The 64,031-nt window shown below is 37.6% G+C and overlaps 2 protein-coding genes across 3 annotated transcripts; both read left to right on the forward strand.

Moving 5' to 3' along the window:
• Positions 1-5: 5 nt before the first annotated feature.
• On the forward strand, positions 6-6,839 carry LOC113089003 (sodium- and chloride-dependent GABA transporter 2-like; the record flags this gene model as incomplete). Its single annotated transcript, XM_026255903.1, has 8 exons — positions 6-22; positions 901-1,025; positions 1,894-2,006; positions 2,832-2,969; positions 3,064-3,166; positions 3,268-3,368; positions 4,378-4,548; positions 5,316-6,839. Coding segments are annotated over 8 exons (921 nt in total), but the record flags the coding sequence as incomplete, so codon positions are not given.
• Positions 6,840-22,955: 16,116 nt separating this feature from the next.
• On the forward strand, positions 22,956-51,317 carry LOC113089004 (transmembrane protein 117-like). Of its 2 annotated transcripts, XM_026255904.1 has the most exons (8): positions 22,956-24,144; positions 25,354-25,662; positions 36,945-37,077; positions 43,568-43,667; positions 44,972-45,069; positions 46,198-46,357; positions 47,994-48,123; positions 48,540-51,317. In XM_026255904.1, the coding sequence occupies exons 1-8, from the start codon at positions 24,111-24,113 to the stop codon at positions 49,178-49,180; spliced, it is 1,605 nt and encodes a 534-aa protein (XP_026111689.1). In that variant the 5' UTR covers positions 22,956-24,110; the 3' UTR covers positions 49,181-51,317. The 2 variants fall into 2 exon arrangements, with proteins under 2 accessions (XP_026111689.1, XP_026111690.1); XM_026255905.1 differs by lacking the exon at positions 25,354-25,662.
• Positions 51,318-64,031: the final 12,714 nt, after the last annotated feature.

Here is a 64,031-nt window from a genome sequence, read left to right on the forward strand (position 1 = left end):
AATACAACAACAACTGCTACAGGTGTGTGTGGTGTGTGTGTGTGTGTGTGTGTGTGTGTTCACTTAGATTAAATAAATGCAGAGCACAAAATTCAGAGTGTGCCACACGTCCCTCACTTTCTGACTTTCACTTTCTCTTGAGGAATTCTTTATGTATATTTGATTTGGGAATCATTCAGGATTCTGGTTCCTTACTGGCTCAATTATGAATCTTTTAGTCCTTTAAGGAATAAATATTTGGAAAAATCTAATGCATTATAACTGGTAAATAGTGAGATTGTTTTATTATCACTTATTGATCTTATTTACTACAATAACAAGTCGATTTAATACTGTTTTTTAAGTCTTTTCGGATGCAATCCAATAGTTGTCCTTAAAGGTATAGTGCACCCCAAAATTTTAATCAACCCTGATTTCAGTCACCCTCAAGCCATCTTTGTGCATATGACTTTCATCTTTCAGACGAATCCAATCAGAGTCATATTAAAACACGTCCTGGCTCTTCCAAGCTTTATAATGGCAGTGAATGGTGTTATTTTTCAACGGTCCAAAAGGACGCAAATAAAGTGCATCCATCCATCAAAAATGTGTGGAGGATTAATAAAGGCCTCCTGAAGTCAGTCTATGCATTTTTGTAAAAAAAAAAAAAAAAAAATTCTAAAATTTATAATATTATAATCAGTCCTACATCACTGTTTCTTGAGTATCATTCTGCCACGTGCCAATGTTTTATATTAGACTAAACAGTGAGATTCTCATTTTCCAGCCAGCGAGTACATAAAGTCCTAAACTTGAGAAACATGGTTTAACCCTTTGTAATCCAGTCACTTTAAATTGCTTAAATCTTTGCAGGCACTTGTTCATAACATAAGCTTTGTCTCCGTGTCCGTCTGTTTTTAGGGATTCTCTGGCCCTGTGTTTCTTGAACAGTGGAACCAGTTTTGTCGCAGGTTTTGCCATCTTCTCGATTCTCGGCTTCATGTCTTACGAACAGAACGTCCCGATCTCAGAAGTGGCTGAGTCTGGTGAGAGCAGCTTTACCAATCACAGAATTAACCGAAATATATAAAATATTAATTGAGTTATTGTACATGTTTTTGTTAATAATGTAAGTATGTTAATCACTAAAAGTAATTTGTAATTTGTATTTAACATTAAAACCAATTCCACTCAAGTTCACTATATATATATATATATACATATTGTCTAACATATAATATAAATTATTAAAGTGTGTGTGTGTGTGTGTGTGTGTGTGTGTGTGTTTATATAACAATTTATGAAATATTTTAATTGTTAAATATTTTAATACAATTAAGTGGATAATTTTATAAAATTTTAAATTATGTTTATAATCATTTAAATGATGAATTAAATTATATTACATTTTATATTTATAGAATATTAAATTTATATTAAATGTGTGTAAAAAATATAATTTTAATGCATGTTAAAGAAAATATTATTTTAGTGTTTCTGCTTCAAAATTTTATGTTTAATATAATTTTAATGTGTTACTTGCTCTTTATTTATAATTGTCTGTGAAATTTACTAGAATTTTTTCGACTCCATTTTTTATGTAAACCACCAACTTTTCCAGTAGGTTATTTTTAGATAATTGACCTTTAGCTCACAAACACACTGTCATCTCTGTCCCAGTGCACACATTTGTCTGAGGTCAAGTTTGTTTGTAAATTACTTTTTCATAAGTTCAAGGTCTGTTTAATCAGTTTTGTTCTCGAAATGTCAGTGGGTTCATTTTTCTTTTTTGTGCTCCATATGATGAATATTTACCTTCAACCAAACAAAAAACTTCATCTTAAAGAGAATCTGTAATAATTCTGGCACACATTTTCTAGTGTCTGTATTGTTTTTCTGCATGGTCTCTTTCAGGTCCTGGTTTGGCGTTCATTGCGTATCCGCGAGCAGTGTCCATGATGCCCGTCTCTCCGCTGTGGGCCTGTTTCTTCTTCATCATGATTGTTCTGCTGGGCTTGGACAGTCAGGTTTGAGTCTTCACATGCATTTCTAGGGCCCTGTGATTTCAGTGATGTAGAAAATACAGATGGAATCGAAGAATGTAGTCATAAAAAATAAAATAAAAATTTATATTAATACTACAGAACTGTTGAGCAAGATCACATTTATTTTAATTTCAAGTAAACCTTTGTTTTGCAGCACTCTAAAATAAATGTATCAAAGATAAATAAATAAATAGATAAATAAATATATATATATATATATATATATATATATAATTTTTTTATATTAATTACATTGTTATTGTTTTATGCCTTCACTTCGTTACACATATAATTTATTAATTAATTTGATAATATATTTTTGTTCAATCACAAATCTAGAAAAATGTAAACAGATAAAAGAGAATTTCTGAAAGAAATATTATTAAATGATTAAAGTATTCAATTGATTAGACGTGCTTGTTTATTACTAAAAATTTGATTAAACCATTAAAAGAGAACGAAGAAGGGTCAGATTTAATAAGGCTCTAAAAATATAATTTATGCTAAACTTTTAATAAATTGTTTTATTAAAATTGATTGAAATTAGGCATTTTCTATTGTTAAAATAAATATATATTAAATATATTATTAAAATGCAAAAAAAAAAAAAAAAAATATTTGGAAGAATCGGAAATTGGGACAAAATGAAACAGAATTTTTTAGGGCCCTATATTTTATTTTGTGCATAATCCTGAATCATGGCTTGCCAATGTTTGCATCCCGTGTAACATAAGCCCAGCTGAGCTAGCAGAAATGAGTAATGCAGTAGAGTCAGAGTCTAGCGGTGGTTTTGCTGATCTGCTGTAGTTCGTGTGTGTGGAGAGTCTGGTCACAGCTACGGTGGACATGTACCCCACTTTCTTTCGTCGGAAGAACCGCAGAGAGCTGCTGATCCTCGTCGTGGCCGTCGTGTCCTTCCTCGTGGGTCTCATCATGCTCACAGAGGTACTGCAGCGTCTCTTCTGACTCGGATCCAGAAATCTGATTCATATAGCTGGCAGACTTATGAATGACCTGTGTGTGTGTGTGTGTGTGTCAGGGTGGAATGTATGTCTTCCAGCTGTTTGATTACTACGCTGCCAGTGGGATGTGTTTGCTGTTCGTTGCTATTTTTGAGACGGTGTGCATCGCTTGGATATACGGTGAGGATATACTATTAAAATTAGATTACATGCATGATAAAATATGCAAATGCAAATATCTTTTTTTTGTAATTTCCTTGCTTTTCTTTGCTGTTTCTCAGGTGCTAATCGGTTCTATGACAACATCGAGGACATGATTGGTTACCGTCCCGGGCCGTATATTAAATACTGCTGGCTCTTTTTCACCCCAGCCACGTGTTTTGTGAGTCATTTAACTTCTTTACTTTATTTACTTTTAGAAATTTATACGTTTTTTTGTAACCTGTAAATAACATTCCCAAACACACACACTCTGTCTCACACACACTCACACACACACACACACACACACACACTCTCTCTCTCTCACACACACACTCGGTCTCACACAAACACACACACACACACTCTGTCTCACACACACACACTCTGTCTCACACACACACACACACACTCTCTCACACACACACACTCTCTCACACACACACACTCTGTCTCACACACACACACTCTGTCTCACACACACACACACACACTCTGTCTCACACACACACACTCTGTCTCACACACACACACACACACACTCTGTCTCACACACACACACACTCTCTCACACACACACACACACTCTGTCTCACACAAACACACACACAAACACTCTGTCTCACATACACACACACACTCACTCACTCTCTCTCTCAAACACACACACACACTCTGTCTCACACACACACACTCTGTCTCACACACACACACACACACTCTGTCTCACACACACACACTCTGTCTCACACACACACACACACACTCTGTCTCACACACACACACACTCTCTCACACACACACACACACTCTGTCTCACACAAACACACACACAAACACTCTGTCTCACATACACACACACACTCACTCACTCTCTCTCTCAAACACACACACACACTCTGTCTCACACACACACACACACACACACTCTGTCTCTCTCACACACACACACACACACACACTCTGTCTCACACACACACACACATAAATGAATATTCAATAAGTATCGAATGCCAAAATTACAATGCAAATTCATTATGAATCACTCAAATAATTGAGGTTGTTTTAAGGCTGATTTAAACACTGATTTTTCTTTAATCTGCATCAGTTCCTGTGCTTCACGCTGACCTCTGCGGTTTAGTTTGGATCAGCTGCTCTAACATGTCTTCCTCCTCTGCTGGTGGTGACAGGGCACGTTTGCGTTCTCGCTGATCAAGTACACTCCTCTGAAGTATAATAACGAGTATGTGTACCCGTGGTGGGGGTACGCTCTGGGCTGGCTGCTGGCGCTCTCCTCCATGCTCTGCATCCCGCTCTGGCTCCTTTCTAAACTGAGCACAGCCAAAGGGTCACTGAGAGAGGTGAGTGACATTCTGCCTGGATCACGTGTGTCTCTTCTGCTCATCAAGCCTGCATCTATGTGTCACAGCAAAAGCAGGAAAACTGTCAAATAATTTAGCCATTTAAAATATCTGTTTTCTGTGTGAATCTCTGTTGAACTGTCATTTATTTCTGTGATGTGCAGCTGTATTTTTACTGCTAGCATCATTCCTGCAGTCTTCAGTGTCACATGATCTTTAAATAGTAAAAATAGAACATTTTACTGCATTTCAGGTCAAATAAATGCAGGCTTGGAGAACAAAAGTGACTTATTTAAAAAAAACATGTTGACTGGTCTTGTGTATTTATATATCTAATAATATTTTATAATATTATTATTATTAGCAGTAGTATTAATTTATTTAATAAGTATTCATTGATTTCAGTTTCAGTTCCACCGAACCATGCAGATTGTTGCATGTAATTCAACATAATATAGTTTAAAGTTAACTGAAACAATCAAACCATCTTATACAGGTTGTGTTTTTTGTTGTTGTTGTTGTTTTCAGAAAACATATCTTAACTTTTAGCCGGCTGATCAAATGATGAATCAAATATTAAAATCTCTTTTAGATATTATACTATATCTAGTATCATTATTCACATCAGAAAAGAGCATTGCATTGCATTTTTGGGATATAGTGAGCAGTGGTTGTATACTACTGTACATATTTTGACATGCATTGAGAAAAATCATGTTATGCACACTTTGAAAGCTATTCCAAAGCTCTCTGCTTTCTCTGCTCAGCGTTTCCAGAAGCTCATCACTCCCTCGCAGGACCTGCCCAAAACCAGACGAGAGCAGGAGAAGCTTCAGGCCATCTTCACAGCCGACGGCGACGCTCTGCGCTCCACCAAAGATGGGTACATCCCTGTCAGCGAGAAGGAGTCGCACTGCTAGACGTGTGCCTCTGAACCTTCCTGTGATACCTCACACAGAACTGACAGCCAAAAACATTACCACAGACAGACAGAAGGGCTACTTCTCATTTACAAAAAACAGTGGTTAGTTCATCACACACTCTCAGAAGAAAAGGTACAAAAGCTCTGTCACTGGAACAGGTGCACTTTTTTACCTTTTTTTCGGAGCGTGCACATCTAGAGATTTCAGTTAAAGCCGTTTCTCAAAAGGAGATGTTTCTCCACTTAAGCAGCCTGTTGTGTTCCTATCGAAGGTTTTTATAAAGGGCTTGTTATCGTTCACCTTGTTTTATACAGCACTTGATTCGTGAAAAAAAAACATCATTTATTCCGTCTGTTGACAGTGTTTTCTGATTCATGGAGAAATCAAAACAGATACATCCAAAATCTCATCGGTAAAAACTAAATGAAAGGAGAACTGTAAACCTGGCTTCATCCAATCTTCTGGAAATGCATGCAGATTTGATCATATAATACCTCATTTGTATGACTAAACATAACACTTCAGAAAAACATGTTTGCAGTCCTTAATAAACTAAGTATGGTGATCTATTACTTTTTTTTGTTAGTTGGTTTGTTGGTGTTTTTACCTTATTCACCTGTCTTGCATTAAATTAAACATTAATAATGCTCAGTATTGTGTGCTATGTTGTGCTTTTAGGATATAATAAACTGCACCCAAAGCATTCTGGGTCTTTTCCCGTCAACCCCTTCTGAAACAGAAACTGGAGGATCTGTTTCAGTTCAAACGATCAATGCATCTGCTTTCTAAGGAAGCAATATTGTGTTTTTTTTAGAGTCCATGTGGATGTTGATGGTAAACACAGCAATGTCTGTGGGGTTTTATACAAGAACCATCTTGCATGAGTTATTATTAATCCTTATGAAGGTTTTAGACGATACAGAACGGATGCATGCATGAATATGGTACTGTTTTGAGGTTTCAGTGTTACACAGGTTCAGTCATCGTTTTTGTGCACTTCTTTGAGAATGTTTTAGGATATAAATCATTTGTGATTTTTGTATTTTTATTGTGAAACTGTTTGAGCAGTGTGCATCTGTCATGTCGAATCTGCTGTGTGATAAAGCTATGGAATTTTAACTTCTGCACAAATCAATCAGAATGCATTTTAAGGACAAATCGGATGCATTTCTTCTTCCTTGTTTTCACTGGTGCATGCTGTCTTGATGTATATGAAGTCTTGTGGAAGCAGTCTTTGTGTTTATAAGCTGTACACATCAGTTGCATTGGGTTTCACAACCTTGTAGATGTGTAACATTTGAGCCAGATATACCTTATTACTCATGTACATTACATCAATAAAAAGAAACCGCTATGAGGACTATTCAATACAGCATGTGTAATTACAGACAATTGAATTGCAACTTTAATTTAAATGGTCTTATTAATTTTATGCTAGTGTAAAATTTTGTGGTTTCTTTAATGCACAGAAAGGATAAAAGTATCTGCTAAATGAATTAATCTTAATGCAAATATACACACACACACACACACACACACATATATATATATATATATATATATATATATATATATGATGAGCACATCCATATTAATAAAAACACTCAAATTGAAACTCATTTACAGTATGCATTTGCATGAACACACACAAAAGCTCTCTAAAGGAGCAAAAACATACTGTATATATGGGTTAAAAGGACAAAACATTGACAATAAATAAGGTGATTACTTTATTTTAATAATGCATTAAATTAATTGCTAAATACTTTGCATTAATTTCATATTAGTGTAAGATTTCTTGCATTAAAACCTTGGGAATACTTGACAATATCTATATTTGTAGCCGTCTCATGCAAGTCATTTTGAATTAAAAGTAAAGAAATAAATCTAACTGTAAAGGCATTTATCTGGTGAGAATATTGCAAATTAGATGCATGCTTGCAAGCACTCCTGTGCATATTACTTTTTTAACCTTTTTTTAATCTGAAAATAGACTTCTCTTAAGGAGCAAAAAGGTTAAATATGATAAAATCTAAATAAAATAATAATGTGAAAAATGGCATTTTCTACATTTTATAAGTTTTAATGATAGCTTTACGTTAAATTTTTCTGAAAGTTTCGATCGTCGTCTTGAGGTAAACTTAATTTAAAATGTACTTTTTTATTGTACGGACTTCAAAAATACAATATAATATCACGTGTTATTTATTTATTTATTTATTTAGAGCCTGTCTCCGTTCATTGGTCACTTTTCCCGCCTGCAGCGCAGCTGAGCGCCTCACGGGGGCGCCAGACATAGACATATAAACACCTGGACGCCTCATTGGCCGCTTTCTTTTGCTGTCTATGGTCTATTGCTCGACCGAACGTCAACGTCGCCGCCATATTGGAGCGGGCAACGCTCATAACTATCACATCAGGACAGAAGAAAACATAAGACAACAGTTAAGTCAAAAGTTAGGAAGGATGGGAGTTGATACAATTTCAATAAAAGGATTACTAGGAAATCGGACAAGACAATCAAGAATTCATGAATTATTATTTAAATATCTAAATAAAACAGGAAAGTAAATAGAATTTAATTTTTTTTCTTCCAAAGCCAAGTACACTCCACACTCCAGATCAGTAGGTGGCGGAAATGCGCCATTTATGTTGGTCTGCCAATCCGCCCTTAAACACTAGAAGAAGAAGAAGAAGAAGAAGAAAACACACCTGACTCATCGACAGATTGGACACCTACAAACCGTCACACGATAATAAAAACAGATCTCGGGGTCTTATCTTTCACAGGTAAGACTCATCTGTTCTTTCTCGATGTTTTTTGGTCATTTTTAACATTATGTTGACAGCTTAATTAACCACCAGTGTCAGACTATTAATAAATAACTAGCGATATCACTAGCGTAGTTATCAGTGAAAGCTGAGACTTCATAAGAATTAAAAGTTTAAATGAATTCTTATTACGTTTTAACTTATTGCCGTTTATATAATGAACTAAATGGTGTTCTGAGCACAATATACAGAGTGAGCCCTTTGACTGTCTAGACTCTAGATTAATGATGGAGCTAAAGCTTCTCTCTTTAATTTCACTACCGTTACTTATTCACACAGATGAAGTGTTAACTCTTTAGAATACTAGTCCTTTAGTTAATTCATTAACGAACATGAACAAACAATCAACAATACATTTATTACTGTATTTATTCATCTTTGTTCATGTTAGTTAATGAAAATACAGTTTTTCATTGTTAGCACAACTTCTGATTTAAATAATGCATTAGTAAATGTTGAAATGAACATCAACTAAGATTAATAAATGCTGTAGAAGGATTGTTCTTGCTTCGATCATTTTAACTTAAGTAGTTTACTAATATTAACTAATGGACCGTTATTCAAAAGTGTTACCGATTAACATTATCATCACTTGAACTTATTCTATGCATTCTTTTTTCTTCCCTTTTATCCATTTGCAAACAGGACAAGGACAGTCTTAAGGAAAGCTGAGGAAAGCTGTTCTCAGAGACGAGACTATACCTCCACAGACTAGTGTTGTGTTTGTACTAAACCCAGAGCAGCCCTGAATGAATCGACAGAATGACCAGCTCATATTCTAAAGCCATTAATCGTTTGAAAGCATTCATTTATACCAGAAAACAAGACAGAAATACTAAGGAAGAAAATATCTGCATTAATCACTTAATCGTTTGATTCTGATTCATTCAGACATTTCTAATAATGTTGATACCAATGCTAATACTGCACTCATGTTTATAATAAAAGAAGACATAATCATTCATAAACTTTTAAACCCAGCAAAGAAATAATGGATGTTGCATTAAGTAATTTATTTTCTCATTACACACAGTCAAGTATATTACAGATCTCTTCATACTCCATATAAAATTAGATTGATTGGCGTATATATTCAGATTTGAGAGGTTAAAGGGCAGAGAGCTTGATACAGCGGATTCCTCACTGCTTCCTCACATCAGCAATAATCTGGAGAAGAAAAAATGATTACACTCTGTATTCCAGTGCTAATATATGAACATCATCAAACCAAGACATTTGCAGGAGATGCATAATGACCTCAGATATTAATTTTTATTATCTACTCGATATATTTATTTTTAGATTTTTATTGGTTAATTCTTAAAACGGGGGGAAAAATCTGCCAAAGGTGAAAACTATTGTTTTTCTTAGCCGCTGACAGATATTTGTTCTTGTTTTAAACATGAACTCATTTATATTTCAGTAAATGCTTCTCGATTTAAGGATGTTCAGATATTTGAGCTGGAAAACAAGAGGAAGAGCATCATTCTCTGCGGTGAAGAAGAACACCATGACCTTCATCAAATTAAAATATCTTGTGTTTGTGTCCGAGTCGAACGGTGGCAGGTAAAAGAAAAGAGTAAAAAATAAACCCTGGACAATCTTCCTAAAACATACGTCTGCAGGAGCCTTGATGATTATAAATATGCTTTATCTTTATCAAAGTATTAGTTCATCAAGCCTTGTGTTCAACTCCATATTTATACTGAAATTAAAAGTAGCTGTGATCTTATTCTAGTTAGCGGCTCTGAAATCGAGTGACAGCTGATTGGTTGATTGACAAATGTCTTCACACACAAAGTGCTTCATATTCAAACACAGTTTAGATTAACACTCATATAACTGTATTGTTTGTGTGAGAGGAATCAAACAATCAAATCATGCGATCGTTTACTCTTCCTCAGCCTGAACAAGTGTTTTTTTTTTCTGTTGAACACTAAAGAAGATGTTTTTTTGAGAGCGAACCGTTGACGGCACCCATTGACTTCTGTGCTACAGGAAGAAATACTATGGAAGTGAATGGGTACCATCAACTGTTTGGTGTTTAAAGCATCATCTTTTTAGCATTCAGCAGAAGACAGAAACTCGTACAAAACATATATAATTTTTACATTTTATTTAAAAAAATAAATATGTAAAATAAGCACACACAGTTAAACTTTTATTCCTAACTAATAATTAATTCCCAAAGCAACCAACTATGTGTCATTGTTGTTAACTAAGACTGAAACTACTAAAAACAGTTTTCTGTAATTGAAATAAAGCTAAAGTAAAATGAGTTGCTTTGCAATGATTTGTAAAGTAAAAAGCACTATAAATTAAATGAAAACAGTACTGAAATTAAAGTAGTAACTTTTTACAAAAAAGTTGAAATGCTAAAATTATTAAAACTGACATCAACATAAAGGCTAAAAAAAATTAATAAAACTCATTCCTAAACCTCAAACTGTGACCATGAAGCTAAAAGCTATGCTATGTGTCAATCTGAGTAAGTGCTGTAACAGTTTATAAAGACCTTGATGTTGTTTGGACACCGTGTGTGTGTGTGTGTGTGTGTGTGTGTGTCCACCTAGATGTTCCCGTGTTTGGCTCCTGGGATGATCTGAATCCTCTCAAAGTCCCTCCCCAGGATGATGATGTCACAGACAGAGTAGTACGCCTGTCCCACGAGCCCCGGACAAAACAACACACACAGTCTGACACTGATAATCACAGAGACTTCTACATATCATCTGAATCTAATGTTTTGCTACATTTCTATTTATTTTTTTAAATCGAGGAATCAGAGTTTTAAATGTTTTCATTTACGGTTAATAATCTCTGCTGCTGCTGTTACACTCACAGTCACGAACAGCTTGAATCATCTGGACTTTTTGAGTCAAATATTTTGGCAAATTTTTTTTGCATTTTTATTTTATATTATTTCTTAACATATCCGACAATATCAGCCTTCATTTTGAATGTATCTTGTATCTTGAATGTATGTTTGTTTATCTTTGTAAACTTTTTGTTGCTCTTGTGTTGTGTTGTTTTTTATCCTCATTTGTAAGTCACTTTGGATAAAAGCGTCTGCTAAATGAATAAATGTAAATGTAAACTTATCGAATTATGGCTTCGTTTCCTTACATGATTATCGAAATATTCAACTCAAATAAACACCTGTATGATGCAGTATTAGTATTAGAATTTAATTTGGGGTCCTGAAATACCCTGAACACTGCACAGAGGAAGATGACCATTTCTACAAAAATAAAATAAACTCATCCTATTTTGTTTTAATTCTCCCTTACTAAATTATACAGTTACTGATGCTATGAACTGTGGGATTACTAACAGGCTATTAACAAAAATCTGTCTCTAAACCTCTTTTCTCTTTATTAAAAGTTGATCTAGACAAGTACATGATAGAATCAAATGTTTTGCAAATCCGCTCGAAAGACCAGATCTCAAATGATTCGGGAATCGCGCTTCGTAGTCCCGATCTGAATCAAAGCGAACTCCGAAGCCCCGATCAAATGATTCGCGAAACGCGCTTCGGAGTCCCGATCTGAATCAAATGTTTGGCGAACTCCGAAGCCCCGATTAAATGATTGGCGAAACGCGCTTCGGAGTCCCGATCTGAATCAAAGCGAACTCCGAAGCCCCGATCAAATGATTCGCGAATCGCGCTTCGGAGTACCGATCTGAATCAAAGCGAACTCCGAAGCCCCGATCAAATGATTCGCGAATCGCGCTTCGGAGTCCCGATCTGAATCAAATGTTTGGCGAACTCCGAAGCCCCGATTAAATGATTGGCGAAACGCGCTTCGGAGTCCCGATCTGAATCAAATGATTCGCGAATCGCGCTTCGGAGTCCCGATCTGAATCAAATGTTTGGCGAACTCCGAAGCCCCGATCAAATGATTCGCGAATCGCGCTTCGGAGTCCCGATCTGAATCAAATGTTTGGCGAACTTGCTCCGAATCCCAGATCTCAAGTTTTTTTTGTTTTTTCTTTTACAAATTTTATTAACATTTTGACAAAGTACAATTTTATGACAAAATTGAATCAATATACAGCTTAATAAATCTCATCTTAACAAAGGTGAACAAAATAAGAGACAGGAAAAGATCCAAAAAAAATAACAAATAAAATTAAATAAATAAAAAAACAGATACATAATTGAAAAAACACTTAGGGGTCTGTATTAAAATAATGAAATAATTTGATTGTTTTGTTTAATTTGTTGTTGTTCTTTTTTAATTTTCAATGCAGTTCCAATATTTTTTAAGGTCTGTTATTCTGAAATTGTAAAAGGAGGGTTTGCTTCTTTGCCAAATCATTTTGTGCAGATAATATTTAGCTAAAATAATAATTAAGTTAATTACATATTTTTCATTGGCTGATAAATTTGGCTCAGTGACTATAAGAAGTATTTCAAATTTACTTAGAGAAATATTCTTTTTTTTATCTTTTGGGATCAACAAAAACATGCTCAATGGTTTCTCCTTCACATCCACAGAATGTACAAAAGTTACACACAGTTGGAAAAAAGTACAGATGTTTGCTTTTGAAGGATAATATCTGTGAACAATTTTGAATAAAACTTCTTTGATTTTATTTACAATAATATACTGGTGAGGTAGCAGGAAGATCATGTTCCATAATTTCTTGTCCAGTAAAGTCCATCAGTGTTTACATATAGGAGTACTGGCAGGATCAAGTATGTTTCTAATAAAAGTATTTTTACATCTCTTATCTGTGAGTGGAATGGCAGAAATAGTAGGAGAACTGACTGTTACAGATGGAGAAGTATCTGTCTCTATGCTCTGCGCTAAAGAAACCAGACTAACAGGAATAGATTTAATCACCATTTTGAATTCTTCTTGAGATGTATCAATACCATATTTTTCCATGAAGTGCTCACAAGAATAAAATTCTTTTTTTGTATTTAGCAAATTGTTTACGTTATACAGATTACATATAAATCAATTATTCAGAGAGAGTGTTTTGTTTTTGTGGTGTAGTATATATGCATTGTTCCAAAGAAAACAGTTGTGAGGGGAGAAATTGTGTTTAAAGATTAGATTCCAACATAAAAAGGTTTGTTTATGAAAATTGCTTAATTTCACAGGGAGTTTTCCTACTGAAAAAGGACATATCAATAGAAAGTTAAAACCACCAATAGTTTCAAATAAGCTTTTTGGAATAATATTCCACTGTTTGAACACTTGAGGAATCTTTTAATCCAGTTGATTTTTATAATTTGGTTAAAAGAAGTAAATGTCAGTACATTCAGACCACCTTCAAAAAATGGCGGAGACCAAAAGTATTCAGATGTGAATAGTGTGCCTTTGTGTTCTAATTCAAATAAATAAATAAAATAAAAATTATAGTTTTCCCACCGACGAAAATAAAATAAAAAAAGCATTGAAATTGAGCTATTCGGCGAGAGGAGGAGGCGACAATTACTGTGAGGAAAGGTACTTTAGTGTGTGCTAAGCAATAACTTATATTAAAAGCTCATCGGCAACTATAGACATTAATCAAATAAAGTATGTTTTTTTTGTATTGTTAGATGTAACGTTATACATTTAATGTAGCACATGGTAGCAGTTATGCTAACAGTCGAGCAGGCTAGTCAAGCGGTGTGTTTATACTTTTGCCATCACCCTTTTATACTGCTCTCTTTCTGGCTTAAGTCACACAGAATTAACAAAGACATTTAAAGTTATCAATAAAATCCACAACAATGTAGAAAATACGAGCAGTTGAACAAACATCTGTTGTACAAGCAGAATTCAAATTATTTTTTAATGGTTTGTAGGTTATTTAACTTTGAATTGATGTTCTGAGTAACTGGTATATTATTGCATAAATGTGATAGTAACTTTCCAAATAATAAGTTGTTTTTATTAAAGTGTTATGTTTAACACAAAAGAATACATGTATTGTTGTTTGCTTTATGTTAATTAAGTGCTCTTGCTGAGGCATGGGAAAAATAAAGGAGCTGGAAAAACACCTGCTAGTGACATCAGCATCATCTACACACCTGCTAGTGACGTCAGCATCATCTACACACCTGCTAGTGACATCAGCATCATCTACACACCTGCTAGTGACATCAGCGTCATCTACACACCTGCTAGTGACGTCAGCATCATCTACACACTGCTAGTGACGTCAGCATCATCTACACACCTGCCAGTGACATCAGCGTCATCCACACACCTGCTAGTGACATCAGCATCATCTACACACCTGCTAGTGACATCAGCATCATCTACTCACCTGCTAGTGACGTCAGCATCATCTACACACCTGCTAGTGACATCAGCATCTTCTACACACCTGCTAGTGACATCAGCATCTTCTACTCACCTGCCAGTGACATCATGCTCCTCCTCACCTGCTAGTGACATCAGCATCATCTACACACCTGCTAGTGACGTCAGCATCATCTACACACCTGCTAGTGACATCAGCATCATCTACTCACCTGCTAGTGACATCAGCATCATCTACACACCTGCTAGTGACGTCAGCATCATCTACACACCTGCCAGTGACATCAGCATCATCTACACACCTGCTAGTGACATCAGCATCATCCACACACTGCTAGTGACATCAGCAGCATCTACACACCTGCTAGTGACATCAGCGTCATCCACACACTGCTAGTGACATCAGCAGCATCTACACACTGCCAGTGACATCAGCATCATCTACACACCTGCCAGTGACATCATGCTCCTCCTCACCTGCTAGTGACATCAGCATCATCTACACACCTGCTAGTGACATCAGCGTCATCCACACACTGCTAGTGACATCAGCAGCATCTACACACTGCCAGTGACATCAGCATCATCTACACACCTGCCAGTGACATCATGCTCCTCCTCACCTGCTAGTGACATCAGCATCATCTACACACCTGCTAGTGACATCAGCATCATCTACACACCTGCTAGTGACATCAGCATCATCTACACACCTGCTAGTGACATCAGCATCATCTACTCACCTGCTAGTGACATCAGCATCATCTACACACCTGCTAGTGACATCAGCATCATCTACTCACCTGCTAGTGACATCAGCATCATCTACACACCTGCTAGTGACATCAGCATCATCTACTCACCTGCTAGTGACGTCAGCATCATCTACACACCTGCTAGTGACATCATGCTCCTCCTCACCTGCTAGTGGCGTCAGCATCATCTACACACCTGCTAGTGACATCAGCATCATCTACTCACCTGCTAGTGACATCAGCATCATCTACACACCTGCTAGTGACATCATGCTCCTCCTCACCTGCCAGTGACATCAGCATCATCTACTCGCCTGCTAGTGACATCAGCGTCATCTACACACCTGCTAGTGACATCAGCATCATCTACACACATGCTAGTGACGTCAGCATCATCTACACACCTGCTAGTGACATCAGCGTCATCTACACACCTGCTAGTGACATCAGCGTCATCTACTCACCTGCTAGTGACATCAGCGTCATCTACTCACCTGCTAGTGACATCAGCATCATCTACACACCTGCTAGTGACATCAGCGTCATCTACTCACCTGCTAGTGACATCAGCGTCATCTACACACCTGCTAGTGACATCAGCGTCATCTACTCACCTGCTAGTGACATCAGCATCATCTACACACCTGCTAGTGGCGTCAGCATCATCTACACACATGCTAGTGACGTCAGCATCATCTACACACCTGCTAGTGACATCAGCGTCATCTACACACCTGCTAGTGACATCAGCGTCATCTACTCACCTGCTAGTGACATCAGCATCATCTACACACCTGCTAGTGACATCAGCGTCATCTACACACCTGCTAGTGACATCAACATCATCTACACACCTGCTAGTGGCGTCAGCATCATCTACACACATGCTAGTGACGTCAGCATCATCTACACACCTGCTAGTATCATCAGCATCATCTACACACCTGCTAGTGACATCAGCATCATCTACTCACCTGCTAGTGACATCAGCATCATCTACACACCTGCTAGTGACATCAGCATCATCTACACACCTGCTAGTGACATCAGCTTCATCTACACACCTGCTAGTTACATCAGCATCATCTACACACCTGCTAGTGACATCAGCATCATCTACTCACCTGCTAGTGACATCAGCATCATCTACACACCTGCTAGTGACATCAGCATCATCTACACACCTGCTAGTGACATCAGCTTCATCTACACACCTGCTAGTTACATCAGCATCATCTACACACCTGCTAGTGACATCAGCATCATCTACACACCTGCTAGTGACATCAGCTTCATCTACACACCTGCTAGTTACATCAGCATCATCTACACACCTGCTAGTGACATCAGCATCATCTACACACCTGCTAGTGACATCATGTTTTGTTACCTTCTCAGCCAGGATTTTAACGAACATTATACATATAATCTTTCACATACTTCTAAGTGTGCTTTTTTTTTTTTTTTTTTTTTTTTTTGCTGATTTTAATGCTTAGATTTTAGGGGGAAATTTAACTCTTTACTTATGATCTGCAATATCGCTTCAGATTCTCAACACATCAGAAATCACCAACCCTTCCTGACATATCTTTCCAGTTTGGGGTAGGTATGTTCCAACAATATAACATAAATAACAATAAAATATAATTAATTGAAGCATGACTTATTGGGGTAACAGTTTTTTCTTGTAATAGAACACTATAGAACTACATTCACTATAGAACAGGAACATCATTTGTTGGTAAATTTTTCTTGCCTATTTTCTTCCTAGCAAAAAATTTATGTATTTGACAAAGTAGAATTCATCAACTTTAGCCGTGATCTCTGTGATCAGCTCATCATCTCTCCATACCCTCTCCACATGGAAGTCACCTCTTGTACTTGTCACAAGATCACACCACTTAACTAAGCCAGTAACCATCAGCTGACCGTGGAATGCCAATTGTGTGTTTCTTTCTCAGTTTTGCATGGTCCCCAATAAACTCAACGTGGGATGCCTCTCCGATCCCTTTCACATCAGGGCACTTAACCTCTACCAGGCCACAGGGAGGTTCTTCATTTGGGTCCACCACTTTGCCATCTGCACCAAGGTGTGGAGCATCAGGGTGGATGATGAGACCAGATGGAAGAAGGTTAACGTCAAAGGTCTCCTCATAGCGGTGAAGAACCTCTGGCTCAAGTTTGAATCCTCTACACATCGCTCTCTAGAGACCCCGACAGATGTTTACACACACTGTTTAATGCAAGATATAAATGCATTTAACCTGCAATTACAAATGCATAATGTTTGGATGGTTTAATCCCAAAATGTGGAATACTGATATTTGCAACGATAAAAGAAAGAAAGTGCTTTAAGAGGTGAAATTAGAAACACCAATATCTAGACAATCATGAATTGTAACATGTTTTTGCTATTCAGTTGATATGGAATTTGTTGAAATGTTAAATTTTCAAAAAAAAGTATTACATGTTTATATGAAATGCTTATACAAAATAAATATGTAGTTAACTTTAAAGTATATCTACATTTCTTGCTTTCATACATGGTCATATGAAAAATGTGCCATACTTAAGTGGTAGATTTCTGCCATTTACTGGAAAACATTTAAAATTACAATTTTAAATAAAAGCACTATATGAACATTGTGAGTGATTTTATTACACTAATATACTATCAGACATCCCAATTTCTGTTTTGGTAAGTGTCATGTCATTTAGATGAATTAGAATTTAATTTGGGGTCCTGAAATACCCTGAACACTGCACAGAGGTTAAGATGACCATTGCTACATAAATAAAATAAAAATTGAAACTCATCCTATTTTGTTTTAATTTTCCCTTACTAAATTATACAGTTACTGATGCTATGGATTGTGGGATTACTAACAGGCTATTAACAAAAATCTGTCTCTAAACCTCTTTTCTCTTTATTAAAACTTGATCTAGAATAAAATGCTTTGCAAATCCGCTCGAAAGACCTGATCTCAAATGATTCGCGAATCGCGATTCGGAGTCCCGATCTGAATCAAATGTTTAGCGAACTCGCTCCGAAGCCCCGATCAAATGATTCGCGAATCGCGATCTGAATCAAATGTTTTGCACATCCGCTCCGAAATGTGCATCAGCAGGAGACTCCTAGGCGGATCCGCCTTCAATTCGCCAAACCCGCGTGAGGATCAGCTCCGCCTCCCAGCGGCACCGTCAAACAGCGGATCCTGAACGGAGCGTGTCGAATGCTCGGACGCGGACGCGTCTTTACTGCAGCGGTTGAGTACAGCACACCAAGAGAGTAGATATAAAAATGGAGAAATAATAGAAGAGTTCATGGAAGATGACTCTTTAGTATGTTTAAATGATGGTAATCCAACAAGAACAGATATAGCAAGAGGTGGAATGTCATGTTTGGAAGTCACAATAGTTTCAGCATCATTAGCTGGTAAATGTATGTGGTCAGTATCTAAGGATAATATAGGAAGTGATCATTTTCCAGTGACGTGTATATCAAAATAAGATTCAACTACAAAAATGTAATTATGGTGTAAGATGGATATATAAGAAAGCAGATTGGGGAAAACTTCAAATGTTATGTGAAGAACAATTCAAAAATCTGTCAGTAGAGGATAGTGTTGATGACAGATATAATAAAGTAGTGAATGGCATTTATTTTGCAGCCTCTCAGTCTATCTCACTATCAAGTGGTATAAGTACAAGAAAGAATGTACCATGGGGGTCAGAGGAGTGCTCGGCAGCAATCAGAGAAAGGAATAAAGCATTTCAGTTCTTAAAAAGAACACTCACCCCAGAAGCAGTCATAGATTAGCAAAGAAAAAGGGCTTATGTTAAAAAGATTATTAAAAGTACAAAAAGGACAGCATGGCAAAATGTTTGTGATACAATAGGGAGGGAAACCGAAGTAAATGCAGTCTGGCGTATGATTAAAAAGATGAATGGAATTGACAGCTTTAAGAAAATACCTGTAATGGAGGAAAATGGGAAGGTAGCTATCACAGATAAAGAGAAGGTTATTATGTCAGCTAAAACATTTGCTGAAGCTCATTGAACATTTAGATGATACATTTTTAACAAGACGACAACAAATTAACAATATCTCTGGAGATTCTTGCAAGAAAAAGCAAGATTTTAATAATATTTTGGATGATGAGTTTAGTTATTTTGAATTAAAAACAGCAATCAATAACTCAAAGAGTACCACACCAGGAAGAGATATGATAAGTTATAGAATCTTAAAGAAATGATCAACAAAAGCGTTAGAAGCATTATTGGATTTATATAATTATATATGGAATGAGGGTATCCTTCCTAAACAATGGAAAACAGCAATTGTGCTCCCTCTAGCTAAGCCTGGTAAAGATATAACCAAATCTAGTAGTTCTAGACCCATCGCTCTTACCTCTACACTATGTAAAGTAATGGAAAAAATGATTGTAAGGCGAATGAATTACATTTTGGAGAAAAGGGAATTGTTAATTTGAAAAGTGGTTTTAGGAAAAGTAGGTCTACAGCAGATGCTTTAGTATTGTTTGAAAATGAAGCTAAAAAGCTTTTGTAATGAAAGATTCAGAGGTGTCAAGTAACGAAGTAAAAATACTTCGTTACTGTACTTAAGTAGAAATTTGGGGTATCTATACTTTACTTGAGTGATTATTTTTCAGCCGACTTTTTACTTCTACTCCTTACATTTTCAGGCAAGTATCTGTACTTTCTACTCCTTACATTTTAAAAATAGCTTCGTTACTGCTATTTAATTTTCGGCTTGTTTTCATTCCGGCTTGTCATCATTAAAAAAAAAAAAAAACCTATCCAGATAAATCGCGCCATCCGGATGGAGTGAATTTGATTGTGGTTGGATGAGAAGTATAAACATATACCATTCCGACACCCTATTGGTCTGTACGCGATCCATCACACCTGCACGTGACACAAATCACATCACAGTCCAGCCAGGACATAGACAGTTTTTGGGTTCGTTTATCAAAAAATATATTTCTTAAAAGTAGGGTTGGGTATGGAACCGGTATCCGATCGCCTCAGAGTCAGTCCGCTTAAATTTCACATGAAACCAGCGTCAGACCGGTCTCCTCCTGTCTTTGAGCGCGCTCTTCAATCCACAGAGGCGCAGACCGCGAACGGAGCAGCGCATGCGCACTTAAACAAACAGAGGACACAAGGTATGTGTTTATCGATAGATTGTTAGAATATCCATATCTGTGCAGTTCTTTGTCATAAATACAGTTTACAAAAAGTCACGAGGGAGCAGTCGGTTTCTCATCTGTAAAGTTTTCGCTCATCACAGCCGTTTCCTCCAGCGAAAATCTAGCCCTTAACACATATGAACGAACACATCCTTTAATTACACTTACTTAAATATACTTAATTTAATCATACGTACTTTATACATACACTACTGTGCAAAAGTCTTAGACACGTTAGTATTTTCACCCCAAAGAATGGTGTTTGGACAGTTATTTATATATTTTGTTGTAGTTTGTCAGTATAAAATATCAGTTTACATTTCCAAACATTCATTTTGCCGTTGTCAGACTGCTTGTGCATTCAAAATCGCACTAGATTATTATTAAAATTAATGGCAAATTGATATTTCCTACTGACACACTACAGCAATTGTGAAATACATTTATTAGCCTTAGATTAAGGGAAGCACAACTTGCACAACAAGCTATGGATTTATTTTAAATATTTGTAATGTTCTTTAAAGTTATCCATAGTTTTTTTGTGGTTCTTTTTTTTTAAGTATCGGTTCAGGCACCGTTTAGGAGCCGGGACCGTTTTAAAAGTATTGAAAAGGCACTGGACCCTACTTAAAACTTATTATTTCTCACTGGCTCATTTACCAAATGAGTGCTTTTTCTTCGTCCTCCACAAATTAAGCTACTGTAGGTAGTTCGGTAGCGAGACGTTTTAATAAATTAGCGTTTTCAATTGACGATGTGATTGACAATGTTGTGATAAGAAGGCTATACCAACTTTGTAACTCGTTCCCCCCCGAACACTGGACATAGCAGACGTATGTACCAAATACAAGAAGCTATCAATCAAGAAGGTATTAGGATTATGATTTCTTTTTCAGTTTTAGTTTTTGATTAATCACAAGTTATTGATGACAAGCCTCTGAAGTTTGACTTTTTGCACTATGACAATACTTATTGGCAACTAGTCATCATATCTCTAGTCCTTTAATGTATTTGCATTGTACTAAAGTGCGTTCATTTTAAATGGGCATATATGCGGCTGAGGAAGACCTGAAGGTCGAAACGTTGCTTGATTAAATTCCTCTGAAGCAGTAGTTTTCAGTGTTCAGACTTCACTTCTTTATTTGTCTATATCATTCAGTTGTCTTGCACCTGCGTCCTAATTGGATGTTTGGGATGTGCACACCATTTTTGTATTTTCATATATGCGGCTGAAACAGGAAGCCTAGTGCATCCCAAATTTTTCAGCATGAACATTTTAATATAACATTATAGTCATTATGGCCTATTGCCTTTAGAAAAATGTTTTTTGAGGCGGTGGGGTAGTGTACAATAGGCCCCTGTGGTGCGGCCTAAGTTTTGTTCTTAATGGCATTTTTTTCCCCTTACATTACTTTTACTTTTATACTTTAAGTAGTTTTTTAAACCAGTACTTTTACACTTTTACTTGAGTAAAAAGCTTGAGTTGATACTTCAACTTCTACAAAAGTCTTTTTAAACCCTAGTATCTATACTTCTACTTGAGTAATGAATGCCAGTACTTTTGACACCACTGGAAAGATTACATGTGGTGTATTTCTGTAGGGTACCAGCACACATTGGGGTATCTGGTAATGAAGTTGCTGATAAACTAGCAAAAAAACACCAGACAAGAGGGAGGTGGATGTTAAAGTACCTATGGGGAAAAAGGAGATAAAGTCGATTTTAAAGAGAAAGTTAATGAATAAGTGTCAAATTAGATGGGACAGTAGTAGCACAGGGAGATGGTGTTATAGTATCACACAGACAGTAGGGAGGATACATTGTCAGGGAAGAAATAGAGAAGAAGAAGTATTGCTGTCTAGGTTAAGATTGGGTTATACAGGGTTAAACTCAACACTGGCAATAATGGGGCTACATGAAAATGGAGCAGCGCCAGATGAAGCTCAATGAAACCTCTATTGCAGGTATGATAAATAATGATGATGTATGTGGGATGATAGAGTAGGGTTCAACAAGGAAACATAGTTAATGGTCCATTTGTGAAAGAAGGAAGAGGAAATAGTTTTAAACTTCAGACTTATCAGCCAAGGTTAATTTGCCATCCAACACAGTAGGTGGCGATAATGCTCCTTTGGAGTTAATCGCCATTAAACAAGAAGAAGAAGAAGACGACAATCTCCTGAACTCCAAACTGAATGTCAGAATGGGAAAGAAAGGTATTTTGAGCGTGGCATTGTTGTTGGTGCCAGACTGGAATCTTGAAATTAGTTTTTATTATCATTTCAGTTTTGTTGTGTCATTTAAGTATTTTTTTTTATGTCAATATAGCTTTAATTAATTTTTATTTCAGTTTTAGTCATTTTAGTACTTAACATTAGGAGAAATGTTGCTGGAAAAAAATATATATATATGTATATGTTTTTGTATTTCAGTTCAAATTTATTTTATTTTAAGTAACGATTTGTATATATAGTTTTAGTTTGAGTTCCTGGATGGAAATAGTTTAATAATGCATTCAAAGACACTGACTCTTGGCAGGTTTATCAAAACCCTGCAGATTTAATAGCGTTCATCTGATGTGCTTTCAGTTCTGTTATTATCAGAGATATTACAAGCACGCTCGGGTTCTGTACTGTAATAAATACATCAGTGAGGAGGGGTTGTTTATTAATGGAGCAAATAAAGCATCCTCAGTGCTGCAGGTGTATTCTGTCATATTCAGGCAGATATTATGGGATGCGTTGAAGGCGTCGCTCGCGCGCGTGCCCGTGACGCAGAGCCGCTGATGCGAAGGTGATTTTCATCATGAGGCTCAGATGCTGGTGTGTGAATCACAAGAACACACGGCTCTTACACTGAGTCCCGTCTGATGACACATGACTGCTTCTTCCCGGAAGAAGGAAGGAAGGAAGCTGTGACGTCACGTGCCGAAAGAGCTGCTCTGAAACTGAAACCTTTATTCTCACTTTTAAGAATCTTATACCTCTCTCTCTATATATATGCTTATCATCTCTTTAAAAAAGTATATTTTACAGTATTTGCGAATTTGTTTAATTAGCATAATTCCCCAAATTGAACATTAATATAGGCCTAAAGTAAAATAACGGGTTAATGTCGCCAAATTAATCAATCATGAAACACTCAGTTTCAGCTCAGTTTCTGTTAGTGTCTGATAGTGTTAGTGCAGCCAGATCTATAATATTGTATGAATATTAAATGTGTTATATATTTATATATAAAACTTAAATTAAAATGTAAATAGAAAAAAAAAAACAATTCATCAACCCAACAAAATTATAATTCAAAATATTGACAGAATCTACTGTACATTAAGTGCTACTAAAATATCTCTGAATCAGATTGAATCTACTTCATGACTCATATCATATTTCAAAATTTTTTTTTAATGGTGCTAAAAATAGACTTTGTGTGTGTGTGTGTGTGTGTGTGTGTGTGTGTGTGAGAGAGAGAGAGAGAGTCTCGCCCTGTGCGCGGACGCGTCAGATTAGACGCGTGGATGAGCGGCGCGCTGCGGATCGTCACTGACGGAGGAAAGCAAACGCTGATGCGGCGATGGGCTCTGAATCTGAACCACACGACTGTCTGCGTAAGACCCTTCTCATTACTGTGTGTGTGTGTGTGTGTGTGTGTGTGGAACATGCTGGAATAGCGCGCGCTGCTGATCAATCGCGCTTTTATTGATTCACTCATCGCATGTGTTCACGCGCGCTTATTTCTTTCTGAGATTGATTGATTTGACAAAAGGAAGAGTTTCTGGAAGCCATGAATGTAAACAACCAACCCACACTCAGAGAGAGAGAGAGAGAGGGATGGAGGGATGGATGTTTGTTCTTATATCATGCTGGTTATCTATCTATCTATCTATCTATCTATCTATCTGTTTGTCTGTGTATATATCCGTCCATCCATGTATCTAATGTATATATATATATATATTAGACATTATATAAACATCTGTTGTATCTGGGTGATTTCAGGTCTCTCTCACTCACACACACACAGACTCTCTCTCTCTCTCTCTCTCTCTCTCTCTCTCTCTCTCTCACACACACACACACACACACACACACACACAGGTTAAATGGGTCCAGCAGCACATGGTTTCTGAGCAGTAAAGTTCATATTTCATCACACATAAACAGAAAGAAATGAAATGTGACCTGATTTTTTATATTTTATATATATATATATAAGAAATATCAGGGTTTCATTTTATAATTTCTGTTTTCATTTCAATTTCAGTTAAGTAATTTTATAGTGTTTTTTCTGGTTGTTAGTTTTATATGTCTACATAATGCATCTTTTTATTTATTGTTATTTTGAAATACATCAAAATGAGAAATATTGTTTTGACTCGAATAAATTACTCTTTTTAAAAACCTGTTTCTGCCACTGAATTAATAATAATAAAAAAGCTTATTGCAACTTTTAGTTCTTCTCTCAGACGTGTGCGGTATAAACCTGCAGTCGTGAGATAAAAAAGTCTGAATTTGTGAAATAAACAGTCGCAATTATCCTTTTTTATTTTTGGCGGAAATTGGCTTTTTAAAAGAATGGTTTCAGTTGTATTTAGCTATAATTATGCTGCTGTCTAAATCATCTAGAAATGCCAGTTGTGTCAGCTGAACCTTCTTCAGTGGAACACAAGATAAGATGCTTCTACAAATGTTCACGCTGCTCTTTAACACACACTGATGACAAACAGTGAGCAGGATTCACAGTAAAAGTATCTGTAGTAGTAGTGAAAGTCCTGGGGTTAGTGGGAACATGATCAGACATCGGTGTCTGTGTTCAGGAGGATGGTGTCGAGGTGTCCTCCGACGGATGGAGATCAGCGCAGGCTTCCGATATTATTTCCAGCATCCCTGGTCTCGTCTGCTGGTGGCGTACCTGGTCACCTTCTTCAACTTCCTGGTGTTCGCCGAGGACCCGGTGTCCCACAGCCAGACGGAGGCACACATGATGGTGCTGGGAAACTGCTTCTCGTTCGTGGTCAGTAAATATCCCGGAGGAGGATGGAGCGTCCTCAAAGTCCTGATGTGGATCCTCGCCATCATCACGGGCCTCATCGCCGGGAAGCTCCTGTTCCATCGACACCTGTTCGGTACGTCTGGGGTTATTTCTGTGTCGGGCTCGTCTAACGCCTCAGAGGAAGTGAGGGTCTTTAACATACATGCTTGTATATTAAATATGAACAGAGGAGAAAAGAGCAGAGGTTCTCGTCAGGTGTTGACGCAGTGTGTAGCTTTATTTCCTCACGTGTGTTTCATCATCACGTGTCCTCGTTCAGATGACATCAATCTTTCATGAGATGAGGCATGCTGCTTTATTAATGACGCTGTAGTCTCAGAAGGCTCAGAGATGCAGGATCGGATCAGACTGGTTGATTACATTTATTCTTCGCAAAATTAAAACCTGTTCAGACCAAGTTTAACTAAATCAGAAACATTAAAAGTTCCCATATTCATCATCATCTTCTTCATCTTCATCCATGGCACCAGTCAAGAGCTTTTCTGTTTCTCCGGCTGCTTTTAATGCTCAATTTGTTGAATTAAACATGCTGAAGTGTGTTGAATGGAGCTGAGAGTACCACAGTCTGAAGACACAATTACATTAAACAAGCTCAGAACAGTTTTATTGAGACGCTGCGATACTGAAGAAATAAAACAGTAAAACAGGAGTGAACAATGACTCCGAATCAAGAGGGATACATGTTGTTCCACGAGGTTTTAACCAGATAGACATTAAATCAGACCTGTTTCTATCCTAACAAACACGAGCTGAAGATGCTCAGGTGTTTCAGTAGAAAGCAGCATCCAGTCTTCATCAGAGGACACAGGAAGCATTCAGGCACTTTATAAGACTCTCTGTTAGAAAGCAATACACTGACTGGGATTTCAGTCGTATTTACATAGACTACCGATTAAAGCTTTGGAATGATTACAATTTTATCACAAATCACAATTTAAAACAGCTGTTTTCTATGTCTGTTAGAATGTAGTTTATTAATGTATTTATTTCTGTGATCCTTCAGAAGTCAGAATAATATGATGATTTGATGCTCAAGAAACATTTCTGATTATTATCAGTGTTGAACACAGTTGGAAATGATGATTCACTATCCTTTAAATGTTTGGGGTACGTACTTTTAATAGACAGTAAAGATTTTATAATGTTACAAAAGATTCCTATTTCAGATAAACTGTTGTTTTGACATCTTTTAAACATCATTTTGTTCATTAAAGAATCCTGAAAAATAAAATGTATCATGGTTTCCACAAATATAATAATCTTCATGTTTCTTGAGCAGTAAATCATCATATTATTCTGATTTCTGAAGATCATGTGACACTGAAGACTGGAGGCATGATGCTGAAAATACAGCGGAGCATCACAGAAATACATTACACTTTAACACAGATTCACACAGAAAACTGTTATATTAATTTGCAATGATATTTCACAATTGTACTGTATTTATGATCAAATAAATGCAGCCCTGCTGAGCAGAAGAGACTTCATTCAGAAACATGGAAACCCCTGATTATCCCAAGTGTTTCCAAGCACGTCAGAGAGTCAGGAACACGTGCGCAGTCGAGTCTCGCTCCACTCACACGATCAAAGGCTCATCAGACCTGATCAATCGATGTGATCGCTGTTCCCTCCAGAGACCCGGCTGGGCTGAACCCGAGCCCAAATCACCTGTGATGAATGAGTTTGGTCCCGGTTTGATTCTGATGAGACCCGGTGGAGATAGTTAGGACCACGGGCCCCCGAGGGCCTCCCGAAACCATTTCTAGCACAAGATCTTTGGGTCATTTTTACTTAAAATCTTTTATATTTTTAGTCATTTTAGTACTTAAACTTATTTCAGGTAGTTGCCAAAGCAATGTGTTGATGGATAAAAACATTTCATTAAAAAGTAATTTCATGAAAAAGTCTACAATTTACCAAACTAAGATTAAAATGCATTTAGCTGAACTCATCAGATTAATAAACATTACTGCTGAACTTTGCATATAATTTATATACCAGCCCTAAGTTTGATTAAATATGAGCCAGTAGGTTACATTAAGAAGGTTATCTAGTATTTTCAGATTTATAGAGTGATAAGAATAGTTTCTCCTCTGTAAAAACCTTTAACTAAGCTTTAACTAATATGTCAATAAAATTAGAGACAATTTTGAACCTGACTTTATTAAATGTTCAGATTACTAGTTTGACGATAAATCATGATATCTCCATGTATCATTATTAGTAGCTTGTAGTGTCACAAAGTAGCATTTCAGAGGAGCTGGTGTGTATCTGAGCTAGTTTAAATGTTTCTCTGGAGTTTCTGAGCAGCTGTGGTGAGTTAGTTATGTGTGGATCTTCACCGTTCAGGGTGACTGACGAACAGAGGAACTGTATTGACAGACCGAGACATCTGCGTATCATCAGTCAGAGAGAGTGTGTGTGTGTGTGAGTGTGTGTGTGTCAGCTTCTCTCAGATCAGTTCTCTGAAGCTGTGCTGCTCCAGCAGAGGGCGACGTCTCTCAGGACCAGACTCCTTCAGCTCTGCTGGGAAGCTCCTACACACCAGTGAAAATATATAAAATATATAGTCAAACCCATTAAAGGTGAAATATTGACATCTGAAGAGATTAATATACAAAACACTTGTTTCAAGTGATGAAATTGTTTTAATGTTTTATTTTTATAAGTAAAATTTCTCATTTTAATTTAATTGAACCTGATGTACTAAGATAACTTAAACTGAAATTCTTCATTCCTATCTTTTATCAATTACATTTGCCTTTTTTCATGATTCTGTATTTGGCATTTCCCACTGATCTGTCAGTCTGAACAAATAATACATCAAACATTGCTTACTACTCTTTACAGCAACTCTTTTTTGCTTATGTAGTTGTTCCATACTTACAGAAAATATAGTGTACAGAATACATGTCGACTGTGTATGGTAGTGTGCTGTTGAGAAGTGTATGTTAGTATGTGTGTCTTAATGACCTGAGAAACCCTCCCTCAGTAGTGTGCGAGATGGTCAGTAATCATCTTTTATTGTCTCTGCCACGAGAAGCTGAAGCTGAATAGCATTAAACACGTATCAATAGAGAGTTATCCCACCCCTGATTCAACAGACCACTGCATACTACACACTAAAGACTGCACACACCACACACTCACTACTGCACATCCACAATGCACACTACACTATATTCTACACACTATTTATGAACTCTGGTATATTATATAGCACTAATATATTCTGTAATCTACATGCTGTGCACTACATTACACTTACCTAATTAATGCAGCCTAAAAATCCTTTAACGGATTTGGATATTAAAAGTATATTAGTATGTTATGTGTAAGCCAGGTTAAAGAGATGGGTCTTTAATCTAGATTTAAACTGCAGGAGTGTGTCTGCCTCCCGAACAATGTTAGGTAGGTTATTCCAGAGTTTAGGAACAAATAGGAAAAGGATCTGCCGCCCGCAGTTGATTTTGATATTCTAGGTATTATCAAATTGCCTGAGTTTTGAGAACGCAGTGGATATGAAGGACTGTAATACGATAAGAACTTGCTCAAGTACTGAGGTGCTAAACCATTCAGGGCTTTATAAATAATTAGTAGGGCTGGACCAGAATATTAGATTATTTGAATATTTGTTTGGTGGGTTGACATTTGATGTAAACAGTTTCGAGTTATCGAGATTCGAATATTCTTTATAAATATGAATCGTCCATGAGTGAACGTCATCATGATTCAATTCATCTGGAAGAGAGGCCAAAAAGCATAACAGCCCAGCCTAATAATAATTTGTCTAAATTAAAAGTATTGCTCTTAACAGACGTGTTTGTTTTGTATCACTAATGTAGTGTGACACTAGGAACATATAAGCGTTGCATGCGTGAGGCGCGCCGCTTCCGGTTCGCAGTGTTCTGTAGTTTATTAAAAGATTATTAACTCTGAACGTGTCTCATGTCCATATTGCACCAAAATGCAACACGGCACACCCATAGCTCCACAGCAGCACATCCGCCACACGTGAAGTCCTCATTTCTGAATTTAGCAGTAGGAAATGAATAGTCATCTAGTTTTTTTATATCAGCTATGAATTCTGTTAGTTTTGCAAATTTGTATGTTTAGGCAGGCTGTGAAGAAATATTGAGCTGAGTATCATCAGCTCAACAGTGAAAGCTAACACCATGTTTCCTGATGATATCTCCCAAGGGTAACATATAAAGCGTGAAGAGTAGCGGCCCTAGTACTGAGCCTTGAGGTACTCCATACTGCACTTGTGATCGATATGATACATCTTCATTCACTGCTACGAACTGATGGCGGTCATATAAGTACGATTTAAACCATGCTAATGCACTTCCATTAATGCCAACAAAGTGTTCAAGTCTATGCAAAAGAATGCTGTGGTCAATTGTGTCAAACGCAGCACTAAGATCCAATAAAACTAATAGAGAGATACACCCACGATCAGATGATAAGAGCAGATCATTTGTAACTCTAAGGAGAGCAGTTTCAGTACTATGATACGGTCTAAATCCTGACTGGAAATCCTCACATATACCATTTTTCTCTAAGAAGGAATATAATTGTGAGGATACCACCTTTTCTAGTATCTTGGACAGAAAAGGGAGATTCGAGATTGGTCTATAATTAACAAGTTCTCTGGGGTCAAGTTGTAGCTTTTTTATGAGAGGCTTAATAACAGCCAGTTTGAAGGTTTTGGGGACATATCCTAATGACAATGAGGAATTAATAGTAGTCAGAAGAGGACCTATGACTTCTGGAAGCACCTCTTTTAGGAACTTAGATGGTATAGGGTCTAACATACATGTTGTTGGTTTAGATGATTTAACAAGTTTATACAATTCTTCCTCTCCTATAGTAGAGAATGAGTGGAACTGTTCCTCAGGGGGTCTATAGTGCACTGTCTGATGTGATACTGTAGCTGACGGCTGAATGGTTGCAATTTTGTCTTTCATAACATCAATCTTAAAAGTAAAGAAATTCATAAACTCCACACACAATACATTGTAAACACAGCACTTCAAATTAGCTTTCAGAATATGAGCTCATAAATAATTATCATAAAACACTCCTCTAAAGTACACATTTTCCTTATGTCAGGGAATAAAATGAGAAGTGCATCATAAATCATCTGGCCCATTCGTCCCAGGTTACGAGACCTTGTCAGCACTTTACAAAGGTTTATCACTCATCCTCATGGTTTCCATGGAGACAGACGGTTAGATAACGGGCTCAGGAGGTTAAGCAGAAGGGTTGAGTTGGGAACGTGGGCCAAATGAGGTGTGAGTTTGATGCTGATGGTTTCATGTCACTAATATGTTATTTCAGAGGTTGATCACGACACTGATGCTGGAGAATCTTTCTGCAGTTTTATCTGAACTCTAGTAATGTCAGTGATGTGACCCGTCATGCTGCGTTTCTGATTGGCACCAATATGTAGACATTACCTTCAGAAAATCAGGAATGGCCGTTTCATCCGGTGGACATCATCATTATTTCAGGTTGAGCGTCTCTTTGCAAATGAAAGCATTCAGAAGCATTTGTGAGGCATTGTGCTGAACGGATCTATAAAGCTGAATCGTGTTTCTGACTGTTCGCTATGATGGGTTTGCGTGTTTTAAACATCTCTTTGGGTTTCACTCATATCACAGCTCATATCTTCAGAGAAATCTCAAGTCCATCTTCATTTCCTCAGTGTCAGCTGATGCTGCTGTGATATATGTGCTTATACAGTTTGTTCTTTATCAATGCACTTTAAATCTCTGCAATATTTTAAATGGAAAAAGAGGATTTTTCTTCTTGTCTTTGGGAGAAATGTGCATTTTTTGTCAATAAATTAATATAACTTTAACTATAATGTCATATATATATATATTACTATAATGTCCACTACACACTACGCGCTACATACTATATACTACTGACCATTAATGAACACTTATTCTGCAGTCTACATGCTGTACACACTACATACTACATTATACACACCATTTATGAAAGCTAACATAGTTTATAATTTTCATGCATTTCCACCAGAATACTGCAGTGAATTCAGCCTGAAAATCATAATGTTTGTTATAAATATGTACTTGCGTTTGTTACTTGCAGCATTAAGAACATGAGAGAAGTTGCACTGAATTGTAATGTGTATTATTTTTTCATTGCAAGTGCAAGTGCCTTCTTAATGATTTTTTAATTTGTTTTTTTTCTTCTTCTTTTTCTTTCCCTAGGCAATCTAGCTCATGAACAGTTAAATGTTCTCCTCTACTGTTCAAGGAAAAATTGTACAATACTACTTTTATTTACTCAAAGGGGTCATATGATGCTTTTTTAAAGATCATTATTTTGTGTATTTGGTGTAACAGAATATGTTGACATGCTTTAATGTTCAAAAAACACATAATTTTTCAAATACTGTACATTATTGTAGGTCCTCTATTGTTGTTTTCTACAAAAAGTCCCTCCTTCTGACAAGCACAGTCTGCTCTGATTGGCTAACTGACCCCAGTGCATTGTGATTGGCCGATCATCATGAGCTCTAGTCAGCTTCATCTTTCAAAATAAATTTAAAGACAGTTAATAATATCCTTAGTTTTCCCATCAGTTCAAGATGAAAGAGGAACAGAGTGATGTGACAGACACAGTGATGAAGCTCGTATGTGTTTGCAGAACACAAGCCACGGACGATTAAGACAGACAAAACTCTGCATTTGAACAGACAATAACAAATACGTAAACTAATGAGAAAACCTCATTCAAGTAGCTGATTCAGAAGCGCCAGATTGTCGTAGCAAAGCCAGAATGACCTCCTCTCCTAAGTTCACGAACCGGTCGTCCATAAAATGCGTTACTGTTCTGTTGTAAGTAATTTTAAAGATTCCTAAATGCATCTACTTTTGAAAGAACAAATAAAGTGCTTTTTCTTTCTCCTAGATACAAACACATCTCTCTTACATGAGTGCTTCAAAACTAACTGTGTTACTGAAACCACACCTTCTTTCTCTGTGTGAACATCTGGGTGGTGTTATGCAAATCTTCCCTCACAGTGATGTAGACATGTGGGGGCGTGTTTAAACGAGGTGTTTTAGGGGTGTGGCAGAGTCTTAACTTTGGTAAAGAATATCTCTTTGGACTTGGGACTTTAGTCTTTTGAAACTTTACAGATCTTCATCATGCACCAAGAGCTTGTAACACTCTAAAGAGAAAGGACAAATTGAAATTGCATCATAATACTAGCCTTTAATACTACATTTAGTATTAAAGGAATTTAATACATTCCTTGTAAATTCTATTCCGTTCTGTCTATATACCACAACAGTACAAATGTATGTCTATTTCTGTTTATGTATGTTTATTTAATTCACATATCATTATTTTTTTCTTATCTGTTGTTGTCGTCCCTGTTGTTGTTGTCTCTGTGTGTTGTTGTCTCTGTTGTTGTTGTCTCTGTTGTTGTTGTCCCTGTTGTTGTTGTCTCTGTGTGTTGTTGTCTCTGTGTGTTGTTGTTGTCTCTGTTGTTGTTGTCTCTGTGTGTTGTTGTCTCTGTGTGTTGTTGTTGTCTCTGTTGTTGTTGTCTCTGTGTGTTGTCGTCTCTGTTGTTGTTGTCTCTGTGTGTTGTCGTCTCTGTTGTTGTTGTCTCTGTATGTTGTTGTCTCTGTTGTTGTTGTCTCTGTGTGTTGTTGTCTCTGTTGTTGTTGTCTCTGTGTGTTGTTGTCTCTGTTGTTGTTGTCTCTGTGTGTTGTTGTCTCTGTTGTTGTTGTCTCTGTGTGTTGTTGTTGTCTCTGTTGTTGTTGTCTCTGTTGTTGTTGTCTCTGTTGTTGTTGTCTCTGTGTGTTGTTGTCTCTGTTGTTGTTGTCTCTGTGTGTTGTTGTTGTCTCTGTTGTTGTTGTCTCTGTGTGTTGTTGTTGTCTCTGTTGTTGTTGTCTCTGTGTGTTGTTGTCTCTGTGTGTTGTTGTCCCTGTTGTTGTTGTCTCTGTGTGTTGTTGTCTCTGTTGTTGTTGTCTCTGTGTGTTGTTGTTGTCTCTGTTGTTGTTGTCTCTGTGTGTTTTCGTCTCTGTTGTTGTTGTCTCTGTTGTTGTTGTCTCTGTGTGTTGTTGTTGTCTCTGTTGTTGTTGTCTCTGTGTGTTGTTGTCTCTGTGTGTTGTTGTCTCTGTTGTTGTTGTCTCTGTTGTTGTTGTCCCTGTTGTTGTTGTCTCTGTGTGTTGTTGTCTCTGTGTGTTGTTGTTGTCTCTGTGTGTTGTTGTCTCTGTTGTTGTTGTCTCTGTGTGTTGTTGTCTCTGTTGTTGTTGTCTCTGTTTTTGTGTCTCTGTTGTTGTTGTCTCTGTGTGTTGTTGTCTCTGTTGTTGTTGTCTCTGTTTTTTGTGTCTCTGTTGTTGTTGTCTCTGTGTGTTGTTGTCCCTGTTGTTGTTGTCTCTGTTGTGTTGTCTCTGTGTGTTGTTGTCTTTGTTGTTGTTGTCTCTGTTTTTTGTGTCTCTGTTGTTGTTGTCTCTGTTGTTGTTGTCTCTGTTGTTGTTGTCTCTGTGTGTTGTTGTCCCTGTGTGTTGTTGTCTCTGTGTGTTGTTGTCTCTGTGTGTTGTTGTTGTCTCTGTTGTTGTTGTCTCTGTGTGTTGTTGTTGTCTCTGTGTGTTGTTGTTGTCTCTGTTGTTGTCGTCTCTGTGTGTTGTTGTTGTCTCTGTTGTTGTCGTCTCTGTGTGTTGTTGTTGTCTCTGTTGTTGTTGTCTCTGTGTGTTGTTGTCTCTGTTGTTGTTGTCTCTGTTGTTGTTGTCTCTGTTTTTTGTGTCTCTGTTGTTGTTGTCTCTGTGTGTTGTTGTCCCTGTTGTTGTTGTCTCTGTTGTTGTTGTCTCTGTGTGTTGTTGTCCCTGTTGTTGTTGTCTCTGTTGTTGTTGTCTCTGTGTGTTGTTGTCTTTGTTGTTGTTGTCTCTGTTTTTTGTGTCTCTGTTGTTGTCGTCTCTGTGTGTTGTTGTCTTTGTGTGTTGTTGTCTCTGTGTGTTGTTGTCTCTGTTGTTGTTGTCTCTGTGTGTTGTCGTCTCTGTTGTTGTTGTCTCTGTGTTGTTGTTGTCTCTGTGTGTTGTTGTTGTCTCTGTGTGTTGTTGTTGTCTCTGTTGTTGTCGTCTCTGTGTGTTGTTGTCTTTGTGTGTTGTTGTCTCTGTGTGTTGTTGTCTCTGTTGTTGTTGTCTCTGTGTGTTGTCGTCTCTGTTGTTGTTGTCTCTGTGTTGTTGTTGTCTCTGTGTGTTGTTGTTGTCTCTGTGTGTTGTTGTTGTCTCTGTTGTTGTCGTCTCTGTGTGTTGTTGTTGTCTCTGTTGTTGTCGTCTCTGTTGTTGTTGTCTCTGTTGTTGTTGTCTCTGTGTGTTGTTGTTGTCTCTGTGTGTTGTTGTTGTCTCTGTTGTTGTTGTCTCTGTGTGTTGTTGTCCCTGTTGTTGTTGTCTCTGTGTGTTGTTGTTGTCTCTGTGTGTTGTTGTTGTCTCTGTGTGTTGTTGTTGTGTACTGGAAGCTTGTGTCAACAGAACAAATTTCTTGTATGTGCAAACGTGCTTGGCAATAAAGCTCTTTCTGAATCTGATTCTATTTGTTTTCCAGTAAAAAAACTAAATCATAAAACTAGATAAATTTACTTGAGAAGCTGCAATAACATTAAAATGTGTATTTTGTCTTAATGCACTGGCAATGATTTTTCACATATTTCTAAATGTGTTTATAATAAAACCTAGTTGAGATCTTATGCAGTGTTGCTTCTTTGAAATGTTTAGATATTTTAAGCAGAAAACAACACAATACTCATTACAAATATTATTTTGTAGTTGTTTTTATTAGCTTTTCAATTGCGACTGACAGTATTATTTTTTTATTTTATTTATTTTTCTTTTTTTTTTTGCAGTGTAGTGCAGGGTTTTCTTTTTTTTAGCTTCTTTAGTAAATGTATGTTAATTTAAGAATGTTTAGCTATTTGTACTGGAAAACAAGACAAAAACACATAATGCACTGAATGTGTGCATGCTTATGTGAATGCCAGGGGTGTCTCATCCAGGAATTAATATGGGAACATTCATTGGTAATTAAAGGAAGCTGCTAAAGGAATAATTAAGGTGACTTGTTCTCGAAGCCACTGTTAGTTAAAGTGAGTTTGACAGGGTTAGCGGGACAGAGGGAATTGTTCAGCTCTAATGAGCAGGACGCTTGCTCTCAATGCCACAATATGTGTGATATATTACTGCTGATTCAGACTGGTATGGATCTAATGGAGAGATGAATCGCTGACAGGACAGTGTCAGTATCCAGGGAAGAAGCTTACATGCTGTAAAACTGACCGTCAGCTGCTGAACAAACACACCAGTGCTGGAAACACTAACTGTGAGGTGTGTGTGTGAGACTTGGGTATTTTAATTCAGCACAACTATTTTTAACTGACACCAAATATTTACTGTCTGGCCAAGACGTGATGCAACTTTCAGAAAGCTTTGTGAATAAAGTATTCACTTTGAGAGAGTTTTCTTGATGATTCGCTGATAACTGAACAAACTGAATCTTTCCTGAAATGATTGAAGCATAAAACAGAAATGCAAACTTTATTTCTGACCTGAGTGAAAAACGCAGATGTGAAGATTATGGCTCGTGAATGATAAAGGAATCAAAGTGTCCTTGTGTTATTTCAGTATCATTGAGATACTGTTATAATTTTAAGTAATATTTTGAATGTTATTATTTTGATATTTTCCATTTTCATTGTACATTTTTTTTGTATTTATACATTTTTTTTATTCAGTTTTAGTTTATTTTAGTGCATCACATCAATTTAAATTAAAATGATAAATGTTGCCTTGTCAACTAGGTGAAATAAGTTATTTTCATATTTAATTTACTAATATTTCAAGCAATGCAAATATTTATTCATCTTTAAAATTTTTGTTTCACTTTTTGATGTTGTCATAATTTGTCCTTATGTGAAAGTGCAATAAATCTGTTGAAATATATAAAAAAATTCAATTGTGATTAATAATCATGATTAGAATGTTTTAGCAAAATAAACATGATTATGAATTTAACTGCTATCATGCAGCTCTAAAATATTTAATTATTACTTGATGCGTTTATTTTCCCTGCCTTTACAAGGTTTGATTGTTGCTGTGTTCTAGTGCATTAAAAATATCACAAATATTATTTAAAGAAAACAATGTTGCCATTTGTTTTTTTGCCACAATTTCTAAAAATAAAAAGTATTTATAATTTATAGAAATAACAGTTAGTTCAAAATATGAATAAAAAAATAATTAATTTATGTAAGTATATAATAAGTTCTAGGTTCTCAGGTTTGTTTTAATGTCGCTTCACTTTGTGTCTCAGGTCGTGTCCTGCGTCTGAAGATGTTTCGTGAGGACCACGGCTCTTGGATGACCATGTTCTTCAGCACCATTCTCTCGCTCTTCATCTTCTCTCACATCTATAACCTCATTCTGCTCATGAGTGGACGGATGCGGTAAGACACATCAAAGAAAAGTTCTTCTTTTATTCCCTCTTCACAGCTATTCTCAGTCGGGATGATGGCAGTCATACGTTTAACGATTTCTGCATCTTGAATTCCATGAATGATTCTTCTATTCTTTTAAAAAAAGTCCCAGTAATTGGTCGTGACTATTAGATGATAGTAAACGAGTCCAGAACCACTGATTGATTCAAACAGATGACTGAGAGATTCAACTCTTTGAGTGTGTTTGGAGCTGAATCATGATTCTTTCTGAGCGATTCAGTTGAACGAATGAGACGTAGTTGTTCATAAATCAGACCACATATTAACCGTAGAGTTCAAGACTCAAGACGCGGCTCAGCTTCACTTACGGTTCGATTCGCCATCTAATGCTGAGCTCTGCACACAGCCGATGCTTTCACGTTACACTCCACTGTTTGGAGAACGCCTGCACCATTTTTCAGTGAGATTGAATACTGGGCGATCATGTGGCCACACGTCGTCTCCAGGTTAAATGCGGTCAGCGGTGAGCATGGGAATCTCGCCAGCTGTTCCTGGCCGGAAAAGCATCATCAGAATGAATGTGTGTGAGCGCAGATGGACTGATCAAAGACTACACTGATACATCTGTGAGTGTGAGAAACCTTTGTTGTTTTATTAAATCATCTAACACTCTGATGAACAAAGAAATGAAGAGCGTAGTAGGGCATTATTCACAGACTTTCCATCGCTGCTGTAATAATGACTGAGGTTGAAGTGACTTGAAAAGAAACTTTTAGTAATATCTTCTAACCAGATCATTAAAGATTTCATCCAAAGCTGCATAATCTGGGTTTCCATGAGCAGAATGCTTCACACGAGAAGTTTTGACTGGATGAAAGTCTCCCTCAGAGACAGAAGACAGGAGGAGACGGAGTGAGAGCAGTGTGGTCCTTCAGAGCCTCAGGTGTGTGTTTCTGTGGGGTTAATGAGATCTGAAGACAGGTGGCGCTGTTGTTCAGCTCTCGAGCTCTCTCTGGGTCTCTGACAGCATGTGTGTGTGTTTATGTGCTCTGTGGTGAGAGAGGAGAGACTGAACACCTCTCATCCAGAGCCGCACACACGGTTAGAGCATCGTGTGTCACTCTCTGATTCACTCTCAGAACTAACATCAGATCTAAGAAACAGATCTCGAGTGTTTATGGACCGCACCTGTTCTTCAGTGGTTTACCCTGGTGACTGTTACTACAGTATTCAGAGAGATTCTGTGTGTGTTTGACACATGAGCAGTTTGTGCTGTCGTATTGCTGTGAAGCTCAAAGACATGTCAATTTGCATTTACAAATCAGAGTAAAAACATGAAAATGGAGCCTATTTTAGGACCAATATTTAATTATTTTTGTATTGTGATTTTTCGTGACATTTCCACCCGTTGTTTTTTTATATCTTCATCTTTGAAATACTGTAATAAAAATCATTCTGTCAGTCATTCTTGTTCCTCTCAAATCAGTTTTAGTGTTCCCACTGTTCTGGTTTAGTTTTCTGTGACTCCTTTTCTCCGGTCTTGTTTGTTTCTGTGGTTTTTGACTCATGTGCTCATTAGTGATCATTAGTTAACTCCCTCCACCTGTTTTCCTCATTTAAAACTCTTCTTTCTGTTCAGGATGATGTTGGTTATTAGTTGTCATTTCCTTTCCTGAGTTTAATATGGATTATTAAAGACTTTTATTCGTTGTGGGTTATCCTCACCTTCCTCTGTGAGACTGTAACACCCACATGCACATGTCCTTCTGCTTTATTATTTTAATAACTTATAAATTACTTTTTCATTTTTCACATTACAGTAATGAGATCTGGAGGTGAGACGGAGTCGTAAAGGTCCTGAAATATGCTTTTCTCTTTCATTAAGGGTGAAATACGACACACATTGTACATATTCTTTACTATTTTCTAAGAAGACCTCGAAAGATATATCTTACCAAAGTTGTTTATGTTCCTAAGTGTGTTCCCGAAGTGTCCCTCAGTAAGCTCTTAACACGCTTCCTCTTACGTCTGACGTCACAAGAGCGCTGTCCCGAGTCAAGGTGCTGAATTAGTTGGCATTGATTGCAATTGGTTCATGTTTTTAATAAAAAGCAACCTATGGGATGTCCCCACTTTTCACAAAAACAAACATGTGTGTGTGTGTGTGTGTGTGTGTGTGTGTGTGTGTGTGTGAGCAGCCAGACTCACCGCCCAACAGGATCATCATGTTAAGTGCTGTTTTACAAGCTGCTGGTACATAAATCAAGTGGTAGCTGTCTAATGAAAAACTCGCTGTTGCTTATAAAACTGTGGCAAATCTTGCCTTTAGTCCAGGATGCATTTCCCTCAGGAGATCCACAGAATCTGCATAATTTACACTGGCATTTGTGTTTGAAGAACATTTACTTGCTAAGTCCTCTGAATAATCAGCTGCTTTATTCTGTGTTTCTGTCTGTCTCTGTTGCTGCAGTTCTGCTCTTAAACTGCAAGCAGAAACCAGCCTAAATGAGAGTAAAACACAGTGCTGGTGCATTTATTAGCCTTTGTGTTTTAATCATGAAATGTTTATGATGCATTTCAGAGTAAAACAGGATATTTAATGATAATAAATGTAAGGCGGGGCTAATATTCTTATTTATGGGGAATTTATATGGTAGTTGAAAAATAGAAAATATTAATCTGTTGAGATGTGGTAAATAGAGTGAGAAAAATGGAAATGTAGTCCATTTTCATTTCTTTTTAAGCTTTCTAGAAGATTTATTTCAGAAAATGTGGTGTTCGAGGGAATAGTTCTGCCAGAAAGGGGGTGTGGTTTGTGGGAAAGGGGCGGAGTTTACATGTACTTAATGAAGAAGTCCAGTTATTTTATATGATCAGGGTTGTTACTGTTTATTAACTAAAACCATAAAACATTTTCGTTACTTATAATTTGAAATAATTATCTGCAAAAAAAAAAAGGTTTTTAATTAATTTCTAATTTTCATTTGATTAAAATGATATAATTATTTTTTTTAGTTTGTTTATTTAATTTAGTTTTAATGTAGTATTTTTTATTTTAATTAAGTAACAAAAAAAATAGATTAATTAAATTAATCAGCACATCCTGCCATTAGTTGATCTAATCTAATCCTAAAGATACTAAAATAAATAAAACAAAATATTAATACAAATAATAAATACTATACAGGCATAGTATAGTTTCATTTTCATTTAATATATATTGATATACTAAAATAACTAGAACCAAATAAATAAAAATGAATAAATACTATACAGATGTAATAAAAAAACTAATTACAAAAACACAACAAAATTAAAGTGAAAACATAAATTCCAGATATCAACAAAAAACTAGAATAGTAAATCAGTTATACTAAAGTAACACTGAATCTGATTTAAAATGACAGAAATGAAGCATTAGCATGAATGAATCATTCATACTGAGCTCAGTAACGCATGAGGTCAGTTCAGATTCCATGCTGATTTTAAGTGTTCTAGCTGGGTTCCTCCCACCGCTCGTGCTGATCACAATTCGGTTCTGTGAAGTTGCCAGTGAGGCTCCAGCAAGCGTTTAGGGGGGATTTCAGATTTGTGGTTTCTGAGACGTGTCTAATTAAGATTCAGCCGTGCCTCGGGAGCCGGTGAGAAAGTCACAAACATCTCTGAGAGACGATCTGAAAACACACCGAAGGCAAGCTGAAATCATTGTGACTGGAGTTTGAAGTCTGGTATACTGGTGTCAGATACTTTGATAGTTAGGGTAACCCTAACTTCAATGAATGCACTGAATGAATATCATTTCCATATGCCATGAAAAATGTTCAAAAACATGGTATCTGTACAGGAACAAAAACATGGTATTGACATTGGAAATGGTGTTATCGTGAAAAAAAAACTGTGCATGTCCAAAATCATGGTGTTAGAACAGGAAATGTTCAGAAGCATGGTATTACCATGGGAAATCTTCAAAAATAGGCTATTAACATGAAAAAAAGAAACCTTACCTGGGATATGTTCATGTGTATGTTGAAAAATGTTGTTAGTACAAAAAAAAAAATGTTAGTAAATGTTTTAAAAAATACATCTATATGGTACATGCCCAAAAGACAAGGTAAACTGTGATGCATTTACAAAAACAAAACACAACAATGTGGTAAGTCCATGGTAAATGTGTGTGTGTGTGTGTGTGTGTGTGTGTGTGTGTGTGTGTGTGTGTGTGTGTGCGTGCGTGCATGTGCCTTTGTTTCCCTTCATTAGGTCACCCAGCAGTAGTGCATTAAAATTACAGCCAGAATGAATAAATGAAGAGCTGAGACTAATCGGAGAGAGAGAGAGAGAGAGAGAGCAGCTCTGTCTGTGTGTGTGTGTGTGTGTGTGTGTGTGTGCGCGTGTATGTGCGCGTGTGCGTGCCTGTGTGAGTGAGTGTTTGTGTGTATGTGTGAGTGAATGTGTGTGTGTGTGTGTGTGTGTTTGGCTCTGCCTTTGATACTGTAAGACCGCACTAACCTACACCAGTGTCTGTGCTCCACACTAACACAGCTGTGAGCATCAAGCACTTGCTTGCGTTACAGATTGGACGTGCTAATGAGGATGGAAGCTCATTTACAGGATAATGGTGTTTTTATCCATAACACAATACCAAATAACCTGGGTGGTGACAATCCGGTTGTTCTGACATTTATGCGCAATAAAACTGGCCCTGTTATGCGTTTCCCCACAAAGCAACGTGCATAAGCAGATTAAGAGTGTATCTGTACCTGTTCAAGGCCTGTAAACACTTCTGACGGCATAAAAGCTGCGAAAGAAGATTACGTTCCCTTGCTGTCACAACAGATGAATGCTTGGCTGTGTTTAATTTGTGTTGGATCATTTTCTGGAAGCCACTCATTTTCTGAATGTTTTATAAAGGCCTCTGAAGGGTTGCTGGTATAGTTAGCCTGTCCTGTAGCATGACAGAAACAGAGGTCAGGTCAAATAAAAGCTTCTGGAGAAGATCGAGCTGAAGAAAAGATCAGCTGTGACAGAACACACCAGACTGACCCGATCTGTCTCTCAACATGAGAAAGACCTTCTCTTCTCTTCTTTGTTCCCCACACAGCTGATGATTGTGCACAAACAAAACAACAACCTTCAGCAGCCAACTCTCCACACCTCAGACTGACAGTCAATCACATAATATCACACATTCTCTCTCCTCCTTTCTTCTATCGGAGGCAGACGTTTCCAAACCTGTCCTTTCCTAGCATCTTACTACTTGTCCACTTGATCCTATCCACACTCAACTCCTTCAGGCCATTTCTTCTTCAGTTATACCTGCACTCAATCACATCATCAGCACCTCTCTTCACACTGGTACCTTTCCCACGGCATTTAAACAGGCTCAAATAACCCCACTGCTTTAAAATATAAACTCTCTAAACCAGCACTTTTAGAAAACTACATCCCTTCTTCCGTTCACTGCAAATACACTTGAGCAAGTTGTGTTAAACCAGCTCTTTGTGTTTCTTGCACAGAACACTCTCCTGGACAGCAACCAATCTGGCTTCAAAAGTGGCCACTCAACTGAGACTGCTCTTCTCTCGGTTACTGAAGCCCTGTGAAGTACTCATCTTACTGGACCTGTCTGCTGCTTCTGACACCGTTAATCACCAGATTCTCCTGTCCACCCTCAGAAAGATGGGCATCTCTGGAGCTGCACTCTAGTAGTTAAAATCATACCTCTCTGGTTGGTACTTTAGGATCTTGGAGAGGGGAGGTTTCTAACTTTTTTCCTACTGGGGTTCCTCAGGGCTCAGTGCATGGACCACTTCTGTTCTTCGTCTATATGTCATCATTAAAATCTGTCATGAAAAAGCATGGCTTTTCCTATCACTGCTACGCTGATGACACTCAGCTCTACTTCTCATTCCTGCCAGATGATCCAACATTGCAGTCTGTCTGACAGACATCTCTGGCTAGATGAAGGATCATCACCTTCAACTCAACCTTGCTAAGACAGAACGGCTCGTGGTCTCAGCCAGCCCAGCACTTCATCACAACTTCTCTATACAGCTGGGCTCATCAACCATTACTCCTTCCAGGACAGACAGAAACCTAGGAGTTGTGATGGATCATCAGTTAAGCTTCACTGACCACATTGCTACAACGACCCGGTCCTGCAGGTTTGCCTTATACAACATTAGGAAGATTAGACCCTTCCTGTCAGAGCAAGCAACCCAACTTCTTGTCCAAGCTCTTGTTCTCTCCAGACTGGACTATTGTAATGCTCTCCTGGCTCTTCCTACATGTACTGTCAAGCCTCTGCAGCTGATCTAGAAAACCATAATACATGTCCAGAATGGTAAAAGTAAAAAAAAAAAAAAAAAAAAAGTCTTATTAGGAAACGTGAAAAATATGGTAATTTAATGGTCCATGTCCAAAAACCCAGTTTTAACGTGGGCAATGTTGGTAAATGTTAATAAAAGCTTGTTATTTGAGCGCTGTACATCTGTCTCTACAGGCCTCACATGGTGACGGAGTACATGGGCATCAGGAACGAGATCTTTATGAAGATGGTTGCTGTGGGAACATGGATGGGAGATTTTGTGACGGCGTGGATGGTGAGACTCGAACCAGAACCTGTTTAAAACTGGTTTTCTGTGGCTGAACTGATTACATGCTTCAGAATTGGATTGTAGAGCGTTCTGTGGCCGTTCTGTATGAGAACGTTTGAAAACCTTGACGCAGAAAGATTTACATTTTGTTTTAATTCATTAGTTCATAAAAAGTAAACATTTTAATATTTAAAAAAATATGTAAATAATGCTATAATTATAATTATTTTATACATTTAAGGTAAAATGTTATCTACAGTATCACAGATGTGCCATTTTATTAACCATGAACTGAAATCAGAGAACCGAGAACATATGAATTTGTTAAAATATTGAAATATTAACTTAAAATCTCACTTCAGGAATTATTGTAGACAAATAATAATGGAATCTCTAATCTAGAACCATCTTCACTGATGAATGTTTCCCAGAGAACACCAAGAGCATATTCAAATAAATGTGTCCACTTTGGCAACTTTAAAGCAGCATGAAATTGTTTTATGAGAAATCATGACCTTGAGACTAAAAATAATAATATCCTCATTACAGCTGCAACTCTTTTACACCCAGTGAAATAATAAGACATGAAAACATGATTACAATGATGTTCGGTTACACTGGAAGCAATTACTGTCACATTACGTCAGGCCTGTTCATTTTACATATAACAGTTGTGTATACATATGCATAATGAAATGATAAATTATTCTGAATGGTGCCCTTGTATATATGATATTCTTTTTTATTTTCAAAGACTGACATTTTGGTCAGGTTTTCCTGAGTTTGTGAAAGAATAATAATTCATTAAATCATAAATTTTTTAATTTGAAATAAAAAACTGTTTAAAAATAAAAAGTCATAATAAAACATCTGCTTAAAAGATTTTGTGTATATATATATATATATATATATATATATACTGTGAATAATTGCAAAATGACATAGAAAAATGTATATTTAAGAAGAGTGATCAAGCTGACAGGTGTCACTCAAACTGATGATCAATCTCTAGTGATCATCTCTATTTTCCCAAGTCCACTGAAGAACACGCAGCAAACAAACACTCGACAGAGCGTCTTTCTCCCTGACACACACGTCAGCCCCCACACACACACACACACGTTCCTCACAGCTTTCAGTCTTTCTCTTGTGAAGGATCATATCTTCATCAGGGTGACCTTAGTGCACACTCCATAGGGCAGAACTGTAGTGCACTTGACAAACACAGACGATGCATGAAATGTTTTGAATATGGCATGAGGTAAATAAATATACAGTGAAGTTATATGTGTGTGTGTGTGTGTGTGCAGGTAACAGACATGATGCTGCAGGACACTCATTACCCGGACTGGGGCCGGACCCCCAGGCAGATCTGGAGACAGGGACACAACCGCATCGTTCTGTTCTGGTGAGAGACTCCTGTGTGATGTGTGTGCAGAACTTCATTTAGTGGTCAGTGGCTATTGACAGTTTTAATATGAAATTACTATTGTTTTTTAAGTATATATATTATAGATTATTATGCAATTTATAATAATTTGATTTCGTTTACAAGATGCAAGTTTAGTTGTAAACAAAACCATGTTTTCTTTAGAAAAACATTGCACGGATGAATCATTCACAATAATGACAAGAGAAAAGAAAGAAAGAAAGAAAGAAAGTATAAAAATGAAAGATCTCAGTGCAGTTCGACAGAGACGACTAATTAAACACCCATATTATATTAATATCAGTTATTCATGTATTCTGTTTAATTAGTCAAAATCTAAATTAGTGGTACATGACTATTGCAAATGTTAATATGAAATCATTTTTAGAAATGCATATTAAATATATATATTTTAATAATTTGATTGTTGATTGCTATTTTAAATGTAAACAAAATATAAATGTATTTTGAATATAATACCCTTGAATCATTCACAATAAAAATATTATTAAAAAAAATATATTAGTATTTATTTAAAAAGACACATAAATTTAAAAAAAACTAATTAAAAGCTCATTAATGTTTTTCGTTTGTTTATTTGTTTGTTTGTTTTTTTATTTGCATTGCCAGTAGTTCATGTAGTTAATGTACTTAAAGTTTATGGTATTGTTAATACAGTTTTTAACATATATTACTATAATATATAAATATAATACATAACTGTTATTATATTAAAATGTTATATTTGAATAATATATAAATAATTAATATAAATCCAAATCAAAACTAAATTTAGTGTGTAGTAAATGTATTTTCTTTAAAAAACATCCACTGATGAATCATTATTGACTTTCATACAGGAAAAACATGTACTGAACTTAGTTGTTTTTTTTTGTGAGTGTGTTTTGTTTTAGATTATAGTTCAGAAAAAATAAATATGCATCAGTAATAAAATGAAAAGTTAATACAATGCATCTGTTTCCACAGAAATATTGTGCAGCACAACTGTGTTCAACATTGATAATAATCTTCATGTTTCTTGAGCAGTAAATCATCATATTTTTCTGATTTCTGAAGATCATGTGTGTGTGTGTGTGTGTGTGTCAGGGCGGTGCTGTTCTCTCTGACCTCTGTGGTGGTTCTGGTCATCAGCACAGACTGGATCAGCTGGGACAAACTGAACCGCGGCTTCCTGCCGAGCCACGAGGTCTCCAGAGCGTTCCTGGCCTCCTTCATCCTGGTCTTTGACCTCCTCATCATCATGCAGGTACAAACACAAACTCGTCTCTCACTCCATGTGTGTGTGTGTGCGTGTGAGTGTGTGTGTGTGAGAGAGAGAGAGAGAATGAAAGAGTGTGTTTGTGTGAGAGAGAAAGAATGAGAGAGTGTGTGTGTGTGTGTGTGTGTGAGAGAGAGTGTTTGCGTGTGTGTGTGTGTGTGTGTGTGAGAGAGAGTGTGTGTGTGTGTGTGTGTGTGTGTGTGAGAGAGAGAGTGTTTGTGTGTGTGTGTCTGTGTGTGAGAGAGAGAGTGTGTGTGTGTGTGTGTGTGTGTGTGTGTGTGCGTGTCTGTGTCTGTGTGTATGAGTATGCGTGTGGGTGTGTGTGTGTGTGAAAAAAAAAAGGGAGAAAATCACAATGGAGTGTGTCACTGTCTCATGAATATGCTAATACAAGCTCAACAGTTCCTCTCGCTGTTCGTCCTGTAATACCCTCACACACTCTCACACACACACACGCACACACACACACACAAACACACACACACACACACATACACTCTCTCATTCTCTCTCGCACACACGCACACACACACACACACACACACACTCTCTCATTCTCTCTCTCTCACACACACACGCACACACTCTCTCATTCTCTCTCGCACACACACACACACGCACACACACACACACACACACACACACACACAGGTTCTGTCCAGAGCTTGTGAAAGTGGCTTGTTCTCATCTGAAGAGATCTTCATTTCTCTTTAAATCCAACTTTAATGTGTTTAGGAGGTGAACAGTAACGGTAATTGTTTTCCTTTTGTTATGTTCATGTTTTCTTCCCTTCAGAAGGTTGTTTTCATTGAGGTTTTTACCTTTACTTTTTTAACCTCCATTTCTCATGTCACGTTTGTTTGTTTACTTATATTTTATTCTATATCATTGACGTATGAACTGTCACATTTCACGTGGTGTCATTCCTTCAGCTTCACTCGACCAATCAGAAGCTTTGCTGAAGTCACAGACTGTCTGTGTCTGATCGTCACCTGTGTTTGCTCAAAAGTGTTGACATGCTCAGACTGTAATTGTTCCCTCAGTCTCAGTCGTGACGTGTCTCTCATTCTTCCTCTCACTCTTCATCTCTTAGATATTTCGCCTCACTTTTCTCCGTGTTCGCTCCATGTGACGGTTAATCTCTGTGACCTGCCTGATATTTTATTTTTAATTAACTCAGAGACCCGGAACGGCCGTGAGCCGATGGGATTCACAAGCTCTTCCATTGGTTTCATGCCACGTAATATAAGCTTCATTTAGTGTAACACAGTTATTATGGACGTCAATGAGGCGAAACGATGAGCTGCACTGTAATTACGCGGCTCCTCGTTAGCTTTCCACCACGTCACATAGAAAGCAAAGACTCTCCGTTTGTAAACACAAGGCGTAATAACCAAGAAACAACATTATTCTGCTTCTTTGCCACATAATTTGGTTTGTTTTTGTATTTGTCCTGGAACTGCGCCCGCGGCGTTATCAATGTTTGATTGATTTTGCTCTGACTGTGTTTGAGAAACTTTTGACGCAATTCATTTCTGATCTCAACAAGAACAACAGAGACCATCAGAAATAGCCAGATTGCTTGCGTTTGAGGTGCATGTGTTTGTTGGCTCTGCCTCCTCAGGACTGGGAGTTTCCTCACTTCATGGGCGATCTGGACGTGAACCTCCCAGGCCTTTCCACCACACAGCTGAAGATCAAACTGCCCATGAGCAAGCGCATCTTTAAAGAAGAGTACCACATTCACATCACAGGTAAATCTGCACACTACACAACAGCAAACACACCGTGAACACTCATGCCAATGAATCAAGCTGTAGTGCTCTAAACTGAGGTTTGGGAGTCAGTAAATCTGACAGTGTTTGAGCAAAACGCTTTCGTTTCGCTCACTGTAGCATGGGTCCAGATTGGCATCCTGGGAATAGACGATCCCTCCCTCGAGGCTTGGGAAATGGCCCTCCTGCTCAACCATTCATAAAAGTCTTTAACCTTATTGTTTGGTGCGGTGATTTAGCATTTGAGAAGAACCCCTCATGAGTGCGCTACCAATGAAAGCCATTAGAAAGTGCCTCCCAACTCAATTATTTCCCTTCCTCAAGCAGCCGTTTGACTCAAATACACTGGGATAAATTCCCAACCCATTCATCTTCCCTTATGTTTCCTCTCTTAGGGAAATGGTTTAATTACGGAATCATCTTCATGGTCCTCATCCTGGACCTCAACATGTGGAAGAACCAGATCTTCTACAAGCCCTATGAATACGGTCAATACGTAGGTCCAGGAGAGAAGATCTACACCGTAGAAGATCCGGAGACGCTGCACAACTTCAACCGCAGCACGCTGACCTGGGAGTGGCGCTCCACCAACACTGACCCCCTCACCAACCGGACCTACATCCAGAGAGACATGTTCCTTCACAGCCGCTACGTGGGTGCTAGCCTGGATGTCAAATGCCTGGCGTTCATCCCGAGTCTGGCGGCCTTCGTGCTCTTCGGGTTCTTCATCTGGCTGTTCGGACGCTTCCAAGACAGTGAGACATTCCCTGAGAACCAAGACAAGACCTACGAGCGCATCAAGCGCAAGTCTCCGTCTGATCTGGGAGTCACGCCGGAGGAAGTGCACATCACCATGAGCGAGGCCTTGAAGAGGTGCGGCACGTCCATGCTGCTCCTGGTGGACACTCATCATTTCGGGTCATCGAGCTGCTCCATATCACCGTGTACGAATGAGACCCAGGAGACCCAACCCAGTGTAGCGGTTGACAACATCGCCCATGAGGACACATCTGATGTCAAAAAGCTGACCCCATGACATAACCAAAGGTCAAAATGACTTCCAAAGTTGATTGGCGTTTGAAGTCCTCGGAAAACCATCACAGACTCTACCTTGAACTTTCTATTTTTGTATGAAGTGATCTTGCACTGCGCACCAACTTTCTGAGCTCAGCCTTTTCCACATTCCTCAAGGACATTGGTCTATGGTGCTGGATGTTTGATTATTCAATGTCTTTTTTTTATGTAGACTCTTGTTTTGATGTACTCTTGTGCCTACATGGATGAAATACTGTCCTCACAGTGAACACATGGTGTGATGGTCATGAAAATACTTGTAATGAACACCTAAAGCTGTGCCTTTATTAACAAAATACCTTGAAGGCGGTGCTGGGTCCATTTACTAACAGATTATAGTCTGTAACTGATTCCAAATTACATGACAAAAATTGTCCTTAGTAGCTCTTTATGATATTATGATCATGGGCATCGGGACGCAAGATTCCATCGTTTCAGCTCGTGTAGTCTATCTTAGTGGATGATAATCAATTCCAAATCTTTGATGCTTTACAATATCATGACAGAAAGACTAGCACGTTAAAAAAATTCCATCTTCCATGATGAGTTCCATCAAATTGGTGACGTTTATCAATGGCAGCACAGAAGCTTTTTCACACACATTTTTTAAACAGAATGAAACAAAAGAGAGATGATGGTGCTGCTTTCGTGCGGCTATTTTTCTCATCATTTGTAACCCGCCGAACGCAATAAGGACATTGGTAATAGAGAGTTGTTGGCAGTCAAGTAAGTCTTGGAGGAGTGTCGTCATTGGTTGGAGGGTTTGGGGGTACCTTTTATTGTTAGGACCGACCACAAGAATCTTGAATATATCAGATTGGACAAACGGCTCGGTGGGCACTTTTTTTTCGGTCGATTTGATTTTTCCATTTCTTACCGTCCTGGTTCTAAAACCATCAAACCAGACGCATTATCCCATATTTTTGACCAATCTGAACGCCCGGTATCTCCCGAGTCCATCGTTCCACAGAGGTGTGTGGTTTTTCAATGCTAACTTGGGAGATCAAATCGAAGGTCCACACGGCCTTACATGGGGTAGTGCCTCCGCCCGGATGTCCACCGGGTAGATTATTCATGCCAGAGAGATTACGGTCCAACGTTATTTGGTGGGGTCATTTTTCCCAGTTTGGAACCTGAATTCACAGTCCCCTCTGCTCACGAATTCGTCAGGTGCAGGGACATCTGAAGAACAGCCAGGGTGACTCTTATCCAGGTGGGGTTACGCACCAAGGCCCAGGCCGATTGCCACCGGTCGAAGCCTCCCGTCTACGTCGTTGGTCAAAAAGTGTGGCTTTCACCTACTGATATTCCTCTCCACTCCGTTTGTAGAAAATTAGCTCCCAAATTTATTGGCCCATTAACCGTCACCAAGATCCTTATTCCGGTGAGGGAACGCTGATTCCAGTACTTGGTGGACTGGGAAGGTTACGGTCCGGAGGAGAGGAGCTGGGTTCCTGCCCGGGACATATTGGATCACTCCCTTATCGATGACTACAATCGACAGCTAGGACCCTCTGAGAGCGTCAGGTGATGCTTCTGGGGGGTGGGGTAATGTCACGGTTCGCAGATCCGTTTGCTCATCCTGTGTCACTGCTCTGATTGGCTATTGCTGACGAGCAATCAGATCAGCGACAGGTGTGTCTTGTTTCTGTGGGCCTACATATAGTCCTGTGTTTGTCTTGTCTAGTGTCAGATCGTTTGGTACTGTTCTCTGTCATTCTCGCTCCTTGCAGTGCCATCTAGTCCAGTTTGTTGGAGTTGTTTGTTGTCCAGTTTGTCGTTTTGCTAGTGCTTGGATTTACGGGTTCGAGTTAGCGTGTCGCCTTCGCAGTTCCCTGTTTCGGTTCCTGTCTTCGAGGTTATGCCCACTGCAGTCCCTGCGCTGCCAAGGAGTGACTGCCGACCGAGAGACTTGTTCCTACCATCGGGCCTCTTTACTCTCTTGAACAGTCAAATAAAGACTTTATTTATTCGCAACTGGATCCAGTGTTAGTTTGCCCTGACACCGACACTATCGTGACCAACAAAAATATAGTCTAGTCTGAACACCACATTAGATTACTTTTGATCTAACTTGTTTATTACATTTAAATAGCATAATCTCGTACCATATTGACATAAAAAAAAAAAATATATATATATATATATATATATATATATATATATATATATATATATATATATATATATATTTATTTATTTATTTATTAGTGGGTTTGTTTGTTTAATGTAAAGTTATATATAATTAATTAAATCATAACAATGTAAAACTAAATCATTTAAAAATAACAATTAAAATTAAATTTTATTTGTTCACCTGGATGTCCATGTGACAATGGACCAACTTCAGAGAACTATGAACATGCAAATGTTCGTAAATCCAGTGGTCAAGCTGTCTTTGTCCACAAAACTTGAAGATTATTGGAATGTATATAAGCAGAAGGCCATTTTAGAAAGAACAGTTTAAAAGTCAATTAGAAATCAATTAGGAAGAATCAAATTCTGAACAATGTATTGCTGTTTTGTTAATAATAGGTAATCATGTAATTAATAAATGACAAGTAATGACAAGTACTTAATTTTTGGATTCTGATTGCATAATCCGGAGTCCGTGTAATCAGTTAATACCCAGCACTGATTCTAGTTTACAGAAGATCGTTTCAAAACATTATCTCTTGAGCTGTTTATCAGATATTTAGACACCAACTGCTGAGCAACCAATTCTGTTCACACACATGTATTGGAAAATCTGAATTATCTTGAAGTAGAATTAGAATAGATGCATTTGTTAATTATATATGCTTCATTTCAGTACTTTCAGGTTCAGTCAAAGCAAAAACGGATTCCTTTGTCTTTTATACGTGAGTTGTGTTGGATCCTTCACCGCAGTGTTTTGTTTTCCCTTTATCTGACGATCTGTGTGTTTTTCTGATGTAGAGATGAGCCCCTCTTGAAATATCAGATATACTTGTGTCAAACCCTTTTATCAATAAAGACTTTCTTTTGACAGGTGCCGTGTTATTTCAGCAGTTGCATGTTATCTTCTCTTATCAAGATGCTTCCAGAGTGATGTGAGCGGCTGGAAGTTGTGGTCCAGTGTGACCTTGTTGCCAAGCAACCCCCGAATGGCCATCCTGCATCCAGATGTCGATCCAGTTCTTCAGAAAGTGGCAATCAAACCCATTACAGGAACATTTGGTAAACATCCCATTAGCACGTTACCGCTTCACATGTGGCCACTTTCAGTGTTTGTTCCTGCAGAGAAAAGTGTAGAAGTTGTCGACTGCCTTTCTAAAGCACCGTGCTTTGACATGATTATTCTCAATCGTTTCTTTACAATAGCTGTAAACCTGAAGTTTCTCACTGTATTCACACAGCTTTCAGTCTCCGCACAGTTCACACGCTTGACTGTTGTGTTGTTGTGCATGTGGCGTTTGATGCTGGTAAATCTGTTCGATTGTGCGTCCGTCGCTAACTTTCGAACAATTGATTACCTTGCAGTGCACAGACAAAGCAAGTTAGAGGGGAAACATGGTCAATATTGGTGTCACACTGAGATGCACTGTATATTCAGCTGCTCATGTGAGAATACTCTAGAACCGGTCCTCTTCATCTAAACTCTTGAGATCCCACGGGCAGCTTCATCTCTGTGAATTGAGCAGTGCTCGGTGAGGCTGTTCTCCGGGTTTGCAGCAGATCATCTGTCATGTCGGGCTTTCGCTCGTGTCTATGAGATCACAGAGTACAGGAAGACTCAATCTCCTGACACTGAACCGTTGCTCTGAAGCTGTCAGGTCTGTGAATGTACCGCGTCATCGGCTCTCTTTTCAGGATGGAGGGAAGCTTATACATTGGCATTCCATCTCTGTCTGGGTCTCGACACATTCCCATTTGCAGAAAACTCAGGAGCCTTAATAGTCTTTCCCTCCATTTGACTGGTTTTCCAGAGATAGAAAAATGTCCGTTTTATCCAGCATGCTGATGGGAAAGTCAGGATTATGTCACAGACCTTGAGACGCACATTAATAAACGGTTACGAGGCTAAAACCGCTAACAGCGTGCCGCAAAATAAATACATTTAGAAGGACCATACTGTTTTTGCTAAACAGCAGCTGCTGAAAAGATATCACACACTTACTGTTCATTCCTGAAGAAGTGAAGAAGGTTTCTTTTCAACGTTTGTCAATGTTTTGAGACAAACCGGGTCTCTTTAACATCCCCATGTACAATCGATTGATCGTTTTTATTGTTGAAACTGATCTTTAATCTTTAATTTCACTCAAATTCATTCATTTTAACCCTTTAAATGCCAGTTTGTGTTTTTATGGGGGGAAAAAACACAATGCACATCTCATACACAATTGCAATTTAAAATGCTTTACATAAAAGTAAAAAAAAATAAACAATAATAAAAGCAAAGAGTTAAATTCTAAAATGATTTTAATTTAATTGTATTGATTTTAAATTTAAATAAAAGGTGAGGATACATAAAATATAGTGCAATCAGTTCGGACATTGCACAGTGCTCATTTAATAAATGCACAACTAAAAAGATGCGTTTTGAGTCTAGATTTAAATGTGACTAGTGTTTTAGCACATCTGATCTCTTCTGGAAGCTGATTCCAGCTGCGGGCGGCATAGTAACTAAAGGAAGACTCCCCTTGCAATATATTTCGGTCCTAAGTCATTTAGTGACTTATATACGAGTAAAAGTACTTTAAAATCAATCCTAAATGTAACTGGAAGCCAGTGTAAGGACCTGAGGACTGGTGTGATATGCTCAGATCTTCTGGTTCTGGATGAGCTGCAGCTGTCTAATGCTCTTTTTGGGAAGGCCAGTGAGGAGCCCATTACAATAGTCCACCCTGCTGGTGATAAAGGCATGTACTAGTTTCTCCAAGTCTTGACTGGAAACAACACATCTAATTCTTGCGATGTTTTTTAAATGATAGTATGCTGATTTAGTTACTGCTTTGACATGACTACTGAAACTAAGGTCTGTCTCCAGAATCACACCAAGATTCCTGACTTGATTTTTAGTTGTTTGACCCCTAGAGTCAAGGTATGCATTCACCTTGAGAACTTCATCTTTGTTTACAAATGCAATGACTTCAGTTTTTTCCTTGTTTAACTGAAGAAAGTTCTGGCACATCCAATTATTAATTTCATCAATGCATTGACAGAGGGAGTCAATGGGGCTGTAGTCATTTGGAGATAAGGCTAGGTAAATCTGGGTATCATCAGCATAGCTGTGATAGGCAATTTGGTTCTTTCTCATTATTTGACTCAGTGGAAGCATATACAGGCTAAACAAGAACGGTGCTAGAACTGAGCCTTGTGGGACTCCGCATGTCATGGACGTCCACTTAGACTTATGCTCTCCTAGACTCACATAATAGCCTCTCCCTTCTAAGTATGATCTGAACCATTTGAGTACCATCCCAGAAAGCCCGACCCAGTTTTCCAGTCTCTCTAGTAGTATGTTATGATCGACAGTGTCAAACGCAGCACTGAGATCTAGCAATACCAGCACCCATATTTTAAGCTCTCTCTGTGCTGCGATGCGGTCGGAAACCAGATTGAAAAAGATTTCTTTTTCTGATTGAAGACCAGATTTTAATTTATTATTATTATTATTATTATTATTATTATTATTATTATTATTATTTTGCTTTCTCTGACCTTTTTACCAACATCAGTCCTGATCATAATTCTCAAAAATTCATTAGTTTTATTTCAGGTTTAATTCAAATTCATTCAGTTTAACCCTTTAAATGCCAGTTGTTGTTTTTTTATGAAAAAACACACAAAAACTAAATTATTTTTCCATATACTAAATGATTAACTTAATTTATTTGTTTGTTCATTAATACATTTTTGTTAGTTTATTTATTTATTGCTTTTCTGACATAGATCTTTTTACCAACTCTCTTCATTTTCATTTGAATTCATTGATTTTAACCCTTTAAATATCAGTTTGTGATTTTATGGGGGGGAAACACAAAAACTAAATTAGATTAGATTAGATTAGATTCAACTTTATTGTCATTATGCAGAGTACAAGTACAGAGCTAATGAAATGCAGTTAGCATCTAACCAGAAGTGCAAGAATATAGTGTTTATATACATAAAAGTGCAGAGTAAGTAAAGCTATGATATACAGAATGTACAGTGGAGTTGCTATATACAGTATTGAGCAGAGTATATACAGATTATAAATATGAATGCAATGTAGATATTGTATGTACATTATGAACAGAGCAATGAAGGATTATATATACATTATGAATAACAGGAACGTGAGAACAGTGGTAATAAATACAGTTGAATGAGTGTGCAAAGTATTGTTGAACAATCTATTATATGCAAAATAACAGTAGTGCACTGATTTTTTGTAGAAATAGTCTACTGTGCTTGTACAGTAACCACTTAGACAGTTTATAGTGTAATGGATTTAACCATGTGCAGTCTGTGCAAAATATGAGTAGTGCAATACATGTATGTAAAGTACTGTGACCAGTGCAGTAAAAGAGCAGGTGCAGGTTAGATAGGTGGTGTGGCATTCAGAAGTGTCACAGCCTCAGGAAAGAAGCTCTTCCTGAGCCTACTAGTTCGAGATACTATTTCCCATATTAAATTTTCCATGCTAAATGCTAAACTTAGTTATTTATTGTGCCATGTCAAAGCGTGTGGTAAATGTGCCAAATAAGCTATTTGCTTATTTTATAAATTTTTGTATTTTAATGTTTTTATTTATTAATTTGTTTTTGTATTTCATAATTTTTATTTATGTATTTATTCAAACAAATGATTATTTCTTATTTTATTTTGTACATCATAAATGACGTAATCCCAGCATTTGCAAGTATTTGATTATCAACAAAGAAGATCATTTACCTTGTTTTTCACTCTTGCCTCTGCAAGCGCCTGCTAAACAGAAACTTTGATCATTACCAAGTTGATAGTCAACTTCAAATGCCTTTATGCTGCACTTTTAAAGTAAGAACTTTAATGTTAGAAATTCTGACTTTGAGTTGAATGGGGCGGTGCTTAGTGCTGTCAGTCAAATCTGCAGCCAGTCGGATTCCGTTGAAGCGTGACTGAAACCTAAACGTTTGCTGACTTCATCACTGAACATAATAGGAGTCCTCACGGCGGTAAATAGCTGGCAGAAACCCTAATATAATCTCCCGTAGGCTGTAGCATCTGTCGAGGAGAGTTTTTCTCTCTGATAGTAAATTGGTAATTTATGAGCCAGCTGGAATCAGGCCGTTGCATGCTGGGAGTCCTGTATCCCGCCGCTGGGCACATATTACCTGTGCCAAATCTGTCCCCGACCCCGGAGGTGACATGATATTGTGTTTCTGTGGTCACTGAGATCCAACACTTGAGAAATTACAGTCACATCAAGACGATTCACGACCCTGAAGAGTCTTTTAGATGAGCGGATGGTTTTTTCATGTCAATTTCAATGTCATTCTTGTATGAGGGACTCCCATGCTAAAATGTATATTATAAAACATTTCTCAAATGTTATACTTCAATATTTGTTTCTATTAAGCTACATTATTACATTGCTTTTTACTAGTAGTATTTATTTGCTTATTTAGATATTTTTGTCTTTTTTATTGTTGAACTTTTTGCTTGTGTTATTGTGATTTATTTCAATCAAATTTTATTTGTTTACTTATTTGCTTATTTTATTCTAGTTTGATTTATTTGAATAAAATTATGTATTTTTTAGCTTGTTGTATTCTAGTTTGATTTATTTTGATGTATTTTTATTTATTCATGTATTTACTTATTTTATTTACAAATGTATTTGCCTAATTTATTTATTTTAAGGTATTTTATTTGCTTATTTTATTCTACTTTTTTATTTATTTTAATCTATGTATTTATTTACGAAGTTGATTTGTGATAAAGCGAGAACCACTACACACTAGGAGACGTTGTGAATAGGCTCAGCCCGCAATAGCACTTATGTGCAAGTGAAATTTATTTACAGTGGCAAAAAAATAAATACAGTCTAATAGTGAAAAAATTACATATAGCCTACAGGTACATCAAAAATGACATCAAAATGAAAAAGTCAATATACAGGTAAGTTAATATACAGGAGTTGGAAAGATCGCACAACAGTTGCACTCTCCGTCCGATTTAGTAAAAAAGTGATGAGTTTTAATCTGGCCTGCCCTTATATAGGCCAGACTCCACCCCCTTCACATGGGACTTCTCAAATGGGTAATAACAGACGGTAAAAACCCAATACTTCAGGCATTTCTACTTTTTTTACACAAATAATTAATACTAAACACAAACTCAAACACATAATCAACAAATAAAACATTAAACACAAATATAATACATTTAACCATTAAACTTACATACACACAAAAACAAGGTACCCCCTACTTATATAAAACAATGGTTTGGCTGGTTTCCGGTGCGCTGCGGCAGCGCTGCGCAGGTCAGTGACGTCATAACTGATCGCCGCTCGATCGCTCTGTTTGGCAGCGTCTCATACCGGAACGCCGACCATCGCACGCCCAATTCAATATAACAAACACTAACGAGACAAGACAACATCAAACAACGCGCAGAGTGAGTGTGTGAAATGTCCGTGGTTTTGAATATTGACGGATGTGGACGGGAAGATGAAATAATGTCCAACGCGTATATGCCATTGGGACCGCGTGTGCACCCGCGCTGCCGACGGCGGAACAGCAGGAGGGAAACGAGCGTGAGTTATTACAAAGGTAAATATTTCTGCTTAAGTGTAAGTGTAAGTGTAAGTGTAAGTGTGTGTGTGTGTGTGTGTGTGTGTGTGTGTGTGTGTGTGTGCCAGTGCTGCCCAGCAGTGACAATTAGGTCAGCTTTGTCACATATTTATTTTTTTCTATTTTATCTAAATTTTCTGTATTCTAATTTTATGTATGTATTTGCTAAACAGATTTGTTTAATTGTAGTTTATATTTTAATCAAATGTTTATTTGAGACTTATTGTATTTGTTTGCCTATTATGATTTATTATTATTATTATTATTTTTTTTTTAAAATACATATTTTAGTTGTTAATTTTGTTTTAAAGAGCCAGTGAGATCCTATAACTGTTTATAAGTCCTGTACAATAGGTTTAAATCCATCCAAGGTTAAAAAAACATTGTCATTTTGTCAAAATATCATTTTAAAATTACCTCAATTCTCAGAGATCCCCAAACGGTTCGCGCGAAGCTGTTCAAAAGATTCAGTTTCCTTAAACCCCACCTTTCGGTAGCATACTGTGTTCTGATTGGTCAACTAACATAGTCAGGTTTGATTGGTTGTTCCGCACACACCTCCACGGTAAACTATGCGTTAGCAAGGCAAGTTTATTTATATAGCACATTTCGTAGACAATGGTAATTCAAAGTGCTTTACATGAAAGTAAAATAATCATGAAGAAAAATAATAACAAAAATACAACAAGTAATTTTAAAACTTTTAAAATTATTAAAACATTTAAAAACAGTTAGAAAATGATTTTACATAAAAATAATGATAATAAAACAATAAACATAAAACAGTGAAAACATAGTGCAATCAGTTCGGATATTGCACAGTGTTCATTCAACAAATGCACAGCTAAACAGATGCGTTTTGAGTCTAGATTTAAATGTGACTAGTGTTTTAGCACATCTGATCTCTTCTGGAAGCTGATTCCAGCTGCGGGCAGCATAGTAACTAAAGGAGGACTCCCCTTGTTTTGTGTGAACCCTTGGTATTTCTAACTGACTCGATCCTAGTGATCTGAGTGCTCTGTTAGGTTTATATTCAGTGAACATATCTGCAATATATTTCGGTCCTAGGTCATTTAGTGACTTATATACGAGTAAAAGTACTTTAAATAAATCCTAAATGTAACTGGAAGCCAGTGTAAGGACCTGAGGACTGGTGTGATATGCTCAGATTTTCTGGTTCTAGTCAGAATCCTGGCAGCAGTGTTCTGCATGAGCTGCAGCTGTCTAATGGTCTTTTTGGGAAGGCCGGTGAGGAGCCCATTACAATAGTCCACCCTGCTGGAGATAAAGGCATGTACTAGTTTCTCCAAGTCTTGACTGGAAACAACACATCTAATTCTTGCGATGTTTTTTAAATGATAGTATGCTGATTTAGTTACTGCTTTGACATGACTACTGAAACTAAGGTCTGTCTTCAGAATCACACCAAGATTCCTGACTTGATTTTTAGTTGTTTGACCCCTAGAGTCAAGGTATGCATTCACCTTGAACACTTCATCTTTGTTTCCAAATGCAATGACTTCATTTTTTTCCTTGTTTAACTGAAGAAAGTTCAGGCACATCCAACTATTAATTTCATCAATGCATTGGCAGAGGGAGTCAATGGGGCTGTAGTCATTTGGAGATAAGGCTAGGTAAATCTGGGTATCATCAGCATAGCTGTGATAGGCAATTTGGTTCTTTCTCATTATTTGACTCAGTGGAAGCATATACAGGCTAAACAAGAGCGGTGCTAGAATTGAGCCTTGTGGGACTCCGCATGTCATGGACGTCCACTTAGACTTATGCTCTCCTAGACTCACATAATAGCCTCTCCCTTCTAAGTATGACCTGAACCATGTGAGTACCATCCCAGAAAGCCCGACCCAGTTTTCCAGTCTCTCTAGTAGTATGTTATGATCGACAGTGTCAAACGCAGCACTGAGATCTAGCAAAACCAGCACCGATATTTTTCCAGAGTCACAATTTAAGCGAATATCATTTATTATCTTAATGAGTGCTGTCTCTGTGCTGTGATGCGGTCGGAAACCAGATTGAAAATTGTCCGAGTATGCATTTGAGTTTAAGTATTTGTTCAGCTGATTAAAAACTACCTTTTCTATAATTTTGCCTATAAAAGGAAGATTAGATATTGGTCTAAAATTGCTCAAAATTGTGTTATCAAGATTGGTCTTTTTCAGGAGGGGCTTTACAACTGCAAATGTCCCAGAAAGAAGTGAGGCATTCACCACTTCTAAGAGATCTGCTTCTAAGCAGTCAAGCACACTTTTGAAAAAAGATGTGTGAAGTGTGTCAAGACAACAGGTTGATGATTTTAGTTTCTGCACTATGTCTTCCAGAATTTTGCTATCAATTGTTTCAAAAATAGACATATTATCTTTTTGATATTGCGGCCGAATCTGTCTGACCTCTGCATTACTTGAGGATGTGCTAATCGCCTTCCTGATATTTATGATCTTCTCAGAAAAGAAAGAAGCAAACTCATTGCATTTTCTGTCTGAGAGCATTTCACTGGGAATCTGACTTGGGGGGTTTGTCAGTCTCTCAACAGTGTCAAAAAGAGTACGAGTGTTGTTTAAGTTACTGTTTATAAGGTTTGAGAAGAAGTTCTGTCTAGCTGTGGCTAGTTTCACATTAAAAGCATGAAGGATGTCTTTATAGATGCTATAGTGAATCTAAAGTTTTGTCTTCCTCCACATCCGCTCTTCTTTTCTGCATTGTCTTTTCATAGTCTGAACTGCTGTTGATCTTCTCCAAACTGATTTCTGTCTGTTTGTTTTCTTACTGACTATTATTGGTGCAATATCATCAATAACATTCTTAACTTTTGAGCTGAAGGAATCAAGGAGAATATCAACAGAGTCTGCAGAAATGCTTGGTGTTAAAGATATAGCCTCCATAAATAGTACACTTGTGTTCTCGTTAATGCATCTCCTTCTGACAGAGACAGATCTAGATTCAGGGGTAGCAGAGATCAATATATCAAAGAAAATATAGAAGTGATCAGATAGTGCTACGTCCTTAATAACAACGGATGAAATGTTTAGACCCCTACTGATGATTAGATCCAGAGTGTGTCCACCTTTTATGTGTGGGTCCATGCACATGCTGAATCAGGTCAAAGGTGTTTAGAACCGTTATCATTTCTTTTGTAGTTTTGTTTTCTGCATTATCTATGTGAATATTAAAATCCCCTGCAATTGCAAAACAGTCAAACTCTGAGGAAATCATTGATAGCATTTCTGTGACCTCTTCAACAAAGGCTGGAGAGTATTTTGGAGGCCTGTAAATAATAATAAACAGAATGCGTGGAGCACCTTTCAGCACAATCCCTAGATATTCAAAAGACAAGTACTGACCAAATGACACTTGCTTGCATTGATAGACATCTTTAAATAGAGCAGCTACACCCCCACCTCTCCTAACAGTCCTGCAAACACTCATGTAAGTGAAGTTAGGAGGCGCTGCTTCATTTAGGATTGTTGCACTGCAGCTGTCTTCAAGCCATGTTTCATTTAGAAACATAAAATCCAGATTGTTTGTGGTTATAAAGTCATTGATTAGAAATGATTTATTTTTTAGTGAGCGAATGTTTAAAAGTGCTAGCTTGATGGCAGTGCTTTGTGTCTTCACATCAATCTCAGTTTGATGCATAATAGGCCGTAGATTAGATGAGTTTGCCCTTCGGCTTGAAATGGCCTTAGACTTTCTATCACTGAGAGCTGCTATCAGTTGTTTTTGGTTCACCTTCAGCAGATAGAGGGTTTGGGCCCTGGCGTTGTTGCAGCGTTCGGAGAGCTCTCACAGGAACAGGGCCCACAGGCTTTGGTGGTCGGGGGCCCGCGGTTTTTTAGTTGATATCTGCGGGCTAGCAGCGAATGAGTGGGAGAGTTTAGTCCCAACATACACCAATTCCTCCATTTTCTGTGAGAAGCACAGAAGTGGAGATGCTGGAGAGAGGGATAATGTGTCTGGTGAGATGGGCTGTGTCTCTGGTGTTTCCGGTGGCTGTGATGTGTTGTCCTGGCTTCCCTGGCTGTTTTCCAGAAATTTGTCATTGGGTGGTGAATCTTGTAGCTGTTTTGATACATCACAGTCTGTCTGTGAGGAGCTCTGTGGGCAGGGCTCAGCAGGGATAGTGTCCATCAGCAGTGCTTGTTTTGGCTGCATGGTGTTATCAGTGTTATCAGTGTATCATGGATGATGATTTGATTTGCAGTCTTGTGCTTCATCAGAATGTTCTGAAGTTTGGGGTGAATTATTTCTTATTCCTCTCATCGCGAAGCAAACAGTAAAATAAAAAACTTGAACAGTCTCGCTGCGGGGGCGTGGTCACATTAGATATAACGAAGGGAGACATGAAAAACGGACATCGCGTTGTTTTCATATGGATTACTTTATCACAGAATATCTGTTTTCGGCAGCACTTGTTTAGTTTTAAAGTAGACATGTCAAGCTTTCTATACATATCTCTCTCATGTCTCTTCCTTGAGTATTCACAGAGTTACACTTCATTTTAATGACGTGTTTGTACATGACGATCAGCGCAGACAGGCTGCAGACAGCACACATACTGATAAGACGCTCGGGAGAAAACAGACACATAACTTCATAATCATACTTCGCGTTGTGATTCGGAGATGCTCGTTGTTCTAAATAAAGTTGGTAATGAACCCTCTTTTATGGCCAAACGCTTTGAAAATCCCGCCTTGTACTCACCGAGATTAGAAAAGCAGTCATCAGTGAAATGTTGTGAACCGAACAAAAGGGATTTGTTGTACTGCTCTGGTATTGTGGTAAAAATTAATTTTAGCCATTGGTTCTTCTGATCTTCATTCTTTGGCAGTGAAAATAAAACACACTTGCCTTTACAATTAAAAACACACTTTCTCCTCGACTTGATGCTATCACACCAACCAGAGCGTCTGTGGGGGGGGGGGATTATTATGCAAAGTGTTCTAGTGACGTACATAGAGATGGGCAAAATATTTGAAATCTATAACGACTCGTTTCAGCGATTCAGAGTCGACTCCTTACTTTAGAAGCCAATAACTTAATAAATCGTGTACTTTTTGGTTTAATTACTTTGCACATTGTTTACACTGATGGACAGCTACATCATACACTGTAATACAGTTAATTTGTGATTTCCCATCTGTGTGGCTCTTTAACAAAACGTTCCATGAATGACATCATAAATAATATATTAACTATAATAGTGATGCGATGCTAATATAACATTTGCATGAACACAAAACTAACTGCTTTTGTGTTTGAGTGGGTGGGTGTGTGTGTGCGTGCGTGTGTGTGAGTGTGTGAGAGTGAGTGTGCGTGTGTGTGTGTGTGTGAGAGTGAGTGTCCTCGACACACGCTTCTCCTGAATATTCATGAGATGCTTAATATTCAAAACAGACACAGGAAGTGTGGATTGTGCGGAGGAAGTCAGTGGTTGTGAAGTTAACGGGCCGAGGTGCTGGAGAGATGGGAGATAATGATGATGTGTCAGGTAGAGAAGGTCACCGAGTGCTGTTTTTAATTAGTGCTGATCACCTCGTAAGGCAGCGTTAGTGGAGCACCGCTGGGAAAGGAAAGGTCAACGCGTCCATACATGGAAAGGAGAGATTTTATTCACCATCAGACAAGAACAAGCCTTATAATAATTTAAAATCTAGACAGAAAAACAGACACGGAGAGCTAATCGAAAAAATTTCGGTGAAAACACCAACAAAATAGCATCGACTTCCATAACCAGGCAAAAGAGAAATCCGATAAGATTTACTTACTAGCTAAAATATCTACATCCTGTGATCGTGGAAGAGATAAAAATGAATGTTTTATTCTTTAAAGCTCCAGTGTGTTCATGCCGGTGAGTGTGTGGTGGTGTTTGGATGGGTTTATAGTCCTCGTCTGTGCAGAAGTGGCCTCCTCAGGTGCGCTGGCGTCTGTCTGATATTATTTGGGGAAGCCAGGACTGAGACTGTACAGGTGCAGTTAGTGACTAAAGACACATGGGATCCACTGAGCAGCAGATGT

The sequence above is a fragment of the Carassius auratus genome, unplaced genomic scaffold, assembly GCF_003368295.1.
Source record: "Carassius auratus strain Wakin unplaced genomic scaffold, ASM336829v1 scaf_tig00048100, whole genome shotgun sequence".
In the NCBI taxonomy this organism is placed as follows: domain Eukaryota; kingdom Metazoa; phylum Chordata; class Actinopteri; order Cypriniformes; family Cyprinidae; genus Carassius; species Carassius auratus.

Excerpts from the sequence above, each read along its gene's own strand:
- LOC113089004 (XM_026255904.1), top strand. The coding sequence starts at position 24,111 with ATGGGCTCTGAATCTGAACCACACGACTGTCTGC. Across the intron at positions 43,668-44,971 it reads ATTTTGTGACGGCGTGGATG|GTAACAGACATGATGCTGCA; the intron begins GTGAGACTCGAA and ends GTGTGTGTGCAG. Across the intron at positions 45,070-46,197 it reads AACCGCATCGTTCTGTTCTG|GGCGGTGCTGTTCTCTCTGA; the intron begins GTGAGAGACTCC and ends TGTGTGTGTCAG.